Source organism: Pantherophis guttatus, chromosome 4 (assembly GCF_059756535.1).
Source record: "Pantherophis guttatus breed Tessera chromosome 4, ASM5975653v1, whole genome shotgun sequence".
Taxonomy (NCBI): domain Eukaryota; kingdom Metazoa; phylum Chordata; class Lepidosauria; order Squamata; family Colubridae; genus Pantherophis; species Pantherophis guttatus.
Genome location: NC_142066.1, coordinates 35974873 through 36046793, shown reverse-complemented (window position 1 = coordinate 36046793; position 71921 = coordinate 35974873). Strand labels below are relative to the sequence as shown.

General features: G+C 39.4%; 1 protein-coding gene across 1 annotated transcript; it reads right to left on the bottom strand.

Moving 5' to 3' along the window:
• Positions 1-13363: 13363 nt before the first annotated feature.
• LOC117668983 (scavenger receptor cysteine-rich domain-containing protein DMBT1-like) lies at positions 13364-49929 on the bottom strand. Its single transcript, XM_034423066.3, has 13 exons — positions 49683-49929; positions 37394-37741; positions 35760-36065; positions 33614-33928; positions 30486-30791; positions 28931-29245; positions 28049-28354; positions 24118-24432; positions 23022-23336; positions 19514-19843; positions 17085-17408; positions 16861-16989; positions 13364-15004 (listed from the first exon to the last, which is right to left on the bottom strand). The coding sequence occupies exons 1-13, from the start codon at positions 49774-49776 to the stop codon at positions 14841-14843; spliced, it is 3567 nt and encodes a 1188-aa protein (XP_034278957.1). The 5' UTR covers positions 49777-49929; the 3' UTR covers positions 13364-14840.
• Between the last annotated feature and the right edge of the window lie 21992 nt (positions 49930-71921).

Sequence of the window (71921 nt, the reverse complement as noted above, 5' to 3'; positions counted from 1 at the left end):
CTGGATGGGGAGAAACAGACTCAGGCTCAACCCGTACAAGACTGAGTGGCTGTGGTTTCCAGCGTCCTGATATAGCCAGTTGGTGCCACCACTGTCTATTGGGGGCAAGTCATTGGCCCCCACGGAGAGGGCTCGCAACTTGGGTGTCCTCCTGGATACACGGCTGTCTTTAGAAGAACATCTGACAGCTATGGCAAGGAGGACTTTTTATCAGGTTCACCTGATTCGCCAGTTGCGTCCCTTTCTGGATCAGGACTCCTTATGCACAGTCACTCATGCTCTTGTCACTTCCTGCCTAGACTACTGTAATGCTCTCTACATGGGGCTCCCCTTGAGGAGTGCCCAGAGGCTCTAACTGGTCCAGAATGCAGCTGCGCAGGTGGTTATGGGAGCGACATGGCGCTCCCATGTAACACCTCTCCTGCATGAGCTGCACTGGCTCCTGGTGGTCTTCTGGGTATGCTTCAAGGTATTGGTTACCACATTTAGCATGCTCCATGCCTTAGGACCTGGGTACTTATGAGACCGCCTTCTGCCACCAGTAGCCTCTCACCAGCCAGTACACTCCCACAGAGAGGGGCTCCTCAGGGTGCCGTTGGTCAAACAGTGTCGACTGGCGGGCCCCAGGGGGAGAGCCTTCTCTGTGGGGGCACCTGCCCTTTGGAACGAGCTCCCCCTGGAGATATGGAGGATCCTGAATTTATGCACTTTCCGCCGTGCCCTCAAGACTTTTTTATTCCAACAGACTGGGCTGGCCTAACTCTTTTTAATTGTTTAATTTTAATTTGCTTTTTAAAAAGGGGTGTTTTAATTAGTATGGGCCAAATTTGTTTAATATGTTTTAAATTGTTTTTTAAATTTTATATTGTATGTGTTTTATCTTTGGCTGTTCACCGCCCTGAGTCCTTCGGGAGAAGGGCGGTATATAAATCCAAATAAACCTTAAACCTTAAACCTTCTTTCCCTCAGCCTTGCCCCGCAGAAGCCTCCCCTATCCTAACTCCTTCTCCCCCTGAGCCTCGCCCAAATGTCATCACATCCCATTTTGACCCTCTGCACATGCACAGAAGGCTCTGCATAATAATGGAGGAGGCGCACACGAGAGTAGTGAGACGGTAGCAAAGGTAACATTTGAGAACTGGTAGCAAAGGTAAGTAAATTTCACCCTTGCCAGCAAACATATCTTTTTATGCATGTAAACTCTCATCAATTTGTTTTGTGAAATCTGTTTAGTTCTAGCCATGAGACTAATTAGATAATTTAACTTGCTAGGATATACTTGCAGTTTTCCAAAAACCAAAATAAAACAATTGAAAAGCTTAAGGATGTTTAGGATAAATATAGCAGGTACAGGATCAAGAAATCTGCATACTGATACTGATCCTTTACACATAATATATTAATTGTTTATGCTTGCATGTGATTATTTTGTTAAGAATTAATTAATTAATTAATTAATTAATTAATTAAGAAAGCTAATTCATTATTCTATTTAAACATTTTCTTCTGTGAACTTTTATAGTAGGTATTTAATTACATTGAATCTATTGTATTTATTTAAGTTATTAATAGACTTAGGTCAGAATTAAGTAAAACTTTAAGATCTAATATTTAAAGGTATAATTTGATAATACAGGACTAGATTGATAAAAGAGATTGCTGTTTGTTGGAAATGTTAAACTATTCTATATTAATTGGGAAATTAAGTATTAACTATAACCTATTAAGAGTCTATTGGGAATAAATAAAGGAGGTTAATGATAGGATTTAAGGAAGAGCCCCTGAACAAATAGTGGCAAGTGCCACTGGATGATTATCTGGAGAAATATAGAGAAAATAATAAGAGACCAAAAATTGATTTTGAAAGAAATGGCAAGTTTGACCTCAACAATTGCAAAAACTGGTAAAAAAGTGCCATCCAATCTTATGCTAGCAATGTCGTCCCCAGATACCCAGAAGTCAGTAGAAGGTCTGCAGAAAACAGATAAACCCCCAGTAACCCCAACGCTGCAAACGGTACAATCTTCTCTGCTATCAATCCAAGAAAGTATGCTTGCGATGCAAGAGAAATTACTGAACAGTCATTCTGAATTAAAGTTGGACATACACGCACTAGACTCTAAAATGAATGAGATTCAAATCTCTATTGCCAGTAATGAAAATAGAATCCAAAAAGCAGAACAAAGAATTGAAAAAAACGAGAAGAAATTGGACTTAGTTGACCAAACCCTGTTGGCGCAGAACAAAGAAACCGAAGACTCCTTGATACAACTTGAGATGGATAAGGCCTCGTTTTACCTCCGATTTCAAAACATATTGGAAGACAAAGAAGAGGACCTAGGGGACAAGATGGCTGAGTTGATCGCGGAGACCCTCCAACAAGATAAGCAGGAAATAATTAGAGAGATTGATGAGGTATATAGAGTGCAAACAAACTAAGTGAGAAGAAATAGGCTCCCTAGAGAGGTCCACGTTCAGTTTGCTAGAAAAATGGTGAGAGATATTCTGTATAATATAGCCCAGGAGGAACAAATTATGTATGGGGGAAAAGAAATGAATATTCTAAAACAAATCCCAAGAAGAGTGAGGGAAAGGAGGAAAAACTACAGATTTTTGACAAGTCAACTAAATAGGAGAAGCATAATATTCAGGTGGCTCTTGCCAGAAGGAATGTTAATATCATGGCAAGGAAGAAAAATTAAAATCAACAGTTAAAGTGCTGCCCAAGATTTCCTTGATCAGCTAAGGGGAGGAGAAGAGGAACAAATTAGCAAGGAGGAAATCGAAACAGCGAACACGGAAGAAGAAACATCTCAAGAACAAAGCATAAGGGAAGATATAAAAGAGGAAAAGAAAAAGGAAGACACAGAAGAAAAAGGAAAAAAAAACTAGACCAGTAAGAGCAGTAACCTTAAAGGCAAATAAGAACTAGGGACCAGATACCAACATCAGGAATGAACGATACAAAGATCTTATCATTAAATGTTAATGGCTTAAATGATTATAAAAAGAGGAAGATAATATTGTCCAAATTGGCGAAACAGAATCCCGATATAATCTGTATTTAGGAGGTGCATATAAAAAAAGATGAAGCCAACTACTTAGACTATACCAAATTTGGCAAAGTATTTGTCTCACTAGCCGAGAAAAGAAAAAGGGGGGTTGCTATATACGTCAAGAAAGGAATAGAAGCAGAATGTAAATATAAGGATGAAAAAGGGAGAATACTAATAGTAGAAATAATGAGAGGTAATTCCAAGATGTTATTGGTAGGGGTCTATGCCCCAAATAAAAAACAAGGGAAATTTTATCGGAAATTGCATGAACAGCTTGCAAAATGGGCACATAATGAAATATGCATGTTAGGGGACTTTAATGGAATTGTTGACCCAAATAGAGATTATAAAAGTGATACAATCAAAAAGAATAAAAGATCTCCCTTAGCAAAAAGTTTCTTTGACTTGGTGGACAAAATAAATTTAATAGATATGTGGCATACTTTACATCCCCAGGATAGACAATTCACATTTTATTCAATGCCGCAGAACTCCTGGTCCAGAATAGACATGGTCTGGGCCACTAGGAAATTAGGACTGGAAATCAAAAAAGTTGATATGTGTACAAATGCCTGGGCAGATCATAAGTTTCTTGAAGTTAGCTGGCACCATGATACCAAGAGAAAACAACAGAGATGGAGTCTAAGGACCAACTTGCTAAACGATAAAGAGTCCACACTGAAACTGAATGAAGAAGTAAAGCGCTTTTTCATAGAAAACGGGAAACAAGATACAGCCAGAGAAATTGTTTGGGACACCATGAAGGCTTATGTGAGAGGGGTAGCCATCTCATATATGGTGTTTAAAAACAAGGAAAAAAGGAAGGCCAGGGAATAGTATACTAAAAATTTAGTACAAGCTGAAGATGAACTCCAGCAACATCCGGGAGATGAGGCGGTAAAACAACAGTGGTCGATTGCGAGACACAGATTGAATCTGTTGGACCAGGAGGAGATGGCACAAAAAATAAAAAGATCTAAACATTATTGTTTTGAGAACGCCAATAAGTTGGGGAGATGGCTTGCTTATAAATTAAAAAAAGAGAAGGAAAAAAAAATCAAATATTGGTATTAGAAGACTCCCAGGGCAACCTTTTGACGAAGGAAGAAGACAAGCTAGAAAGCATAACAGAATTCTATGAATGCCTATACAAAAATGAAGAAATTGAGTCAAACAAGGTAGAACAGTATTTGATGGAAGCTATCTTACCCCAAATTACAGAAGAAGAAAGGGAAATGTTGAATGGAAAAATCACTATAGAGGAATTAAAAACTGCCTTCTCTAAAATAAAGAAAAACAAAACCCCAGGTCCAGATGGTCTTCCTGGGGAAATATATCTAAAATTTGATGAAGCCCTGAAACTAGAACTATTAGAAATATTCAATGAGGCTCTGGTTGGTACAACAATTCCGGATACCTGGAGGGAAGCGTATTTGATGCTCATACTGAAAGAAGGTGCTGACCTGAAACAGATATCTAATTATAGACCCATCTCCTTGCTGAATTCAGACTACAAATTGTTCATGAATATAATTGCAGAGAGGGTCAAAAAAATTTTAAATCGGTGGATCCACAAAGATCAGAATGGATTCTTCCAGGGAGACAGATCAGAGATAATCTGAGAACAGTGCTAAACACCATAGAATTCTATGAACAACATCCCGAAAAGCAGCTGGCCCTAATGTTTGTCGACGCCCAAAAGGCGTTTGATAACTTGAATTGGACTTTTATGATTAACCAGATTAACTTAATGGGATTCGAGACAAATTTTAGGAAGATGATCGAGAACATCTACCATAAACAGAGGGCAAACATATTAATGAATGGAGATAAAACCCAGATATTTCAGATTCAAAAAGGAGTGAGGCAGGGATGCCCCCTATCCCCCTTACTCTGTATTCTGGCGCTAGAGGTGCTACTTAGAAAGATCAGAGCAAATAAAGAAATTAAAGGATTAAAGATTAGGAAGGAAATATTTAAAATGCAAGCTTTTGCAGACGACGTAGCCTTCATAATAGAAGATCCATTAGAAACTGGTTTAAAAGTAATGCAGGAAATACAGAATTATGGAGAAGTGGTGGGCCTTAAACTTAATAGGAAAAAAACTAAAATAATAGTGAAAAATATGACAGATACACAAAAAAAGGAAGTGGAAGACTTATTAGGCCTCCAGGTAGTTAAGAAAATAAAATATTTAGGAATATGGATCACCGCGAGATTCTCATCACTAAAAGAAGACAATTATACCCCATTACTGCAAAAAATATATCAGGACCTAGAAAGATGGAAAAAGCTAAAACTGTCTCTGATCGGTAAAATAGCAGCAATCAAAATGAACATCCTACCTAAAATTTTGTATCTATTTCAAAATATTCCGATAACCTTAGATAAAAAATTCTTTCTGGACTTGAACAAACATATTAGAAACTTCTTATGGGAGGGTAAGAAATCGAGGATCTCCTTTAAGATACTGCAAGGAAAAAGAAATATGGGAGGATTTGGGCTCCCCGATTGGGAAACATACCAAAAGGCGGTGAAAGTAATTTGGATTAAGGAGTGGATCACGTTACGAAATAGGAGAATCCTGACATTAGAAGGACACGACTTACTAGAAGAATGGCACGCTCACCTGTGGGACACAAAGAACAAGAAAAAATCCTACTTTCACAAACATAAAATTAGGGAGACACTTATACACACGTGGGAGGAAATTAGACAGAGGATTTATACTAAAATACCTAACTGGCTTTCCATTATGGAAGCGTTGGCGGCCCCAAACAGGAGAGATGACTATAAATTGGGCACGTATAAAGATATTCTAGATGAAAAGGGGAAGCTCAAACCTTTGGATATATTGAGGGACCATGGTTTTAACTTAGATTGGTGGAACTACTTGCAGATTAATTCAAGATTTCAGAAAGATAGAGACCAATACGGTATAGAATCTAAGCATGGAAATTTTGATAAAATTATTTGGGGAGTAGATAAGAAAATGCTAGCAAAAATATATAACTTCTTACTAGATGAGGATAGGGCAGAGATTATAGCAAAAAATCAGCTAAATATCTGGGAAAAAAATTTGGGATACAGATTAAATTTTAATGCCTGGGAGGTGGCCTGGAATAGGAATTATAAAATGACAAAATCGGCAACATTCAGAGAAAATCATTATAAAATGCTACACAGGTGGTATTTAGCGCCAGCTAGATTAGCGAAAATGTTTCCAAATCTCTCAGCCATGTGTTGGAAATGTGGAAAAGCGGTCGGCACCTTCTATCATTTATGGTGGACCTGTCCAGAGACAAAAAGGTTCTGGTCCAAAATTCGATATTGGCTATGTGAAATAACAGGACAGGAGATAGTCTTATCTCCAGAAATCTTCCTTTTGAGTATAATCGGAGACAGCTTTAACAACAACAAAACTCAACTCATAATCCAGATAACAACAGCGCCTAGACTAGCCTTCGCGAAATACTGGAAAAATAAAATCATACCACCAGAAGAAATGTTAATAAATAAAATCCTAGAGTGTGCAGAAATGGCAAAACTGACGAGTGAGATAAATAATGAGGAGAAATCTAAATACTATGAAGTATGGGGAAATTGGTATAATTGGTTGAAGAACAAGACAAAAACGTGATTTTAGGATATGATTTGTTATGCATTTGAAATATGAGCTATACTGTTTATAATCTTGAACAGCTAAGGATGAAGTATATCTGATGTATGATTTCGTAAAATGTATAAACACTGTGCCTCTGAAGGAGGTAGAGATTGTATATTTTTTTCTTTTATAACAGAAAAATTCAATAAAGTATATTTAAAAAAATATATATATAGCAGGTACTTTTGGTTAGATTCAGATTTCCATAAAAAATTATACTAGTGAAAACTTCATAAAAATGCATGCTAGACATAATGATCCTAAAAAGATTTACTCAAAACTAATTTTTTGTATTCAGTGAAATTTAATCTCTATCTATGTCTGTTTGTCTACCTACATACGTGTATATACAAACATGCATACACAGATACTTTTTATTCCTTAGAATCATTAATAGTTTTTTTTTTTTTTAGATGGCTGAATGATTGGTGTCTGAGATATTTTCCATCCTTGCCTTCTGCATTTTAAATCTGATCTGAAATTGTGAAGAGTTATCAGAAAAAGCAACCTTTAAAAAAAATAGGTGTATGCTCAAAGAAGGAGTATAATCTTTTCTGGAAATTTGAATCTAAACAAAAGTACCTGCTTTTTGAAGATGAGTACTTGGAGCCTCTGAAGAAGCAACACATTTCCTAATATTATTTCTGGATTTTAGCTAATGCCCTTTCATATGGACTGTTTTTTTAAACAGTTTCACACTTTTGTTTGATGTTCACTGCTACACTAATTTGCTTTATATTGAAATGAACCCAGTGTTTCATTTTCCTGATCTTTTTTGATGTGATAGAAATTCCTAAATATATTTCTGAATGCACATCCATTTCTTAGTTTATATATACATAGATGGTAGCTCTGATAAACTTTCTAGACCTGTTGGAAAATAATCTACTCTCCTTTTCCATATCTGCCCATATCTGAGTCACAAAGATTCTTCCAAAATAGATGAAAATGTTATTTCTGTAAAATGAAGAAGAAATAAAATCTAGCTATTATTTTACCTTGCTGTTTTCACTAATATAGTTGGAATTCATACATTTGTATTCTTGGCTGGAAAGTTGAGGACATCAAATTAGAGAAAATTATTCTAGATGATAATCCAGACAGACACTACATGGAAGAAGAAAGGAATCTAAATTTTTTTTAAAAAATCCTACCACTTTAGAGCTACCTTCAATCATAGACAGTGGTGGGAATCAAGTAATTTAAAAACCAGTTCTCTGCTCTAATGACTGGCTGGGTAGGTGTGGTCAGGTGGGCATGTGACTGGGTGGGCATGGCCAACTCCACATCACTCATCACACCCAAACCCCCTCCCAGCCACTCGCCTCAACGGCAGAGGTGGGATTCAGCCGGTTCAGACCTGTTTGGGCTAATCCCCCCACCGGCTAGCTCTGCTCCCACCTGTTTTGAAGTCCACAAGTCTTAAAGTTGCCAAGGTTGGATACCCCTAGATGTTCTGATAGATCAGTGGTTTTCAAATTTGGCAACTTTTAAGATGTGTAGACTTCAACTTCCAGAATGCTGTCTGGGCAATTATGGAAGTCCACACATTTTAGGATTGCAAGTTTGAAAAACCTTGTCAAAAATGGGCAAATTAAGAACCTTTTTAGGGATCTGTGCTTCGGTCTCCTTTTTAAAACAAAAAAACAAATCAACATATTACAGATTATCCTGAGCAGCATATTTATGAAGGAAGACTCTTACAGGAACATTCTTTATGCATAAAAATATAGAAAGGCATCTAAGGATCACTAATCTCCCCACCTTCATGGACCATAATTTATGAGAAGAAGATCACAATGATCTCAGCAGATGTTTTCCTCAGCTCTGCTTTGCCTGAATATGCAATATCTATGCTCTGTCATTGAGCTGTGATCATTCTGGCCATAAAAATAGCCACAAAGTCCTCTCAGTCACAAGAATTGTCCTCCATTGTCTTTATTTATAGTATGGACTCTAAAAATAGACACAAAGTTCTCCCAATCATCAAACTGTCCTCCTCTATCTGTATTTATTTTCTGGAATAGCCAGATAATGAGGAAAAGCTGAGCAAGAGAGATACATAAACAGACATTATTATTGATCTGATTTATCCTAGAACTGCTATCACTGGAAAAAAGGGACTTTTACACTGATACTTAAGATTCCTTCCCTACCCCACCTTATTACTTTTTCAGATATGAAAATGGCCCCAAAAAATAGCCCCAAAACTGCCTGAAAACGGCATGAAAATGGTCCCAAATGGCTGAAAACAGCTGAAAAACAGGCCAAAAATGGGCAGGAGCGGGGCCAGCCAATGGTGGGATTAGCTGGTTTGCTGCACTGGGCAGAATTTTAACAACCAGTTCACCTGAACCAGTCTGAATTAGCTGAAACCCACCTCTGATCACAGATATATGTACATATCCTGAGTAAACAAAAACCATGCATTTGTTCTCCTGTTATGACTTGCATTACTGTTGCTGTTACTGTTGCTTATTCTAGTTATTTATCTTTTGTAATAAGTAAACTAGGGTCTGCACTGTGGCTAAAAAAATGTACTGCATTATCTATTAACCACATTGTGTGTGTGGGGGGGGGGAGGAAATGAAACTAAGAGTGTTCTGTCCCCACCCTCAGTCCTTCAGAATGGAAAACAGATCATAAAATGCATGCATATTAAATAAGAGATAATTACTCAATTTCAATGAGTCATGACATAAATTGCATTTCATTTTCCAGATTTAAAAATTGAGAGTAAAATTGATATCTATGTCTAGCTGCAATCTCCATGCTTTTTGAGTTGGAGGGCATCGTTATGATTTTGAACATAAACAAAATGGTTGCTGGAGAGTCATGGTCAGAGGTGGGTTTCAGCAGGTTCTGACCAGTTCTGGAGAACCAGTAGTGGAAATTTTGAGTAATTCAGAGAAACTACTGGCCCCGCCCCTATCTATTATCTGCCTCCCAAGTCCCAGCTGATCAGGAGGAAATGGGGATTTTGCAGCATCCTTCTCCTTGATTTGGGAGGAAATAGAGATTTTACAGTATCCTTCCCTTGCTACACCCACCATGCCACACCCACCAAACCACACCCACAGAACTGGTAATAAATTTTTTTGAAACCCACCACTGGACATGGCCATTCACAAAATGGCTGCCCTGAGGAACATAACTTGGTAAAAAGCAGTATTACTAGAATGTAACTTAACATTTCCTCTGACTAGCCTAGAAGATACTTCTTGCTATCCTCATTTAATGTACTAGGGAGGGCACTTGCAAATCAGATATAGGGTTGCAACCACTCATTTTGGTTTCCTAAGTATAGGTGGCCTATAAAGCTATTAAAATTCACAATGTGAGTAACAGACAATAGCTGGTGAGATCTAATACTACTTCTATTCAGTCACAAGTCAATTAGGTATCCTCAAACCAATCAGCCCTCAGCGTTCACTTATAATGATAATGGGTTAGATTTCAATTCCTTGGATGAAGGAAGGAGGATCATAAACATATATAAACTATTCAGATTAGATCTAAGTTAGCTGAAGTTAACTAAATCAAAACTGTGGTCTGTCTTAGTGATAGCTGATGTTTAGTCCCTTAAACTTAAATGCTCTGATTTATACCCAAAATCCTCTACAGGATTCCTCTTTTGTGTTCTGATTTCCCCTCTGGAAGGATTAGAGATTTCTGAAGCTGAGTTATATTTGGACTCTCATATGCCTCTTTGAGGCCACCAAGTTCTGGAACTTCCTTCTACTCATGTATATACAACTGAAAATAGTGCTTAAATATATTGTATCTGGGATGATTTCTTGATCACACCATCCTGATCTGCTGTGCGATGGTCCACTGAAGGAACTCTCAGACTGTACCAGTCAGGGAACTGCAAGACATTTTTCTAAATTGTGCCAAACTGGTTTCCAAATAAGATCAAATAATCTCCATTACTGAAGCAAACAGGATAGTCTATAAATTCTTAAATCACTGCAAAATTGCCACTTGCTTTATGGCTTATTTTATTCCACAGGTAGTGTTACTGTCACACAAAAGAAACTGGCTTCCTCCACATGTATTAATATGTTTGTGAAAATTGGCTAGATGTAGGATGGATCAGATGTAAACCCTACCTCTTTTGTAATACATCAACACATACATGTTCAAAAGGGACAAGGTTTGGATTGTGACACTACACCCACCATCTTGTAGATTTTGATATACAGTGCTGAATCTTACAGTATTTGGGGGGAGAGTAGCAAGAGTTTCTCAAGACAATGCAATCTCTTTTATCATTATGGGAAAACCCACAGTCTGTTGGTGGAATGCTCTGAGGAGACCATCACTTCATCAGCAGTGATGCCTACTGTTGATCAAACAAGCAACTGAAGTGACAGATAATCTAAAGAGGCCTATGGATGCTTCTGGGCAAGAAGTAGAAATTATGTCTAAGGGAAGCCTGCTGCCCTGCAAGGAAGACTGATAATATGGAAAGATACCAGGCGCTTCTGCTACCAAGAGACTAAGAATAAGATATAAGATATAAACAGATCTTATAGGAATTCTTAACCACTTAGCCTAAGGAAATCCAAAACCACTTTCAGGAAGCTGGCCCAAAGACCCAGGCAGGGAGTTTCCTGCTAAGACTGAAGGAAGACAAGAAAAAACAGCAGACAGTAATATTTATGCCAGGTTGTCACAATTCTGAGAACTCCAGCGGCAACAAAGGAATGTCACAATCCTGAGAACTTCAGCAGCAACAAAGGAATATGGTAATGAGAAGTAATATCTTCTTCAGGAATTCCATGCCCTTATATACCACTAAGCCTCACTGAAGATTTAACTTATGCCTGACCTGTAAATTTTGTAAGACAGAGCATCAGGGGAATACTCTAGTGAAGAGTGTGTAAATGGGAGGTTTAGGCTGATTTTTATGTACTTCAATCCAGGCAGAATTTTCTTAAACCATTTTAGAACCAGTCAGCATTAGGATGGGACAGAAGCTTTTATCTGTAGTTTTGATTATGGTCACCAAAGGAAACAAACCAACATGATACAGACGCTATCAAGTCACAAACCCTACAGGAAGTTACATGGATGCCTCTAATCTTCTTCTCTTTTTTTTAGCAAACCTGTTTGCTAGCTTTAAAGGTAATAATTAACAGCCCTAAAGGATTTTCAGTGAATCATATTGTTGAACTTTTCGGTATTGATCCTAGGTAATTGGTAACCTTATTTTTTCTAGGTGTTTTGAAATGCAATCTCTGAAATGTTTTGAAATGCACTCTCTGAAATGAACATAGCAATCAACATCACTCTTGCTCATTTGGGGTATTTTTGAAGCAAATGGAATCCTAATGTTTTAAAGCTATTTGATGTTTGGAATCTACATTTCTGTGGTGTCTTAAATGCAATCCCTTAAAATTAAATGGACATAGAAGCCACAGCAATACAAAGAGAACAGGAGTGAGGCTTTGTGCTATCAAAGTTGCCATCTTGAATTTTGCACTCTTCAATTTAGATTAATTTTAAAAGCCTTTCAATTCACAAAGTGGCCAAAAACAAAACAACAAGACATTTTTCCCCATAGCAATTATCAATCAGGAAGAAAAGGTAAGCAAGAGATTCAGGGAGAGAAAAGACAGAAAGGGGAAGGCAACTGAAAGGAAGAGAGAGAAATGACATCAGAGAAAAGAAAAGGGATGCCCTAATTTTTGGCAATCCATGTTGCTCTCCTAGACTTTGGACTCTGGATCTAATGGGCTATGGAGGCCTTATTTAGTAACCAATGGTCTTCTGGCAGGGAAAGATGGTCAATCAGTGATGGTCAATCAGTATTGTTTGAAGAATTTCAACATCTAAAAACCAGATTGCCTGTGTTTCAGACATTTCCTGATTCTACTGTATCTGTAGAGAGAGCAAAGAAAGGCTAATGATGCTAAAATCCTCAAAGACAATTGTTCTGCTGAAGAAAAAGACATTCTCTGTTTTCCTCTTACTAACTCAAGGAAGCACTATAATAGTATTATACCATAGATACCTTGGATTTCTGTTCTAAAATCTTGTCTCTTGAGCTTTCCTGAAAAGCTATTTTTTCAGAAAAAGAAAAAAGCCCATCTCAGCAATAAACTTCAAATATCTAATTATTTAAAGGCAACTAGAATATATTACATTCATTGGAAAAACTTAGGTGAAAGAAGAGTCAAAGAATTAAGAGAAAAAGATGGAGGTTAGAGAACTAATCAGGAATTTAGCTTGAATGGAAGGGAGGGTTACCTTTTATGAATTGTAGCAGCACTTTTTAGTACATTAAAGAGCAATTCAGTTGCATATTTGGAGAGGCCACAGTCAAATTTTAGGGGCTACCGGCTGTACACCATTTTTTTTTTGAGACAAACTTTTGGATTGTTGAAGGGATTTCATCAGCTACATTGCATCTTAATTATAGCTTTTTTCATATTATAAAAATGAATTACAAGTTAACCAGTGAGTTTCAAATTAAAATTCTTAGTTTCATGGTTGTGTTCTTTAAATAGATAGAAGGAACATGTTCCCCTCTTCCCTTCAAACCTGCATCCTGTGCTTATCTTGTGGATTGAACTCTTTCTCTTCACACACCTTCCTTAACTAGGATATTCACAACTTATTGATGGACAACTCTCCATTTTTCTTTGATTTGATGTTTATTAATTTCCCCCAATAGTGTATTTTTTATACTACAAGAAATCTTGGTTATACAGATGGCTCCTAATAGAAATGCTCAGAATGAAGTTACATAGCAAATATCTATGTAGTTTAGCTTTAACTGTAAAATTCAATTCATCTATATCACCATAAGCAACTAAACCATTTCCCCCACTAGACCAAAGGTTAAAGAAGGCAAAATAACAAATGTCAGATAGACATACATGGGATGGAAAAGAAATTCTGTACAGATTTTAAGGGGTATAAATGATATTATTTGTAAAAATGGCCTCTGGTGCAGCCTGAAAGTATTTGCCTTTCCCTGTCTTATTCCTCAAAAATTCACAAAAAGGAGGATATTTGGAAAAAATATATTCAAAAATGCCCATTTTGAGGGAACAAATATACAATCTCCCTGAAGATGAACTTGGCTTCTGATGACAACATGGATATGTCCATGCTGTTTTTTAAAATAGTAATACTGAGATGGTTTCTTATTGATGTCTTTAGGGATTAGCCTACATCATTGAAATTTCCTGGTAGTTTTTCATACAAGTGATATTACCCTTAGATTTTTGAGATCAAATACGGTTAACTAGATTTTACCACTAAGATAGCTGATGTATTTGGAGTAGTTGGATATAAAAAAAAATGCAGATATTTATAATTTAGAAAAAATACCCAAATGAAAACTAAAAAAGGGAATTTTAAGAAAGTTGTAAACATCAAATGTGCCTTGTCCAGCATTAAAAAAATATACAAAGAAAATTTTGATGGAAAGTAAATATGTTTTGCACACCACGGACTCCAAGATGGATCCAGTTCAGGTTGACCTGTTTATCCTAATATGCAATTGTCTAAACCTTAAAGCTCAGTTAGTTCAACTCTGCTTATATTTTGATGTGGATTTGCAGGAAAGTTGATTCAAATGTGTGATATAGGATTTGTCTACACCTTGTACAAAATATGTACTATCTAATATTTTTCACACTGAGAGGCACTTCATCCTGTTTGTATATTGGCTTTTTATTATTGTATTAGGGATTGGAAATATAATTTCTGGATCTAACTTTTTATTATACAACAAGTGTGATCTGTAATGGTTCTAATGGGGATATTAAATCAAATGTTGTTACTTATAATGAACAATAATGAAAACAAGGAGTTTGAAAGCAATTTCCCAAAGCCTCATCTTGTAAGAACACTAGTATCATGGATATCTCTAAGTACATCTATGTTGTCTTCAATCCTTGTCTAATTACTTCAATTTTTGGGATAGTGAGGATAGTTGTATGATTAATTCAAGAGATGCCAGCAAAAGTCTCTAAACATTCATGCTAGCAACATGAAAACTGATGACATGGTTATGACATCCTATGAGCGGATCACAGAATGACCTATTTCTGACAGTTGCTTCTGTTTTTCTAGCACTTAAGCTTTTGTCCCTTCCCAGTCTGTCAGTCAGTGCTGCTTGCCGAAGGATCAGATGGGGCTTTCACGAGGCAGATGGTGTCACCTTCAGGGTCCCCTTCAGAGGCGATTTGTTCTCTTCCCCGACTATACATTTCTCGAAGGCCATTGACCATATTTGACCCAACACTGATATTTTCCATGAAGGGCTCTGTAAGAACAACAACAACAAAAAAAAGTTACATCCAGCTTCTTTTTCGATTGGATCTTCTTTTCTTCTAATTGTTTCTTCACATCTTTTAATACTGAACCATTTGAAGCATCCCCTGGTCATGTGACCATGATTTACAATGTTTCTTTTGGAAACTGGTGTTTACTTCTAGTTTCGGCAAAAAAATACCCCACAGCAATCATGACCACAACATTAGTAACTGTGGCACTTGCTTTATGGCCGCTGCAAAAATTGTTGTAAAATCTGGTGTGGTCACATGGCAACCTAGAATCAAATTCAGATGTACTGGAGAAAAGAAACAGATGTCATCTTCTGAAACTCTGAATGTTAAAGCAATTTGTTACATAGGGAAAGATGGATGCTCTTTGAATGAGCTTTCTCCTGATCCAGTTGGGTCAGTAATCCAAGACTTTGAAAGACATGCAGTCCCTAACCCATGTTTACAAAGCCTTTTCCTCTAGAATTCCTTTGATCTTATAGCAGGGTTCAAAAACAAAGCAGAATGGGGCAATTCTAAGATTTTGGGCTCGACTAGGGTTTAAAAAAAGTCAGAAGACAATGGCAATTTGCTTCTATATTGCTTCAAAGAAAATTTAAAGGATGTGCACATATAATCACCAGATGTCAAGTTCAACTATTTATTTATTTTATTTATTGGTTCGATTTATATGCCGCCTTTTTCTGGAGACTCAGGGCGGCTTACAATGTGTTAAGCAATAGCCTTCATACTTTTGTATATACCTGCTTAGTAGGGCTTTTGGCCCCTCCTAAGCGGTGTTCTTTTTTATACAAAGTCAGTTTATTGCCCCCACAATCTGGGTCCTCATTTTACCTACCTCGAAAGGATGGAAGGCTGAGTCAACCTTGAGCCTGGTGAGATTTGAACTTGCAGTAATTGCAGGCAGCTGGTGCTACTTAACAGCACTTTAGTCTGCTGCACCACCAAGGCTCTTGTACTATCCTATATGTGTGTAAATAAAGTAGATAGGTAAGGATCCAATTAACTATTTTTATAAAGAAAGAAAATGTTATTGGTGGTTAAGAATAATCTGGATTACAATTTGGATTTAAGGCTATGTAGAATTTTTATACCAATAATTATTTGAAGCATTATAGGGACAAAACAAGAATTCTAGTGCATGCTTTATAAGATAGCAATTTGGATCTAAAACGATTTATCCAAATCAAGAGGAAATGAATCAATTGAAGTAGCACATTATTTGGAATCTGCTATTAGAAACTATGCATATATGCTTCCATTCCAGGCCCCCGTATACTCTCATATTAGACAGTTTTTTTATTGTTATTGGCCTGGGCCTCATGCTATGTGCCTTCAGATTACCTTTCCTTGAAGACCATAGGACAGGGTTTATATATCTTCAGATGTTATATTAGCTAGTAACTAATAGCTTATTGAGACTCTTCAGGCATAAGTATTCTCCAAGGCCTGTGGGTTCAAATCTCATTAAAGAGTTGAATAAAAAACATCTAATATGGAAGATGCCTACATCAGAAGATGTCCAATAAGGACAAAACATATAGTGTAGGGCTGTCAAATTCCCGGCCTATAGGTCAGATGTATCATGCACTGGCCATGCCTATGCCCTGTTTAGCGAAGGGGGAACAGTCCTGATATGTCATATGATGCTGTTGTGACAATGTCAGTTTGACACTCCTGATATGGTGCCTTCTATTGGTCACTAGCTAATATAGCATCTAAAGGAGCAGACTTTGTCAGCTATTCTGCAAATTGTGAACCTGTGTACATAAGCAAATAAAATCTGGGGGATCCTGCCAAGTGGTCAAATGTTGAAAAACACTTATTAACTTCTTACCTCGGCTCCGTGTGAAAGGATTCAGTGCAGATAATTTCACTCCCTTTTTCCACAGGTAAAACACTAAACCCCCAATAAGTAAAATAATAGCTAGCAGGCTTAAAATGACTGCAGCAGTTCTGCCTGAGCCTGGAAAGTGGGCAAGAAGAAAAGTCAAGAGTAAGAGAGCTGCATTATTGTTCCCTTCCTGATCATAATTCATAAAATTTGGAAAGGATATATACCTGACTGTCCTTCACATACGGCTCCCGCATAGGAGCCACAGATGCATTTCTTGGAAGCTGTGGTTGCGGCTTGGCACTCAGCAAGGGATGATTCTGTTCCTTTACATTTCACATTATCCAGAAACGCTGGGCCAACACCCATGCCATATTCATTGCCCTTGGGCACAGACAATGCTGAACCGCAGCCCAATTGTCGACATATCACTGTGGCTTCCTTAAGACTCCAACCTGAATCCCCAATAGAGAGCCAGGTGCCATTATAGTTCAACTCTACTCGTCCAGTACAGGCATTGGGGCCATTTGCTAATCGTACATTCAGGGGACCTAGAAAACAAAAGAGAGTTAACTTGATCTTCCCAACTGATATAGTGCGTCCCGGTGCTCAATTTGAGATTATTTCAGCCACAATTAAGATTTTGGAAATATTTGTTTTCCTCTCTAGCATTCTAAGTGTGAATTTAACAGAATAACAGATTTGGAAGGGACCTTGGAGATTTTCTAGTGAATTCCTTGCTCAAGCAGGAAAACCTATACCATTTGATTCTTCTTCAATTAACCCCTTCAATTAACTTAACCCTATAGGAGGCATAGGGAGTGGCCTTAAAGGATAGAAGAAAAAGCTGCTACCAACATGATAATCAGGAAAGTGGGACTTTAGCTTGGGCCAAGGAAATAACTCGAGAAATTGTCTCAAATAAGCCCCTCCCTAGTTCATCCAAAGATAAAGGGAGGGAGGGAGGGAAGGGGGAAGCAGATTCAGACTTGCAGATTCTGCTACAAAAGCTTTACCATAAACATTTTTGTGTTGAATTGATGTTTTACTGACAAAGAAATAAAGGGAGACTACTATAGATCTATTTTAAGCTATTTAGCTCTCATCAGCTAGACATACCCTTCTAGGATCCAAGCCCATGCTACTTATATATTAAATAGATGTATTAACCTCTAAGCCATGGACCCTCCCCACTTTGTTGTTTATACCAGGAAAAAGATTAAGTATTTTTTTATCAGGGCAACCTGGTCTACCCAATTATGGAACGAAGCATACTGCCATAAATAGTTCTGATTTATATGATATTGTTTCTTAGACTGATCTACCAAGTAAAGCTGATAAACTCGATCCTTCTAAAGCTGTTGAATTTTTCAATTTTATTATATAATATAAACAAAAAGACTTTTTCCATGATTGGCACAGTTTTGTAAAGGAAAGGCTTTCACATAAATTCACCTGATTCAATTATAAATTGGAAATTAATAGTGAAAACATTTAATCAAGCAACAAAGCACATCAGGCAGCATATACATGTTCTTAAAAGTTCATTTAAAGTACAAGTTGGAAGATGTCAGTAAAATAGTTTACTGTTTTTTGCACTATGTTTAGAGCAACTTATTAAGTGACAAATTGGAAAGAGGGAAGAAACATTTAAATAATGCTTCAGAACATTAGTGCAAAACTTTTTTGGGCAAATAATTGGATGGCGATAGAACAAAACTCATTAAATTGCATTTTAATTAACTTGAACTACATGATGACTAAGATAGTAGTCATTCACAAAATTAGTCTCCATTTATTTAATTAGATTCTTCGATCACACAAACAATTACAGTTCAGTAATAACTTTAGAGAGATTTAGCTAAGGCATCAAGATATCACTTTGGGGAAGGCTGTATACCCATTCTAATGTATTTAGTGGGAAAGTACAGATTCTTGATTTATGCTTGGTTCAGACCAAAAGAGGGAGATCAGAAACTTTAAAGTAACCACAGTTCCCTGCTAATCTAAACTTGGAAAGTATGATTTGTTAAAACAGACCAAAAACCAAAACCACAGTTTGCTCTGGCTTACTTTTTTGCAAACTAGTTTAAAGGGGAGGATATCTGTTAGACCATGTCTAGCCCATTGATCAAAAGGAGTAAAATAAATTGTTTTCAGTAGCTTTGCTTTTTTGAACATACCTACTAAGTCTTTAAGTGAGGACTAAGGGATGAGAAGGCCCATCTCAGATTTGCTTTGAAGCTCAGAGTGCTCCACTTATATCCTTGTGGGGAAATTTATAACTGCACAGACTTTTGTACATAATGCAAAATCTGTAGTTACATCTAAATTGGTTTAAATTTATGGACTGGCATATTAATGCAGAAGAAGTACTGCCTTCTTTGAAGAAGGATATGCAATAACAAACTGAAAAGCTGTAGGAAACAAAGATGTGTATGTTGTTTTGGCTCTAGTTCATCTGTCTTCCATATTGCTTTCCATTCTCCATATTTTTGATTGAGCATTTGAGGTTAAATACAACTCTGGAACATTTAAAGGATTCTGAACCTCCCTTTATTCCAAACTGAAGTTGTGTCCGCGCACACACATACACTTAAACTTTAAGCTACAAGCATTTGTATTTAATTTGCAATTTCGTCCAACTGTAAGTTACCTGAGCAAACTGCACCAGCATCTTCTGAATGATCACAGTCATGCTCTCCTACAGAACGTCCTCGGCAATCTTTGATTGACATTTCTGTCCCAGTGCAGTTCACGTCATCCAGAAAAATAGGGCCAGTACCTCTTCCAAAGTGTGCCCCAGACTGGGATTCCAAAGGAATGCCACACTTTAACTGCTTACACACCACAGCTACATCTTGAAGGCCCCATCCATCATCACATACAGTTCCCCATTGCTGTTGGTGATAGACTTCAACCCGGCCTGCACAAGAGTTTGGACCATCTTCTAGTCTTATCTTTGCCACATTAAGGGTGAAAGTGTCTACAGAATAAACAGATTTCATACAATTTAAACAGTATGTCAAGACTTTCAATCCACTAAAATAGAGCTTCCCCCCTTCCCCTCAGAAAATCTTTCTGATTACCTCCCCAAATCCAAGTACGAGACAGTGTAAGTACAAAGTCTCTCCAAACATGTTGTGATAGTTGAGGGCTGGAGGAAGAAATGGAAGAGGAGAATCCTATAGGCACTTCTCTGCTAGTCTCAGAAGAATTAACCTTCCTCTTCCACCCAAAGTTTTGCATTCCTACTTGTTCTCACCATTCAATTCAGAAAGAATCTCCTCTTACTGAGAATAGACTCATGACTTCTGTTCTCAAAAGATTCCTCCCCACTCAATTGCCTCAAAATCTTTTATCTTTTAGGCATATCTTTAGGCATGAAAAAAATCTGGAAAGCCACTAAACAGCAGCATCTCTCCATTACCATGTAGTGGTTACCCAGATGTTTGCAACTCAGATAGACCTGGCATATTCTCTTTACCCTCATTCTTCATGAGCTGGAAATTGGTGGAGGAGGAGAATCAAAAGAGAGAAATATCAGGCCTCAGCAGATGCCAGGGAAGCTGAATGATCTGAATCTTTCACTACCAGCAAAAATTGGGACAACAGGAATAGCAAGAGAGAAAGAACTGGGAGCAATAGTATCCCTTTACTCCTTCCTTCCTTCCTTCCTTCCTTCCTTCCTTCCTTCCTTCCTTCCTTCCTTCCTTCCTTCCTCCCTCCCTCCCTCCCTCCCTCCCTCCCTCCCTCCCTCCCCACTCATTTGACAATGTTCCTATTGAGGCCCAGCACTCCAGGCAATCACCAGAAATTTCTCCTAAGACATGTAGTATTTATTTGTTTTCATATAGTAATTATTCACTTTTTTGTGGCCCAGGTGCAGGAATCTTTCCCTGAGCAATGAGGTTTGATGAAGATGTGAGGCAAGGGAAAGGAATGGAAACTTCTTGTCTCCAGGCTCTAAGAAGTCTAGCTCACTTGCCTTCATTCTACTTCTATCATTGCCTCTGTCTAGCAACTTAGTAGAACATTAGAGTCTTTGGTGAAAAAAAGAAGTTGAAGGCTCATCCTGTCTGTTAGAAATGAATGCAAGGAAGATACAAAGCAAGGAAAGCTAAGATTTGCCAAGAAACACAACTGAGCTAATATGGCAAAATGCATTGATTGAGGTAACTAAAGTCTGGGTCCAATTTGTTGCCAATGTCTTTGCATCAGAAAGCTCTGCCATCAGGAAGTCTTAAAGGAAGATGTTAAACACAGCTGTCGACTGCTTTTCTTTATAGTATGCAAACTTTGTATCTCTTATGAATTAAGGGTGTCCAACCTAAGTGCCACCTCATTTTTGCAATCTCAAAATATTTCTTCCAAATAAAAAATTTGGTAGTAAATATATTGTGTTTCCTTGGAATTCCTATAGCATAGGCATATTATACATCTGCAGGAGTTAGCATGCTTCCCTAAGAAATTTTTTAAAAATACCAAATCTGGTGAGGTCAATGCCATACTGAGCTAAATTGAAAAGTGATGAAGCTGGGTGGCTGAAGAAAATAAGAAATTTTAGTAATGTCAATTAAGATTCTCAGTCAATCAGGTACAATTGTCTGGAAGTTGAGTGATGGCAACTGGAGTTCTTTTCTTGTTGGTTTGAAATGTTTAACCATTTATCCAAGTAGCTTCTTCAGTCTGAGCAAATTGGTTAGGGAGACCTTATATATGTCCTCTTGGAAGAAGTTTCATTTCTTCCCTAATCTAGATAGACTCATTGGGTGAATAGGTAAAGAGTCACTACGGTGTAAGTGTTACAACTCCTAAATCCTTTATCCTAGGTCCGTGATGACGAACCTGTTGCAATATGCCAGAAGTGGCACGCAGAGCCCTCTCTGTGAGTACGTGCACAGTCACCAGCTGCTCCTCTGGTTTCTGGTGCGCACATGCATGCCAGCCAACTGGTCTTTGTGCATGCCAGAGCACCAGAAAACGGCCTGAAAAAGGCCCAATAAACAGCCAAAAAATAGGCCCGAAAAACAGCCAAAAAATAGGCCATTTTTGGGGCTCTTTTGGGGCCTTCAGGCTACTTTTTGGGCTGTTTTCAGGCTGTTTTTCAGGCCTTTTTGAGGCTGTTTTTGGGCTGTTTTCAGGCCTTTTTTGGGCCACTTCCAGGCCATTTTTCAGGCCGTTTTTCAGGCCCAAAATGGCCCCAAAACAGCTTGGAAAACAGCTTGGAAAATGCCTCAGAAAACGGCCAAAAATGACCAAAACCCAGGCATTCGCATGCCAGCCAGATGGTCTTTGGATTTCCGGTGCTCTAGTACATGCACATGCACACACATGCACACATGTTCCAGTTTGGGCATCCAGTGCCAAAAAGGTTTGCCATCACTGTCCTAGGTGATTCCTTAAATATAACTTCTCTGATGAACGTTTGAAGTGGTTTTAAATTTAATCCTCCTGTGAATTGATGAAAGAGCAACATGAAAAAGGAGAACAGGTTCTATCTGAGGCTTCCACCTCTATTGAGGAAAAAATTTCTTCCTCTCTCAAAATGTGAACATTATTGTCCTCAAAACAGAATAGACAATGGACTGCAAAAATATCAAACAAGTCCTAGACTAAATCTTACCAAAAATATCACTAGAAGCCAAATCACCAAACAGAGACTTCAAGTAATATTTGTTTCAGGTGATCCTTTGGCTAAGGCATGCAACCTGACTCATTTGAAAAGTCAATCATACTAGGAGTGATCAGCAAAAAAAGAAAATGGTGAGATTCTAGTATCCGCTGACTGGACACTATAAAGGATTACACTATAAAGGATAACCATAATGGACCTGAAGGAGGTTGTGTGAGACAGAGAGGAATGGAGAATGCTAATCCATAGAGTAACCAAGAATCAGACATGACTGAATGATTGACAACAATGAGAGCAAAACTTTTTCTGAATTATGCCCCAAATAATATTTCTAAAACAATGCCACAATTTAGATGTTTATATATACAACAGTTATTGTATATCTGGAAGGTCCTATTTGTCATCTCACATGATCTCCATTGCTATTGGTTTACCCCCTTTTAATACATTTAATAAAGCTATGTGCTATGAAAACTTAGTCACTAATGCAAAAATGATCACAAATCACAACTTTGCCATAATGAATTACCTGAACAAATAACACTTGCATCTTGACCATGAACACAGTTGTTTGTCCCCTGGGTATTTGCTCTGCATTCTTGAAGGGAATTTTCTGTGCCTTCACAATTGACATCATCCATCCAGATGCGACCTAATCCACGCCCAAAATGAGCTCCTTTTGGAGCCGATCCAGCACCTCCACAGCCCAATTGCCTGCACACAACTTCTACCTCTTTTAAGTCCCAAGTCCGGTCACAGACTGTCCCCCACTCATCACTCCCAGATGTTCGAACCTCTACTCTTCCACTGCAGCGATTTGTGCCATTGACCAGCCTGACATTCTCTGAAAATAAAGCATCAAAGGGATAAATGGATTAGCCTCCTAGAGAATGTGTTTGGAAAGATTTATGTGAATAAATCTTTTCCCAAGAGACAAGAAGCATGTTTCAAACTGAGGTGGACCTACAATGCTCTTCAGAGAAACCAACAAGAACAGAACAAGTGAGAGAGATGATTTACTTTGTAAGCATATGCTTTACTTCAGATTATGGAGATATATCAGTATTATTTTTACTAAATTCCCTCTATCCTTGACTGATTGTAAATATGACAGATTATACCAATATGTTTCCAGTGTGTACCTGAGCCTTCTTTAGTTTTTTTCTCTTGCTGGAATTGATTATATTTGCAATGCAGAACATGACCATATACTACCCTTTCTAGAAATTAGAGTTACCCTGAAGTAGGTGGCCAATAAATTTTATAAATGAATAAACAAAATAAATAAATAATCTCTTTTTCCTGTGGAAGGAATCATTATTGGCTGGCAAAATATAAGAGACTGGACTGGATAAGATCAAATACCAATCTAATCAATATCCTATTTCACACAATTGTGAAACAGATGCCCTTCTGAAATGCACAAGTAGAACATCAGTGCAATACTCTATTACTCCTACTGGGCCTTATTCAGAAGACGTTGGTGGACAACATGAGACAATTTACAAAGTTCAAACCAAAAACCTCTCTGAAGATCAGGAATCATTGAAGATTGGAAATCAGTCTGATTATCTGTCTTTGTGTTGCTTTCTCCTAATATAGAATACATGTTCAAAGCCAGTCACCTGAACATACAACACCAGCATCTTCCCCGTGGTTACAGTCATTAGTTCCCCAAGGCTTGGCCTTGCAAGAAGTGAGGGAAGTTTCAGTTCCTGTGCATTCAACATCATCCAGCCAGATAGCATCATTTCCTCGACCAAACCGAGCTGAACGAGGGGCAGAAATGGCTGATCCACAATCAAGGTATCGACACACAACAACAGCTTCATTCAAGTCCCAGTTGTCATCACAAACAGTCCCATATTGCTGGAGATGAAATACTTCTACCCTCCCGGTACATCGGTGTGAGCCATTGACTAGTCTGAGCTCCACTGGATCTGAAAAGATAGAAGATATTATCAAAAGACCATTGACATTGAGGAAATTCCCCACAAAATTGATATGAACATTTTTACAACTTTTATAATCTTTGGCAAGATTGTCTCAAAATTCTTACAATCCTTGTCTCCACTAATATTTTTTTTGGTGGGGGAACATGTCAAGGAAGTCTGCTATAGACTGAGATAAGGACAACTTATTTTGATAAACTTGCATTTTTCAAATGTTGCTTACCTGCAAGCACACATGGTAGAAACTCTCATTATAAAAAAATCAGCAGGTGTGTTTGGAGGTGCTCATTATTTTTTGAACCCGGTAATTATCTCTCCAAATATATTCTGAATTGCTTTAGATTATTTTTTTTCTAATCTAATTAGAAGATAATTAATTATATTTTCTAATCATCTTTAGAATGAACTGGATCATGAAATATGCTTGGCATAATTCTTGTTTGTTTTTAATGAAAAGAAGGACTAGGGATGGCCTGATAGCAGCGTTCTAATATCTAAGGGGGTGCCACAAGGAAGAGGGTCAAGCTATTCTCCAAAGCACCTGAAGGCAGGAGAAGAAACAATGGATGGAATCTAATCAAGGAGAGAACCAACCTAGAACTAAGGAGAGATTTCCTGATAGTGAGAATAATAAAACAGTGGAATGGCTTGTCTCCAGAAGCTGTGAGTGCTCCAACACTGGAGGTCTTTAAGAAGAGATTGGATAACCATTTGTCTGACATGATATAGGCTTTCCTGCCTAAGCAGAGGGTTGGACTAGAAAAACGCTGAAGTTCCTTCCAACTCTGTTATTCTGTTTTTCAGCATCAGATTTTCATTGCTTGTGACTGTTAGGCTTTGGGTTTATGGTAACAACCCACTGTTACTTCTCCTTTCTTTGCAATTTAGTTATTATTAACTATCATTAAATTAAATGTGACTTTGATATTATTAACTGTTATGAACAATTACATTTTTTTTTCTGTAGCTGGACACTGGAAGAACATTACTGAAGATTACTCCTCCTTTCTTTTCTTTGTTGGGAGCTTGTAAGGCGGTAGGTAGGTAGGTAGGTAGGTAGGTAGGTAGGTAGGTAGGTAGATAGATAGATAGATAGATAGATAGATAGATAGATAGATAGATAGATAGATATTATTTCTCAGCTTGCTGGAAGAAAAAGCTGCAGAAAATTTGACAGATAATGGAGTAAAAGAAATTCCACCCTCCCCACCTTTTTAAATAAGCAATTAAAGAGAAATGTTAAGGTAAATATTAGTTATTGCAAGAATTTTGGAATAAGAGATTGGTATACCTCTTATTAAGCCTTAATAGTTAAAGTTGTAAAACTATTGCGTCTTTTGTCTTAAAGATAAAATTATTCAGCACAAGAATTAATAGATAGTTTCACTTCTCATCCAAGAAGATCTTAAGTTCTAACAGTTACAACTGAAGAAGCTTCTTGGATAAGAAGCAAAATGTTTTCAAAGAAAAAGCCAAGAAAGTTCAGTTGCCTTTTGAAAAAAGCATCTTTGGGACAAGTTTTTTATCCATTAAGCCTAAAAGAAAAGTTTCTGGTATCTTCTCTGTTAAAATATAAATCGAATTACTGTTGTTAAATGCCAGCATTATTTTATTAAAAAAGAATATTTTAAATTACAATTTTATGTAAATTTTAAGTCCTTCGTCCACATGTTTTTCCCTTTGTTCAAGCATTATATTATATCCAAAGCTCTTTTGTCATTGGATCATACAATGTTTCACATACTTATTCTCCAAATTCTATTTCAATAACAGTTTATACACCTTAGCAATAATATGTTTATTATTACCACACAATACAAGTTCTAATTCATTTTTACAAGGTCAAGTCTATGACTTCTAAAGTCTAATTTAAATCTTGTTTTATATTTGTTCAAAACCCTTAGGATGGCATGTCTAACAAAGTGATTGTTGAACTCAACATTTATTTTAACATTGTCATACCATAATAGGCATGCTATCCAAATTTTAGTTCATGGGCCTCTAATTCCAATAGTCTCTTGTTTTGGAGAATCACCCACTATTTTATCCAGACAAAACAACAGAGAATTCAAAATTTGGTAAGCCCAAACTTCCTCGTTCTTTAGCATCTTGTAATAGTTTATATGTAATATTTGGTTTTTTTTTCTTTCCATATGAATTTGGAAATATCCATTTGCCATTGTTTAAATGGAGTGTCAGTAATAAGTATCAGTAAAGTCTGAAATAAAAATAACGTATTTGGTAGGGCATTCAACTTAATTACAGAGATTCTACCCAATAAGGATAATTGCAAATGAAAGGTCTTTTTAAATATAATTTTGATATCAAGTACATTGTTTTGAAACAATTTAAAATTTGTATTTATCCATATAGCCCCAAGATATTTCATTTTTCCCCATCTTGAAACCTGACATTTTTTGTTAATATTTCATAATCCTGAAAAGCCTTATTCTAGACAAGCATTGTTATTTTCTGTTTATTTGTTTTGAAGTCTGTTAATACTCTAAAGTCATTTAGGTTCTTCATCAAGTATTCTATACCTGTTTTTGGGCCTTGCAAAAATATGACTAAGATTATGTTTATATACTATGTGAACTATAAGAACTCTGGGTCATTTAACAAACCACTTTTTTTTAAAAAAAGGAAAACATCCTTGTCTTTGTGTGATTTGAGAATCTGGTAACCGAAAGACTCCAGTCTGATTTAATAAATATCAGAGTGAAGTGCTCTTCACTAAGTTAATGCAACTAATACATTAAGTTGCATTAGCAGAGGGATACAATCAAGATCAAGTTAGGTACTAATATTATAAAGCCTTAGTAAGACCACACCTAGAATACTGCACACAGTTTTGGTCACCACACTATAAAAAAGATGTTGAGATTCTAGAAAGAATGCAGAGAAGAGTACCAAGATGATTAAGAACAGTTGCAGTAACTGGGCATGGCTCGTCTAGTGAAGGGAAGAACCAGTGGAGACATGACAGCAATGTTCCAATATTTGAGGGTCTGCCACAGTGAGGAGAGGGTCAAGCTATTTTCCAAAGTACCTGAAGGCCAGACAAGGAATAATAGATGGAAACTGAACAAGGAGAAATTCAACCTGGAAATAAGGAGAAATTTTCTGACATTGAGAGTAATCAACCAATGGAACAGCTTGCCTTCAGACATTGTGAGAGCTTCATCACTGGAAGCTTTCAAGAAGAGATTGGACTGCCATCTGTCAGAAATGTTGTAGGGTCTGCTTGGGCATGGGGCTGGACTAGATGACCTACAAGGTCCCTTCCAACTCTGTTAATCTGTATCTACTGTATCTGTATCTACCCTTCCTGATGTGAGTTGATGTCCAACCATGAATTCATTTAAAATATGTGAGAATTGCTGATCTATCTTAAAAGTACCTTGTTGGAGGTTAGAGGAACAATTTATAGATTAGCAAAAATATTATTTCAAAATATTTGTATTTTATGTTTCCTCCATATTAAATGTCTTTTCATTATAGATTTATGAAGATTAGAATATATATCCCAATATTCAGCCATTATAAATATCCCCAAAACAATTGGAATAATTAAAATAAAAATTCCAAATCATCTAAAACTAACCTGCACACTCCACCCCAGCATCTTCTGCGTGGCGGCAGTTATTTGTTCCCCAAGCGCTTGCTGTGCATTGACTGAGGGAGTTTTCTGATCCATGGCAGTTCACATCATCTAGCCAAATTGGCCCTGTTCCCTCTCCAAAATATGCCTTTCTTCGGGCTCTCAAAGCAACACCACAGCCCATTTCCCTGCAGATCACCTCAGCATGCTTGATGTCCCAGCGGTCATCACACACAGTCCCCCACTGTTGGTCATGGAAGATTTCCACTCTTCCTGAACAGCGGCTTACGCCGTTCACCAGTCGGAGTTCTGGTGGGAAATAAAAGGTTGAAAAATGACAACATCATAAAATAAATTGTTGGCAAGGTTCTTGAATATCTAACTGCTGGGCCATTTCACCCAAATGGAAGGAATATAAGAAAAAAAAAACAGCTTCTTGTTAGGAAGCATGCTTTTAATCATCATCATCATCACATCTAATATTCTCCATAAAGAGAAATTCTTGACCCTTTTTGCTTCCAGAAATCTTAGTTCCTGACGTTTACAGAAGAGCAACTTTTAAGAAGCAAATTACTTATTTGAAATGAATAAATTCATCCTTACTGAGGAAACATCTTTTTAATCTCAATATATAAGAAATAGAAGCAACAAGAGATGAGAAGGAACAAATACTAATTGAATAGGCACTTAAATCTTCTTCAACTCAACAGCTACACCTGACCATTGGCTAACATACCAAGAACCATATATATAGGGCAATCATATGTAGGCAGCCAAAATCTAAATGAACAATAGATGCAGAGGAAAGAAAAGAAAAGCAATGCTAACTTATTATTTGAGTCAGTCTCCAAACCCTTTATATATTACCCCTCCTTAAGTGCATACCTGAACATACAGCACCAGCATCTTCTCCATGGTTGCAGTTGTGTTCTCCCCAAGATTTTAGACGACAGTCACGAAGACCAGCTTCTGTTCCTTTACATTTGACATCATCCAGCCAAATGGGATCATTTCCTTTTCCAAATTTTGCTCCTCGTGGGGCTGCTAAAGCTATTCCACAGCCCAGTTCCTTGCACACAACTTGTGCATTGGTGAGCTCCCAGCCATCGTCACAGACTGTTCCCCACTGTTGGTTGTGCAGCACTTCAACTCTCCCAGAACAACGACTTGTACCATTCACCAATCTGACTTCATATGGGTCTGAAATGGTTAGAGTCACTGTTATTTTCCTACTTCTTTTCCTGTATGAAAGCTAGATAGAATCAACACAAGAGTTTGGACCTATATTTGATTTAATGTGTCACACTCAGTCATAATATGCCTTGTTTGATTGTGATTTGTGAATGGTCAAGAATTAAATGGTCATGATTTATTCTAACATAGTAACTCATGATCTGACATTGTTGACTTCAACTGTTGCTTAGCATACTGTGTCATCAGAAATATGCAGTTTGTTTATCATTTCCTGATTTATTCCTGATCAGTTTTATGCCCTGCTCAATATTTTAATGAAGCCTAAAGGACAAGGACACAAGACAACAAAACTGCTAAAATGGAACGAACTAGAAACTGGCCAAACAAAATATTACTTTCTTGATCTGCAAGATTTTTTTTGTGTGTGGGTGTGGTCTTGAAACAAGCCATGGTTTATAGGGATGATTGAAAGCATGTGTTTTTAAACAATTTCCAAGCTCCTAATTAGTGGCATCCATGGTATGGAGCAGGGAGATTGTTGAAGGAGAGGAAAGATGGCATCTAAATCCAAGACTGCTCCTAGGTATAGTATGTGTGTTGACATCCACAGAGGACAAAGTTTGTACAGTAATGCTACAATTGCCGCCTTGGTTGTTGTGACAATGTCTACATTCTCCCCTCATGTTGCAGCTGATTATTAGATTTCTTACTTTTTTTTCACTAGGACTAAACAGTTCAAGCAGTCTTTGATGTGATACGTAGTCAATGTTGACTTTAAATGGCAGGTGGTTGTCAGATAATTGCTTGTTCATATACCAATTTGGATATCTACCTCTTTCTTCCTTTCTTTCTTTCTTTCTTTCTTTCTTTCTTTCTTTCTTTCTTTCTTTCTTTCTTTCTTTCTTTCTTTCTCTCTCTCTCTCTCTCTCTCTCTCTCTCTCTCTCTCTCTCTCTCTCTCTCTCTCTCTCTCTCTCTCTCTCTCTCTCTTTCTCTTTCTAGAGGAGTCTGATGAGAAACCATTTAGCTAATTTTAGGCCTACTGACCCAATTTTAAATGCTGCTATAATCTGCCTGCATGTCTGCCAAATATTTCTAACTTATTTCAAAAAATCATTCTTTACCCTCAGCTGAACCAAGCTATGTCAGTTTTATCCAGAAACCATACCATGGCTAAACAACTGGCAACTAAATCAGGAGTTTAATCTTGATCTGGGTTACTGATTCCAACATAACTGGCCAAGTTACCTGAGCATTCCACACTTGCATCCCTGCTGTGGGCACAGCTATGCTCTCCCCAAGGTCTTTTTGGGCATTCATTCAGAAAAGCTTCTTTTCCTGTGCAGTTCACTCTGTCTAGCCAAATGACTCCAGATCCTTGGCCAAACTGTGCTCCTCCAACGGCCTTTAGGGCAGTTCCACACTCCAGTTCTCTGCACACCACATTGGCATCATTTAAATCCCAGTCCTCATCACACACAGTCCCCCATTGCTTGTTGTGGTATATCTCAAGCCTTCCTGCACAACGAGTAGGTCCACCTACTAGTCGAAGTTCTGATGGGACAAAAGAAGTAAGTAAAGTGGCATATCCTCCAAATACAATTTACACAACTTTGAGGAAAAATATATTTACCAGGGGAAAACAAAAATATGATGTAAATTTTGTATACATATTAAAAATATAATCAGAAGTCAGATAATGATCTTGGGATAGCAGAAAGGACCCTGTGAGCAAAATCACATCTGATTGTTTCTGATATGTCCAAGCCAGCCCATTCAAAGTTCACCAAGGTTTTTGTCATTGCCTATATCAGCACTCTAGGTGACCATCTAAAACAGGGGTCCCCAACCTTTTGGACCTCAGGGACCACTAAATTCATAATTTTAAATCCCGTTGACCACTAATAAGATCTGCCTAATGACCGGCTGGATGGGCGTGGCTAGGTGGTCATGTGACTGGGTGGGCATGACCAACTCGATGGCCAACTCAATGTCATTCACATCGACGGGCACCTCACCAGCTTCTACTCATCCCTCCCCTCCCAGCCACTCCTCTCCTGCCCACCCGGGTTCTTTAGGGCCCCAACAGGAAGCAGTTGTTGGAGCTAAGCAGCCACCATGAGAAAGAGTTGGCAAAACAGCTGCCTCAGTTCAAATTGGATCTCTCTGAGAAAGAGGCTCAGCAAAAGCACCTCACTGAGGACTACGACCATACGCTTTCCAAGGAGTGGCAGGAGTGCAAGGCCAGGTACTGGTGCCTGGAGGCTCAGCAGGCTGAGATGGTCAGCCAGTTCCAGGCCATAATGCAGTCCCACTGGAACAAGGCCTTCCGGCTCTTCGCCACCAGCGGTACTTCTCTCCAGCCTTTGCCCAAAGCCCCGCACCAGGACGCTGAAGCCGACCCCAAATCATAATTTCTGCCCCCTTCCGACCCACATAAAAAGAGCCTGAAGGTGGAGACTCTCTGCAGCAACACAAACATTCATTGCACGTATCCAGCCCAGGGGCAGTAGTTTGAGGACCCCTGATTTAGTGCAATATAAAAAAATGCAAATAATGTTTCTGTGGACCACCAAAATTTTCTTGCGGACCACCAGTAGTCCACGGACCACCAGTTGGTGATCGCTGATCTAAAAGACTTCAAGCTACAGTCTTTTGGACCAGTCTTTGCTACATCACTTAATCTGAAGTTTTTCTTTTCTGTCTAAGAGGAGCCTCACTAGGTAGCAAGACCTTGGTGTCAGGTTTCAATGTCGTCTCAAATAAAATAAATTGCATTTCCTCTACCTGCATTTACTCTAGTGCTGACACTTGATTGATCTTAAAAAGTCAAGCAGTCCTGGATCTACTTAGTGCTTGAATGGGAGAACCCCTGGAAAAAGGTTGGACTGGTATGTCAACAAAACAAATAAATGCAGAAAAGAAATTTCCTCCTGGAAGAAAGCAATGGCTAGCAACTTCTATATTGCTTCAAAAAAGCAACATGATACATACACACAGTCAACTGGAATCATGGCTTATTTCACACTTTTTCATCATTCTACCCTCATAGGAAAGCAAAAGTGTTATTTTGCCATGATTCCACCTCCCACCTCTTGACAAAAATATTTATCAAGACAGGGGGAAAACTGCCTTAATTCATTGACCATGCCCTTTTTCACAAGCATTCCTGAAAGTTCTCTGAAATAAAAGATGACAACTTGTTTGTGTGCAAGTTATGTTTCAGAAATGTTTGCATCTGGTATATCACAACAGGCCTCTGATAACTCGGTGTATTTTATTGCACTGGAATTATTTTCAATACTATATTGATTATTTCGGAGAGGGCTCGCAATCTGGGAGTCCTTCTGGATACGCAGCTGTCCTTGGAGGAACATCTGATAGCTGTGGCTAGGGGGACTTTTTGTCAGGTTCGCCTGATACGCCAGTTGCGGCCTTTTCTTGATCGAGATTCCCTACACACAGTCATTCATGCCCTCGTCACCTCTCACCTGGACTACTGCAACGCTCTCTACATGGGGCTCCCCTGAGGGGCACCCGGAGGCTCCAACTGGTCCAGAATGCAGCCATGTGGGTAGTTACGGGAGCTGCATGGCACTCCCATACAACACCTCTCCTGCGTGAACTGCACTGGCTCCCAGTGGTCTTCTGGGTGCGCTTCAAGGTGTTGGTTATCACCTTTAAAGTGCTCCATGGCATAGGACCTAGATATCTTCGAGACCGCCTGCTGCTACCAATGGCCGCCCATCGACCTGTGCACTCCCACAGAGAGAGCCTCCTTGGGGTGCCATCAGCCAAACAATGTAGGCTGGTGATCGCTGGAGGTAGGGCCTTCTCTTTGGGGGTACCCTCTGGAACCAACTGCCCCCAGAGATAAGGAGAATCCAAGACCTTGGTGCCTTCTGCCATGCCCTTAAAACTTTCTTTTTTCAGCAAGCCGGGCTGGCTTAACACTTTTAAATGTTTTTAATTGGTTTGCCATTAAAAATAAAAATAAAATTTATTTTGATACGTTCTTCCAGACTTTCTTTCCCTTTAATAAGGAAACAACATGAAGGGCCTCTCAAAACTACACATCAGTTTTAGCCACTTCTGCTTTCCTATTATTTTTTTCACTTATTTCTTTAGCATTCTTTTCTTATATTAAAACCATTTTGGGCTTACCTTTAAAGGAAAACTGTTAAAATAGATGCAAATATAAAACAAATAAATGTATAAATAGAAACAAAAAAAGAATAAACAAATATGTAATTACTAAGTAGTCTATTTATCCACCAAACTATGTAAACTGAATTTATGAGATGTTTTCAGAAAAAGTGATCCACCCCCTCCAACACACTCAGCTTCAGTCCTGAGTTTTCAGAAATATTTCTTACCTGCACATACCACACCAGCGTCTTCTGAATGAGTGCAGTCATGTTCCCCCCATGTTTTTGCTGGACATTTGCTGATGGCTGTCTCTGATCCTGTGCAGTTCACACCATCTAGCCATATGGGACCAGCTCCAGCTCCATAACGAGAACCACGTGGGGCTGCCAGTGCATTCCCACAGCCTAAATACTGGCATACAACTGTGGCGTCATCAAGGTCCCAGTCGTCATCGCAAATAGTTCCCCAGAGTTTTTCATGCAAGATCTCAACTCTCCCTGAACAATGATTGGGACCATTTGATAATCTGATCTCAGGTGGTTCTGAAGAGAGAAATGTTGATAAGGAATGAAGTTCACTGCACAATTGGTTTTCTACAATTCCTAAGGTCTCTTTTAACACTGCAGCCCTGCAAATGAATATATTTTAATGTGACATTTTAGATGGCTCCATTCTTATTGTTAATATTCACTCTCTTCTTTGCCTTTTTTATATTTTAATAATAATTGTTTTCAAGTTTTGTTAATAACTGTTTTTATTTTATTGATTTGTTACCTATATACTGCCCAGAATAAGTTTTTGTGAGATGGGTAACCATATAAATTTGATAAATAAATAAAATATGCATTGTGATTATGGAAAAGAGCATTAGCCTATGTTTGATTCAAAAAGAGGAATTTTTCCTATTAATGGTTTAAACCAGTGACATGATGCCTCTCTCATCAACTATTCTAAGTAGTTGATGTTTTGCAATCATTGTAAAGTTTCATAATGATGCTAATACATTATTTTAAAGTGAGTAATGGACAAATTGCATCATGTTTTTCTTTGCCATTCCAAGTGATCATTTTTAGATTATTCTCAGCTATCAAGTTGCTTATAATTCCATACTTCTGTAGTTATTATAACCAGGGGTGGGCTTACAATTTTTTAGCAAGAGGTTGTCTGCCCGGTGGTTGGGTGGGCGTAGCCATGGTGGGCAATGCCTAGTTGGCCTCCTGCATCATAGCAGGGGAGGCATTTTTGCCCTCCCCGGGCTCCAGAGGCTTTCCTCGAGTCTCTGGGAGGGCAAAAATGGCATCCCCAGGTTCTGAAGGCCTTCTGGAGGCTGGAAATAGGCCCATTTCCTGAATTTCCTTCCTTCCTGAACTTCTGGTTGGCCCATTTTTCGCCCTCCGCATGTGCCCTGCACTTACCTGCATCCAAAACGGGCCACATGGGGACTCCTGGGAGGGGCAGGGTGGGATGGGTGGGGCCAATAAGGAATGGGATTTGGAGGTTCTTCAAACTGCACAGAATCTTAGCTAGAGGTTCTCCCACCCCTGCGAACCCCCAGCAGCCCCACCCCTGATTATGTCCATGAAATACAAATGTTCCTTCTTTTTATTTCCAGGTACAAATGCCCAGTTATATCAATGCAGACATATATGTGTAAAAGTAAAAGGACTGATTATCTGAGTGGTATTTCTGAAAAAAAAGCACCTCTAAGTTGCTATGTGTCAGAAAAAGGAAATTATTTTTTATTTTCATTAAAAGATAAGCTTTACACTTTCCCTTCTCTTACTCTTATGGGGTCTTAGAGTGTCACAGATCTTTGCTTTCAAAGGTATAGTAGGAAGTAAATAATGAATTTTCATAAGAAGATTTAGAGAATCTTTACCAAGGCAACATTGTGGAAAACAATAGAGAAATGAAGATATAACACTTAAACAGCACATTTGCCCCATCTTAATTTGTAGAAGACAGCAGCTCCCATAGAAGATTTTTGATTTTATCCTTATGATTGGTGGATGACATTTTCAGAAAAAAAGAAATTTGGTGGATCATTTATCTCTTTCAAGGAGACTTGGACAAATTTCCTATTAGTTCCTTTCCCCATGGCAATAATTGCCATTTCTTTCTTTTTGGATTTATTGTTGTTGTTTGTCTAAGATCCTTCCCCTTTATAACTGCCTTATATCTTTGAAAGACAAAAAAGAATGGGGAATACTCTTCAAGGAATGATTTTCATTATCAATATGCCAAACTAATACAGTTTGGTGTTGCAATTGATTTCACAGATTCAGAATTAATCCCCTCCCCCCACCCCCATGGATGGACAGAATAGCCCACAAACAAGAATAGAATATACCTCCAACATTTTGTGATTATTACCTGCACACTCCACGCCAGCATCCTTACTGTGGCTACAACTGTGTTCTTTCATGCTTTTTGGTGGACATTTTCTTAGACTGTCTTCTTCCCCTGTGCAGTTTACCTGATCCATCCAGATTGGACCAGTTCCTTGTCCAAATTTAGCTGCACCTGCTGCTGCTAATGCATTTCCACAGCCTACTTCCCGGCACACCACATTGGCATCAGCTAAATCCCAGCCATTGTCACAAATTGTTCCCCATCTTTGGTTAAACAACACCTCAACTCTACCAGTGCAAATGGTAGAACCACCTGCCAGTCTCATCTCTGTGTAGAAAGAAAAAGAGAGAATGGAATTAATTTAGTACAGGGGATTCTAACGTGGCAGCCATCCAGAGCAGCCATTCCTGGAGCAAAGAACATGTTTATAACCTTCAAACAAAAGCAGCCACAGCTTTAATAACACCAGCATTCTCTGCTTTTGGCAGAAGCCCATCTAAGTATTTGTGTGGGATCACCATCAATATACACTAACAAAATGCATCATCTTTATTTATTCCAACCTCATAAAAATCTACCAGATTTATTTTATTTTTAATAGCTGTAAGTTGACCTACCTTCTGGGAATCAGCTGAATTTTTTTTAGAAATATATATGGACCACATTACATGGCAAAATGATAAATAAGTTGATGGTAGAAGGAATGGTTTTGTTCTGAGCAGATATAGGGGGAATTTAAGTTAGTTACATAAATTTCCCCTTTCCCACCCTTAATCTGCTATCTTTCCAGAACCTGATCCTATCTGAAGCTAGATATTTTGGGTTTCATTACTGAGAATCATTCCATTTCCTTTTCCTCATGGAATAATATATTTTGTGAAAAATTAATATATTCTTCTTGAAGATAGTTGTACTGTTTGTAGTTTTTGACAGGGATCTGGCAAAGAAGATTGGAGTTCCTGCCGCACAGAAAATAATCATATTCTTCTTTCATCAATGCTCCCCTTCTTAAATATAATGGTAATCAAGTTTGACCAGTCTTAGAAGCTAAGTAGAATTAGACCCAGTTAGTACTGGGGCAGGGGATCATATGGCAATCCAGAACTGCTAGATGGATTGAAATAACAGAAAACCATCTCAGAAAAAAAAAGAACAATGATCAACTATAATGATACCAGCAAACTACAAACACAAGAATCAAACTTAACTAAAGGATATCTTTACAATTTTGAACTCTCATATTGATTCATGAGGTTTTTCTGGTGATATAGAAAGTTTAATGAGTTCAATTCCAAGGGAGAGTTAAACTGTCCTCTTGTAATGTCCTGGAGCTATTCTACGCATATGCCTTTCCTTTATTATAGTAAATACTACTTATCATCACATGAGATAATGTTTTCACTGAAGTATATACAATACAAAAGTTCCGTAGTACATTACTACTTGCGGTAAGTTTATCATTCCAAGGTTATCATTCCAAAAATGCTTTCCATCTACCTATTCTGTAGTGCATATGGACATTTAACAGTTGGCTGGTGCTCAAATATTAATGGGTTACAATAATTCCACCCATGCTGTGAAAAGCTTCACTTGTTGAAACCTTCATATCAATTAGCCATGCTAAATATGACACAACTCTCAGTTGATAAACTCACCTGAACACACAACACCAGCATCTTCTCCATGATGGCAATCATTGTCTCCCAAAGGTCTTGATGGGCATTGATTGAGGAAGCTTTCTGTCCCTATACATCGAACTTCATCCATCCAGATGCGACCAACTCCTCGGCCAAAATTGGATTCCCTTGGTGCTGATATTGCACTTGCACAGCCTAGCTGCCGGCAGACAACACGGGCATCTTCTATGCCCCAGTTATCATCACAAACAGTACCCCACAAACCATTATGGAATACTTCCACTCTCCCTACACAGCGACTTGAACCATTCACCAGGCGAATCTCTATTGGTTGTGTAGCAGTTGGTTGGATAGTCACAGCTAAATCTATAAAAGCCAAGTTCACAGAGTGGATTAATAAGGAGAGAACAGGGTGGATAAAATAAAAGCATCCTTTATATAACTGCTTTGAGAACATAGCAACAGGAGAGAAAGAAGATATGGGCAAAGATTTGAGAAGCATCTGCTGAATCAGAGGAACATTGTTCTTTTTCCTTCCTTCAATTTTTTTTTTTAATTTGATTTATATGCCGCCCTTCTCCGGAGACTCAGGGCGGCTTACAATGCGTTAAGCAATAGCCTTCATTCTTTTGTATGTTTTATACAAAGTCAGCTTATTGCCCCCACAAACTGGGTCCTCATTTCACCTACCTTAGAAAGGATGGAAGGCTGAGTCAACCTTGAGCCTTGGAGAGATTCGAACCAGCAGAAATTGCAGGCAGCTGTGTTAATTACAGGGTGCACTAAACCCCTGTACTATCAAGGCCAATTCTCAAAGACTACCTGAGCAACTCTCTGCAGTTCTCTGGGCAGGGTTTTTTCACAAGTGGTTTGCCATTGTCTTCTCCATAAGGGCAAGAGAAAGTGACTGGCCCAGGGTTATCCAGCTGATTTGTGTCTAAGGTGAAACTAAAATTTCTTCCACCACCTTTTGTTGAATGCAAATCTTATTACTTAGGCTCTCAATCTTATTTCAAACAAAATAGGTTGTTCAGAAATTTAGAGTAAAATCAGAAAACAATGATAAAGGGATGGTTGATTAATTGAATAGATCAGGACTGTCAAACTCCCAACCCATGGGCCGGATGCGTCACACACTGGTAACACTGACACCCAATTTAGCGAAGGAGAAAAAAGTCCCGATACGTCATGTCATGGTGTCGTGATGACATGAGTTTGACACCCCTGGAATAGATCCTAATATTTTTGAGATTTTTCAAAATTGTTCTGTGGTTTACAACTCTGTTTAATACTGTTCTAAAGAAGTTAAAGAATTTATTGGGAACTTGCCTACAATTGTCAAGAAATCTTTTAACACTGACAAGGGAGTAAGACAGAAATCATGTTTCTAAATTGAAATATAATTTATGAATTAAACTGAAAGAACTATTAATATTCACCATACTACTTTATTTTGTTTAGCTTTATAAATAAATTTAATTTAATTACAAAAGTACAAAAGATGCTTTATACATTTCTCCCAAGACACTTTATTGCAGATTTTCATTTTGGGAAAAAAGAAATTTAACAGCATGACTGATGCAGAAATAGCTGAGTTTATAACCATCAAATGATTTCAGTTATTCTGCCATTCTGCCTTTCCTTCCCTTCCCTGCCTCCTATATCCAATTTAAATCCTATATTAGTTTAGCCCAGAGTTTCTCAACCTCAGCAACTTTAAGACATATAGACTTCTACTCCCAGAATTCTCCAGGCAGCATGGTAACTCAGTGAATGCAGACTTTTCAGACTTCATGTTCTAAGGTCTCTAATAACTTTAATATGGTTAATAAGTGATTTCCTAAAGTGATAAGAGATAGATATTTGCAAATCTTGTGGCTTTAAAAAGGCTTTGCTCTGATTGTCACCAAGAAGTCTGATCTCTTCATTTTCTGGTGCTCAAGAAAAACTGTTGTCCTGCAGTCCCCTCCTGAGTAGCAACTGTCTTGAGCACATCTGGGTGATCTCCTGCCCTATATAGAGAGGTGGCAAAGATTTGGTTTATTCATTGATTTTTCAGCCTTTGCTGCTGTCATCAGCTTTGCTTTCACAGGAACATATTCTTCCCCCTAAAGTCCTCAAATTTTCCTTTTTGATAAGATTTGGATCAAAAATAAACATTTTTTTCACTTTCCTGAGGAGAAGTAATGTAATTGTTAGACTAAATATTTTTATAGCTATTGGAGTTCTGATATTTAATTATGTATGTATGTATGTTTGTATGTATGTATGTATGTATGTATCTATGTATGTATGTATGTATGTATGTATGTAATGTAATGTAATGTAATGTAATGTAATGTATATCTCATTTTTATTATTTTTGCAAATAAGGCTGTGAACATATCCCACATACTTTCTTCCTCTTATTTTTACCATGGTAACAATGAGATAGTCTGGACTGAGAAAGAATGACTGGCCCAAGATCACTTATCTGATTTTCATGGCTAAGGCAGGACTTCAACTCACACTCCCCTATTTTCTAACCTGGTGCCTTAACCACTAAACCAAATTTATTCTCTTTTAGTGTATTTTTGGTCATTCAAATGTATTACTGTTATTGCCAAATTGTTTTATTTGTTTTAATTTAATTTAATTTGTATACCGCCCTTCTCCAGCAGGACTCCTCTATCTGCATTCATTTTCAAAAAAAAAATTTTGAAAGTTAATTTTTGTTTACTTAAATAAAAAAAATAAGTAAAATTGTTAATTTTATTTTAATCTTTTATGGAGCCTTCCGTCTCATAACAGGTTCTGGGCAGTATACTAAATACATTATAATAAATACAAAATCATTCTGCTCTGATTAAACAGTAATTACCAAAACTAAACCACATCATTAATGGTGTTTACCAAGTGCCTGGTCCAAAAGCTTGGAAGAAATGTTTTATAGAATGTTCCTTTGGCTAGTTTGGGTCAGTTAAATAATGCTTGGAGTATAAATATCTTAAATAATTATAAAGCAAAGGAGTGTACTAAATGTACTAGAGGGCATGAACTGTTTCATAAAAATAATGTCATAAATTTCATTTTACATGTGAATCCATTGTTGAACTATGTAGTCCATACTGCATGAACAATTACAAAATTACGATACAACATCTCAAAAGTCCATTGCTGAATGTTGCACTGCAAAATACGTGTTTCCCACATATCACTTTAGAAGTGATTTAGTAGAAGTGTTTTAGTAGAACAACCCATTCTATTCCTAATCTCATTGTCATACCATGTAAATTCTACAAATCCTTGAGTCCTATAGGAATCTGACAAATCTCAGCCTTTGTATTGTTCAATGGTAGTTTTAAGAAATATGCATTTTTAATAAATTATTTTCCTATTTTAATTTTTGATTAAAATAATGAGCCACCCTTGCCAATCATTAATTTTTCCCTTTTCAGAAACCCATTTTGTTCACTACACTTTTTACATATATAATAGGTTTATTTTGTTGTGTCCCAACATCAGAATATTCCAGAATATAAATGTCTTATTGGCTCATCTCTTGATCCTGTTTGCATCTTTCCATTCCCTTCCTTTGGTTGTTTTTGTTCGTGTATTTTTGAAATATTCTTCCATGACACTCAACCGAAAAAAAAAAGGCAGCAAAATGGGGATCTAATTTCCTTCTCCCAAGTCAAAACCATGCAAAGAACAGATGTAGCTTAGAATTCAAGGCTACCTGAATCTTTCTTATTCCCTCTTGCTTATTCCCAGACAAACTCTTGGCCCAAAATTTTGATGATTTCCAAAGTTGAATTTTTCTAATCCCAGAAAAATCTGGCTTCACGGGATACTGATACTGTCATAGATAAAAACCAACTTGTTTCATGTGAATGCCATCCTCTATATATAATCCTCTAAATGTGTCTATTACAGATGGGCTGCAGTCAGTCAGGACTCCGATGATGGTTCTGAAGTTGAAGAAAAGGCCCCAGCAGAATCTTTGAACAGCCTCAGGAGGTACACAGTTAATAATCACCTGAGGCTGCTCAAACACAGGTACCAGCTAAAGAGCTGAAGTACAGATAATGATGACATATGGCCTCTCAATCCCTGCACCTGATGAGTAGAGTTAAGAGCACAGCAAAGACATTCTGTGATGCTCCTTGCCAAGTAAGGGCATACATCTCTTGAATAAAGGCTGCTGGCTGCAGCCTAGTTTAAGAGGCAGCCCTGACCCATGATCCCTTATTGGAATCAACAGGTGTAGTCTCCAGTTCTTGTGTGAGATTTGTTTGCATTCTGCCCACCTCTGGACTGATTGATAACCTTGACATGGCTCTTGGAACTCTGGACTGGATTTTGTTGCTCTATATATTCTTGTTAAAAGCAAAACCACTCAGTAGGCTTCTTTCAGAAGCTACAGTTATTTCCTGGTCTTGAGTAATCTGCTAATATGTGAATGTATAATTGAACCCAGAAACAGGACATGAGCAAAAATTTTGAAAATGAATGCAGATAATATATTGTCACCAGGCACATTTCTTCTGAGCCCTATGTGACAGACTAGACTAAGAAATAGACTCCATAGAAGAGCCTAATGCTGGGAACAATTGTGGGCAAAAGAAGAAGGGGATGACAGAGAATGAGGTAGCTGGTTGGAGTCACTGAAGCAGCTTAAATGGACTCCAGGGGATGTTAGAGGACAGGAAAGCCTGGAGGAATGTTATCCATGGGGTTGCGATGGGTCGGATGACTTTGCAACTAATAACAGCAAAAACTCTAATAAACAACTTCCATTTAGATAGGCTACAGTAACATAATCTTGTAAATCTGATTGTTATCTTTCTTCTCCTTTTATATGCATGTGAATTAGGGAGATGGCTGTCTGAGATATTTTTTTATAACACTCCCTCATTTCTTGGATTTAAGCACTGTTTCCCATTTTGTTGCTTTGGTAATGGATTTTTCCTCTCTCCATTCAGGTCATCCTTTTTATTCTCTGCACTATTATACCAAGTCCCATGTCCTGCAATGAATTGAACCATTCTGCTTGCCACTTAATCTGCCTCTTCCCCCTTTCCTCCAACAATTCATTCCTTGAAGACTGGGAAAAGAAAGAAAAAGATTATCATTAAACCCTGGGGAGAGAGGAGAGAAATCAGTTATCTGAAAATATTCTACAGTATGAGTTCATTTGAAAGTAATCTTTCAGAATTATTGCAATCTGCAACTCTTTTCAGGTTGAAAGAATGCACATGTATTGCTAATTGATATGGGCAGAGTTTCCCAATAGCACAATCACTATTGCCTACACAGGTTTCTTGTTTCTAGAGATGCTAATTACAGCAAAATGTACTTTGTAGATCCTGGCATGACTCAATTGAGCAGATGTAGATAGATGTAGATGTAATGTGACCTTGGATTTCCACCTCCCTTTCAAGCCGACTACAGATTATTGCCATTCTAATTTCAAGAAATACAACAAAGGGGTTGATTACGTAAAGATCACTGTTTGTACTGGGGTTAACCATGGATTTGTATCCACAAGTTTCCTAATCCTCTGATAATTTCAGTAGAAATGTGTGTGTGCATGTGTGTGTGTGTGTAACAAAATCTATACAGTATGTTTAAATGGTCAGTGAGATGAACAAATAACATTCTGCCTCCTTTTCCATTCTACCCAGAGTCTGGTAATAGCTTGGATTTGTTAAAGGATTTGCATTAAAACTCTATATAGGTCTGCTGTGCAAAAGACAAATAACACACATATTTTGAAAAATTAACTTCTGGGTATTTCCCCCCTCTATGCTCAAAACTTGAGTGCACGGCCAAAAACTCTGAAGTGCTCTGTAAGAACTAAGAGGTGTCATAGAGGACAGTTTGAGAGAAAGAAGCATTAGAGAAATTTGCTATTAGTCTTAGCCCAATAATATTCCCTTTGAAGCAACCTTGTGAAGATAATGGCCTTCTTTCTGGGAAAACCAAAATAGTACACAATGATGAGTTTAGTGGCAATTATTGAACTTTGGAAAAATGACTCAATATGTCAAGTTTGAACTGCAATATCTATTGCAGTAGAGCAATGAAGCAAGCAGAACTCTGTGACAGTCCAAATCAGTTTTACTGGAAATCCAAACTTGGGTTGTTGTTGTTGTTGTTTTACAAAATTCTTCTAGAGTTCTTCTCTAGCTCTCTTTGTGTGTTTATTGAAAATGACTAATTAGTGTCATAGAGGTCCTATTGCTTTAATCACAATCCAGATAAAAATTACCTGTCTCTGCTACTTAAAAATTCCCACTGACCTTGGTCATTGAGACTAGAAGTTTTTTTTCTCTCATGTCTTGCTTTTAATAGTTGGGAGAAAAAAGACTCACAAGGGTGACTATTTTTGCAAGGCACACATTTCATAATCTCATTGAATTCCTAAGAAAGAGGTTGTTGCTTGGAAAATTTAATCATGAAATAGAAAATGGAGAACATTGCTCAACAATCCTAACTGATTTGCTCTGTGAGAGAGAAGTTGCTTCAAAGCTCAGCTACTAGTGCTAATATTGCTTGCTACAGAGCCAGAAAATTTCCATGCAAGATTGATCAACATTTGTTCTTTTTCCTTTCAAATCTTCATCTCCCCACTGTTCAAGCAACAGCTACTCATAATTACAGGCAAGAGCGGTGCTTGCAAATGGTCATCTTGGATGCATTTCTTCTACAGCTTCTTTAGCTGAACTGCATATTTAATGTATGTTTCCATGTCTTCTAATGAGTTATCTGTAATGAAAGTTTTGTTCTCTCCATGTTTCCAGCCTCTTAGGGAATACTAAAAGGGGCCTAGGAAAATTTTTATATTACATGTATACATGTAACTTTTTATATTACATGTATACAGTCTGATTTTTAAATTCCCTCAAATATACATAAAGAGACTGCAGTTTGGTGGTAGTTCATATTCCAGATTGAAAGCTTGAAGAATTTCTGGCATGAGTATTACATTGACCAGTATTTTCCGTTCTTATATAAAGGGTAGGGTCTCTTCTTGAACTACCCTAGTTTTTCCCCCCCCTTCTTTTAGACCATAATTCGTAGTTTACAAGGAATAGCTGGGTTCATGAAACGGATGATAAAATAAGAAAAGCCGACACTATGCTTAGAATGATGTATGAACTAGTCTAGGAAAACTGTGATTAGAAAGAACTCACTTGCACCAATTGGTATAATTTAATACTTTTTTTTTTTTTGCAACAATATAGTTAAAAGCATAAAGGAGCCCTGATTTGACTTAGTTAGCTAACTTGATGGCAAAGACAACATAGTGGGAAAGACAAATTTAAAGCAAAACAAAAAAAAAATCATTAATAGATTTGAAAGCCAATGTACTGTAGTGAGGTGTCAGAGCTTGGGGTAGGAGTAGAGAGAGTAGAGAGAGTAGAGAGTCCCAGGTTCAATTCACCTTAAGATGTCAAAATTACTGAATGAATGAAAAAAAATACTAGATTATTGTGATGATAACATAGGCTAGTGAAGAGTATGGCATACACTAGCTTACACTTCTGAATAAAAAGAAAGATATAAATAAAAGAAATACTTAATTGTGAAAAAAACAGAAGGGGCAAGGAACTAGGGTCATTCAAGAAGAGTTAATGGGTTTCCCTCTTTTGGTCTATTTTAGCAATGGTATTAGATAGAAAAAATCTGATAAAATGTTCTTGTTTGCATAGTTGAGAATTTTTTGTTGATACCTTCAGTTGCCAATTGTCTTCAGTTGATACACATCTTCAGTTGTCTCTCTCTATCTCCCTGACACAACACACACACAGAGAGAGAGACAGAGAGAGAGAGAGAGAGAGAGAGAGAGAGAGCCAGAGAGACTTCCTGTTTTGAGTGCAGCCATTGAGTGATCATTGCAGCAATGTATTGAAACTAAAAAGGGAGGTGCCTTAGGAGAGAAATATTGTCCTTTCTGTTCATATATTTTGTTTTATTTGTGATACCCATGCTCACATTCAAAAATCTTGATAGGAAGTTTTTCTATCTAGAGCCCTCTAGAAAGTACCAGGTTAGAAAAAAAATGGCGTACCTTTTGCTGAAATGCTAAATCAGTTTGTAGAAAAGGAAAAAGAAAAGAAAAATTCTGTCAGGAAAAAACTGGAAGACATAAGCTTTAAGAGGTACAATACAGTAAATTTGTTTTGAGAAATTTGAGAAATTTGTCAAAGAAAAGAGCAAAGTTAGAACCACTGAAGAAGTGGTTTGAGAAATGTAACCTCATATCAAGTAGAACTGTTGTCTTACATCTTACATCTTTGACAAGTGCACATGAGAAGAAACTTCATTGGCCAGCTTTTCTAAAACCTATGAAAGAAGATGGAGGTATGATTCTTTGCTTCTATACACTCTTAATAACCTGGGCTAATGTAGCAGATTACAGACTATAGTCTTAAGTGAAAAGAACTCCATCCTACAATGAATTGATTTAGACTGATAAAGGCTAGAGGAGAGAGAAAGATATTGACCGAGACAGAGAAATAACAAAAAAAGAGAGTTATTCTATTTGGCAGCCTGAAAGGAGAGACAGGAGCATTAATGCAAACAAGTTTTTTTTCCTTTTAAACTTTCAATCCTTTTCATATTCTTAGGAATGGAAGTTACTGATACCCATAGCAGACTTGGGGAAGTGCATTTTTCTAGGGCTAATTTGGAATTCAAAATTGTCCTCTTGGTCATTATCCCACTTTTAGCTCCATTCCTGGTAGCCACTGTTTAGAAATTATTTGGAAAAAAGTAAAATAATAACATATAGATCCAACCTTTGGGTAGTTTGGCTTGGACATATTTTGTTTGTGAGCCTGTTCTAATTTGGCAACCTTGTAGTCAATGATCAAAGTCTATGTTTTCTTTATCTCCCATTTTTATTTTATTTATTTATTTAGCTAACAGGAAATGCTCCTTGCCAATATTTGTCTGATGTCTGGATCTGCATGGTCCAAGCAATCGCCCCCCAAAACTGTTGAAATTTCACAAGCTCTTATGCAGGATCATCAGTCTTCTCAAAGAGTAACCTGTACTCAAATAATCGTAAATCCCATCTTCACAATCTACAGTTGCTTGCATTGCCAGCTGTATGTGCACCTACAAATTGAAGATTAAAACCTGACAATAGACACACATATATACACTATGGGGTTCTTGGCACTGAGATTGGTTGTTTTCTTGCAGATATTTCATTACTCAACTAGTAATGTGCAAAAAGGGTGTGGGGTTTGCTCTCTTTTTACATACAGTGATTTGCCTTATCAGTCAGGTCAAATAGAGAGGAATCTCCACCCTCTTCTAGCACTAACAATGTTAGGGAGATAAAGAAAGTTTAGCCATGTACCACAATCTGCCTCCAATTTTGGAGAGAACAATGAATGGTTATTTCTTTCAAACTGGCAGATGACACAAGGGAGTTTACCAATCACTTTCTTTAGATTTCCTGCATGAAATCAGTTGCTGTCCTCATTTTAGGGACCCAATGAGATTAACAACTGATAAAATAGAAAGTCTACTGACATACTTCCCATTGCCTGAGAAATTAGAGGAAAACATATTAAGATGCAGAAGAGCCCTTAGAACTTTAGACATCAGGGCCAATAATAAATGACAATATTTGGAAAGTCCTATTTCCTAAAATCTAGCCTCAGACTGAGGTTTTTATTTATGTTTGTTTATTTACACACACACACACACACACACACACACACACGTACAGTGAGAGCTTAAAATCAGCTTGAGGGAAGGGGGCAAACTTCATCATTGCCTCCATTACAAGAACTGTGAGATCTAGGTTCCAAAATTCCAGCCAACCATTATTATGCACCAAACCATAATATATCACTTTCTTGTCATCAAATTTCAACTGGATTTTTGCAGCCTCAATTATTTTCCCTTGTATACTTATGACCCCTTTCAATCTAATTTCAGTTCCTCCATGCTGAAGTGGGGAAGAACTTCTCCATGGCAAAATCCACCAATTATTTGTTTGTCATTTATCTGGCTGCTGAAAAGTTGGTTATATGCCTTTGTTTCTCTTGCTAACTTCCTAGTATGAAATGTAGACAATATAAACAGAATATGGATTCTATATGCTAATCATTTGCATGCCAGCATGATCTTCCCTAAGCTAACAAAGACTCATCTAAACACCAGAATGGTTCTCTGTCAGATCATTAGAAACCACATAGTTCAAAATGGACAATATAGTCCAAGACTAATAGTTTAAGACATCCTGTCACATTTCAGACAAAATGCTATTCTACAAAAAATGGATGAGAAAGAAAAGCAAAAGCAGTCATGATTTATGACATTGGAATACTTCTGATCCATCTGATCCACGTTTTATTCACTCATGAGTTGTAGGGGCCTTTTGATGCACTTCTTGACCATAATTCTAATTTTTAGTGGCCAGGCTCAATAAAAATTTTATCAGGTTTCTATATATATATGTATGTATGTATGTGTGTGTCTATATATATATATATATATATAATATATATAATATATATATATATATAATCTTTTTCTTTCTTTTTCGTAGGCTTTTATGTGCATATTCTTTCTAGCCAGGTTTTACCTACGTAAACTATCCAGGGCTGCATAACATCGTAGCTTACGTAGGTAAAACCTGGCTAGAAAAAATATGCATATATATATATATATATATATATATATATATATATATATATAATCACCTATATGCATATATATATATATATATATATATATATATATATATATATATATATATTCACCTAATAGTTAGAACAACTTTATTTAATAGCCTAATCTGTGAATGTTTATTTAGTGTATTGTGTGAGTAATGCTATCACTATTAATATCATCATCATCATTGTCATCATCTTCATTGTCATCTTTATCATCATCATCATCATTGACAGGTAGTCCTCGACTTGCAACTATAACTGAGCACAAAATTTCAGTTGTTAAGTGAGACATTTGTTAAATGAGTTTTGCTGCATTTTACGACCTTTCTTGTCACAATTGTTAAGTGAATCACTGCAGTTGATAAGTTAGTAGCCTGGTTGTTAAGTGAATGTAGCTTCCTCCTTGATTTTGTTTGTCAGAAGGTTACAAAAGGTGATCACATGACCTTGGGAAACAGCAACAGTCATAAGTGTGAATCAGTTGCTAAGCATCTGAAATCTGATCAGATGATCATGGGGATGCTTCAAAGGTCGTAACTATGAAAAATGGCTGTACAGAACTTTTTTCAGTTGCCATTGTAACTTTGAATGGTCACTAAATGAACTGTTGTAAGTCGAGGACTACCTGTAGTTAAAATATAAGAAACTAGTGGAAAGCATTTCTAAGCATGTACTTTTTAAAAAGAACATTGAGAAGAGCTACTGGATCAGACTAGCCTTTATTTAGTAAACATTTTTTGTAAGAACTTTGGCAATCATCAGATAATAGATATGCCACTAATAACTCTTTATCCATCTTCTACCCACTTTGGTTTTACCTTGAAAGTTTATATTCTGGTAAGTTCCCTTGATTAAAAACATAATAGAAAAGCTAGCAAGCACTAAACCATCCATTATAAATTAGCTAGTGAGACCATAAGTCACCATAAATTACAATCTTTGACTAGCTGGCATCAAGAGGTCCATCAGAAAAGAGTCAGGAAGTTATCAATAGTCAACAATTAGTTTATTTTAACAACTGGCTTATATTGATTTCTAGCAATTAAGTACTTTACAGACAAACACACATATACCAAGGTGCATATTGGCAGATGGAGAAGGAACTTGCTCTGTTACCACCTGTAACAGAAGAAGGAGCCAGGGCTAAAGGAAACAACCATCTATTAGCTTAAAATCTGTAGAGATTTTCAGTCATCCAGGTCATGGTTGTCCCAAAGGTGCTTTTTTTTTTTTTTTCAGGAGGCAACTGGGCTTTCTTGTTTTTTCTTTTGAAGACATTTTGCTTCTCATCCAAGAAGCTTCTTCAGCTCTGACAGGATAATGTGGAATGAAAGGATTTATACTCCTTGCAGACAACTGGTAATCTGCATCCTTCTGGCAGGCAGCTGATAATGTTCAATGACCCTCTAAAAGGATGCAGTTTACCAGCTGTCTGCAAAGAGTATAAATCTTTTCATTCCACATTATCCTGTCAGAGCTGAAGAAGCTTCTTGGATGAGAAGTGAAACATCTTCAAAAGAAAAAACAAGAAAGCCCAGTTGCCTCCTGAAAAGAAAAAAAGCACCTTTGGGACATACATTAGCTTGTTGCAGAATTAAAAAAAAAAAAAAAAAAGGATTACTCACCCCAAAAACAGGTAAAGAATAAAAGGGTCAAAGTAACCTCTTTGATTCTCTCTCCTAGATATTTCTCCCCAAAGGGGAGAGAATAGGAAGCCATAGATCCCAACTAGGTAGAAGCAGATTATTCACTTGTTGTAATGAGCAAAAGCTTGGACTTAAACTGCAGCTTGTCCTGATGGGACACTCTCATAGGTCAATGCCACGGGCAAAGATTGGGAAGCAAAATACCTAGAGGGGGCTGGGTGAAACTGGAGGGAGGAGTCTAATCCCTTCACTTGGTGAAATATACTATTTGCCAGTACTGCAGATATTTTCTGCGTATCGGACATTGAGAAACAACTTTCAGTTCCCCACAAATACCAAGAGATGAATCGCAAGCGTAAATAAGCATCGTGTTTCAATTCCAGGATTAGTTTTTGCTGTCGGAGATAAATTTTAGACATGCTAGAAAATGGCAAATGTGTTTCTGGGCATATGAACTCTGCTTTTTCCTCATTAGTAATGAGGAAAACACACATATATACCCAAAACCCTGAAGTAGGTTTGAGTTCCTAAGTAGAGTTTATTTTCGAAGCAGCCTGTCTTTCCGTCTTCCTCTCCTTCTCTCCAAATAAATTAATGAATTAATACCAAATGGTAGCACTGTGAAGAGTAAAGTCTTTCTAGATGATTGTGGCAAGTAGATTACTGACTGGATCATAATAATTGTATAATGTCCCTCTTGTGACATTCATTGACATGTCCAATTCAAAGTATAGGCAGTCCATTTATATGCACAATTGGGACTAGGACTTCTGTTGATAAGCGAGCTGATCATTAGATAAGTCATGCCCAAAGTTATGACCTTTTCTGTCACAGTTGTTAAGTGATCCATATCAGTCATTAAGTGAACTATACAGTCGTTAAGTAAATCTGACTTCCTCTCATTGATTCTGCTTGTTGGAAGCTAGCTGGAAAGGTCACAAATGGTGATCACATAAACCAAAGATGCTGCAACTATTATAAATATATTCTGATTGTCAAGTGCCTGAATATTGATCACATGACTGTGGGGTCACTGTGATGGCCATAAGTGCAAAGACTGGCACTAAGTCACTTTTTTCAGCACTGTTGTAACTTCAAACAGTTACTAAACAAATGGTTGTAAATTGAGGAGTATCTGTATTGCTATTGTCTGGGCTAACGATATTTCCTCCCTGTGTTCTATGGTGATGGTTTACACAGGCCCTGCTCAGTTTAGTGGTCTCTTATTTTTAATTGCTGTCCCAGAAAGACACAACAAGTACTGACACCAGAATCATCATTAAAGCAAATTTTTAAAAAAAAATTATTTTAATGAAAATGCCTATATTTTGTGCTACCAAGTAGTCTTTGAATAAAACAGATTTTGCTGTTTTCCAATGCTGTTTAATGTTCTCAGAAACAGACTAGTGAAATACATTCTTTTACATTTTTGTAAAAAGATCAAACTTTTACTATGAAGTTTATTTTGTACTACCGATTTTAATATACATTTTTTTATTTAGTCTAACAATCACTCAGATATACACATGCATATAAACATAATACACATTTTCATATTTTGAATATATCGTCACTATTTTACTCTTCAGATTTGATCCCTGTTCATAATAAAAAATCATCTTTCTATCTAGGGTTCAATAAGATTTCTCAAATGTTGGTGGGATATTCTTGTAGTTTGTATTCTGTTCCTGCAGCTATTCATAAACAAGAATCTAAGGAGCGCCTTTATGTTTGCTTATCATGTGATTATTCAGAGGTGGGGTGTGTGCTAACAGTTCATTGACATGGTGTTGGATCTAAATTTTGTTTTCATGAATTTGTTTCATTGATTTTAATGGATCTAAGTAAGTTCTCAGAGTCAAGCTCAATCCCTAGTCTTCATGGAGACACTCATATATTTTTTTGGACAGCAAACACAAGTAATCAGCTATTGCCTTTTTCCACATTTTTTAAACCGTCTCATATTAGGATGTGCTCTTCAGATTTCCTGTTGGTCTCCCATTCAAATATAAACCAGCTCCAATTCTTATTTTTTAAAAACAGACAATCAGATACTGCCAGTTTCTACTGAGTTCATTTTATCAGCATAAAAACTGGTTCAATCCACTATAAATGTTAAGAGTTTATGCTTAACTTGAATACTTGTACGTGCCTCACCCACCCATAATTTATTGTTAAAGAATATCTTCTTTTTTGTATACTATATTGAGCTCTATTGAAATGTTGGAAGATAATTTAAGCATGATGAATATGATGCAAAATAAACACATTGACTTCATGATAATATATGTTTATGGCTTAGCCATGTAATTAAAAATAGGAAATTAAGAGATAGTTTCATGAAGAAAGAAGATAAAAGAAAGAGATCATCTTTCCTGCTTTATTGCTTCCATTTGGGGGAAATAGCCCACACATACATTTAATTGCTAATTACCCTTTCTATCACCCATACCCACAGTCTATCAGCAAAATTTCATTCAGCCTCTATTACTTATTGAAGAAATGCATTGCTAACTACATTGCCTTCGACCTGGATGTGTTGACATTTTGAAGCGGCATGATCAAACAGAAATTCCTCTTGGGCTAAAGGTATCTGTTTGCTGAAGCTAACTTTCAAATGTAAACAAACATGAGAGAGAGAATTGCCCAACATGAGAAATCTGGTTCTCCAGGTCATCACATGAAAGGCAAGTGTGCGCAAATGCTTGAGCACAACCTGGTTTTCATTAACGCCTTTCCCTCCATATATTCACTGTGTGGATTGAAGAACAATTTAGATTCAACAGAGGTGCTACTTCTGGAGGAGTAGCTGAAAATGTATTTAGAATTTTGGTGGGATTGTATTCTTTCTGAAGGATCAGGTTCACAAATTGGGTATGTTACTCTATCAACTGTGGATTAAAGTCCTCCTATAAACTGTAACACATTTACTAGATTTGGTTGGAATATTAGTTGTATCTGGCATTTACAACATAAGACCTGATTCTATTCCAATGAAATTATAGCAGTGCATCTACTTTAATGCAAGAGGGTCTCCATTCTGAGATTCATCAGTCAGAGGTGATCTTTTCAGTACTATTTCCAGAAAGTTTGGTTATGTGCTAATGTTGGCTAATAAACTATGGACTGGGCAGATTGTATATGCTTAGTCATCTCTTTGGAACACACTGTTCCCATTTAAAGCTTAAATAGTTTCTGAATCCTAGCACATAGCATGTATACTATAATATAAGAAAAGAAGAAAAATCTTTGATCCACAATATTGTCTTTTATGAGTAATACAAAGATATTAATAATTCCAATTCTATAATGCATACCAATAACTGGGCTTTCATGACTAGGGAAACTAATGTATGATGAAAAATGTCTAGAAAGGAAAAATAGTGATGAATCAAGGAATGTGCAATAGTTACAGTAGAAATAAAACATGCAAAATTGAATGCTGTAAGAATAACAAACTTAGATGGACAAGAAAAGGTCATATGAAATCATGACTATAATATTTAGAATATGAAAAAGAATAGAATATCAAATATATTCTAAAAGGGTATATCTATGAGTTTTCCTCAGTAACTCAGTTAGTGCTCTTCATCTGTCCTTGAACTAGCAAAAAACTAAACTAGTGTAATATTTGCTTTCCCTACTGTTGATCTCTATCCTGTCTCAATAGCCATCATTCCATCTAGCTACCAAATAGTAGCATCCCATTTTAGGATGGGAAAGACACATAAATCAAAGCCACTGGCTTAACCCACTGACTTTACAACTCCTTTCTCAACATCACAATCTGGTAGGAAACCCCCCAATCACATTGTTGCAACTGATAAGTGCTTTTGACAGATTGCTAGATCCATAGATTTAGCTTTCTATCAAAATTTAGAACCAAGACATTTACTTTAGGGGAGGGTCTGCAACCTTAAACATGCAAAGACCATTTGGACCTGTTTCCCACAGAAAAGCAAATACCGGGAGCCACAAAATCTGGATGGGCAAGGCCAACTCGACATCACTCCACTTAAGCACATGACCCGCCCGGGCAACTCCTACCCAGGTTTTGTGGCTCCTAGTGTTTTCTTTTCTGTGCTTTTCACAGTGCCTTGTGCAGCACAATTAATGCTTAACAATGGGGGAGATGGCTTCCCCTCCTCCTCCCGGAACCCATTATTATGCAGAGCATCAGCCACAGCCAGGCCGGGCCAGTGTCTCTGGGCGGAAAGCAAGTTGCATCTCCTTGAGTGACTGAGGTTCACACAGCAACAACAGGGGCCAGAAGAAGCACCCATGAGATGAGGCAAGTACAGAGGTGCTTTGCTCCCACTCTGGAATATGAAGCAAACCTCTATCCCCCTACACTGCCCTTACCTTCTCAGGCCAGGCGAGGAGTGACTGGGAGGGGAAGGCAAGAGATGAGGCCAACCAGTGGTGGGTTCAGCCAACAGGGAGCCACAGAGGGGGATGAAAAAGCCTTCCACTGCATGGGGCTCTGGAGCCACGGGTTGCCGACACCCACTTTAGGGGATGAGAAACTTTAGTGTTGTTTTTTTAAAGCAGCATTCACATCTCTGCAAAGCAGATGTTAAGTTTAGAGCTGACAAGGATGCAACCTGTATAGTAAGCAGGAAAAAGATAAAACTGTGGAACAGAGAAAAAAGGTTAAACTTGTAATTTAAGTAAGTAGATATATCATAGAATTTGACCTGCAAAATAATTACAGTAGAAGTTCAATGTAAGAAACAGATCCAATAAATTAAATTTATATGAAAGGAAGCTTAATGTACTTGAGGGAAGAAATACAATAGAGCTATTGTATAAACTGAAGAGGAAAACAATATACAAAAAATTAAAAAAAAATATTCCAACCTATCAAAGTGGTATTGTAAAAGATAGATTAGGAATACAAGTCAAAATTGGTAAGACAATACCTATCCACTCTAAATTAGTTCAAATCACGAGGACCAGATGGATAACATCTCAGAGTTCTGAATGAGCTGGCAGATGTGATCTCACAACTACTGAACAATATCTTTCAAAGATCTTGAAGCACAGTAGTAATATCAGAGGACTTGAAAAGAGCTGATATGGTTCCCATATTCAAAAAAAGGGGGAAAGTGGATCCAGGAAACTACAGACCAATCAGCCTGACATCAATATCTGGGGAAGATCCTAGAAAATATAATCAAGAAATAGATCTGTGAACATTTAGAAATAAAGCTACTACAAATAAAGCCAGCATGGGTTTGTCAAAAACAGATCATTTCAGACAAATCTCATCACATTATTTGCCAAAATGACTAAATTAATGGATCAGCAAAATGCTATTTACATAGTATACTTGGACTTCAGTAAGGCATTTGACAAAGCAGACTGCAACCTACTTCTTTGTAAGATAGAAAAATATGGAATAGACAGTATCAAATAGGTTCATAAATAGCTGACCAACTGCCCTCAACATGTAGTCTTTCAGTGGAACCTCAGCTACATGGAGAGAAGGTGCAGCCAGGTACCCCAAGGTTCTGTCTTATGCCCAGTACATTTCAACATCTTCATAAACAATTTAGATGATGGGATAGAAGGGAAACACATCAAATTTTCAGAAAACACCAAGGTGAGGGGAATAGCTGACTCTTTAGAAGACAAGCTCAAGACCCAGAAAGATCTTGACAGACTTGAACACCGGGCCCTCACCAAGAAAATGCAATTCATTTAGAAAAATAAGCTTTTATTTAAGATTTGTTTAGGCAAAACAAAAGCCAAACCCAGATGCACAATTATAAAATAGGTCCATGATGGCAAACCTATGGCACACATGCCACAAGTGGCACAAGGAGCCATATCAGTGGGCATGCAAGCTCAGCACCAGCATGCATGCACACACTGGCCAGCTGATTTTCAGGCTTTCTGGGCCCACTGGAAGTCAGGAAATATGCTGTTTCCAGCCTTCAGAGGACCTCCGGGAGGGTGGGGAAAGGCCTGTTTTTCACTCTTCCCAGGCTCTAGAGGCTTTCTAGGAGCCTGGGGAGGATGAAAACGGCCTTCCCCACTCCCCAGAGGTCTTCCAGAGCCAGAAATGGTCTGTTTGCTGACTTCTGGTGGGACCAGAAGACCCGTTTTTCTCTCTCCCCAGGCTCCAGAGCCTTTCTAGGAGCCTGGAGAGAGCGAAAACTGCCTTCCCCAACCCTCCAGAGGCCAGAAACAGCCCATTTGCTGACTTCCAGTGGGACTGGAAGGCCCGTTTTTCACTCTCTCCAGGCTCCAGAGCCTTTCTAGGAACCTGGAGAGGGCGAAAAATGGGCCTATCAGGCCCACCGTGCCATCGCGTGCCAAAAGGGGGGGGAGCATGGGGGGGGTGTCACATGCACATGTGGGGGGCAGGGCGCATAGAATTATGGGTGTGGGTGCACACACGACCCCCCCGCACTGCCCCCGCTTTTGGCACTCGATGGCAAAAAGGTTAGCCTAGGTGGTATGTGGCTCAACAGCAGTAACTATAAGAGGGATCTAGGAGTCCTAAGGAGCAATCACTCAAATAAGAGCCAGCAATGTGGTATAGATGCCAAAAAAACCAATGCACTCCTAGGTTTAACAATAGAGGGATAGCATGAAGATCATGTGAAATATTAGTACCCGTTTATTCTGCTTGGTAAGATTACAGTGGAATCCTGCATTCAGTTTTGGTCAGCATGATGCAAAAAAAAAAAAAAAAAAGATGTTGGGATTCTACAAAGAGTGCAGAGAAAAGTTACAAGATGATTAGGGGGCAGGAGGTTAAATGGTTGTGGGCATTGTGAATGTCTAGTCTAATGAAGAGGACTAGGGGTGACATGATACCAATCTTCCAATATTTGAGGGGCTGTCATAGAGAAGAAGGTATTAATTTATTCTCCAAAGTACCTAGGAGGGCAAGAAAAAGTAACAGATGGAAAATTAGTAAGAAGAGATCCAATCTAGAACTAAGGAGAAATTTCCTGACAATGAGAACAATTAATCAATGAAATGTCTTGCCTCCAAGGTTGAAGGTGCTCCATCACTGGAGATTTTTTAAGAAGAGATTGGACAACTATTTGTCTTGTCCTTGAGCAAGGAGTTGGACTGTTGTGGCCCCGCCCTCTGAGCCTGTCCCATCGGAGGAAGAAAGCTCCGAGCATGAGGAAGAGGAGTCAGCCAGGCCTCCCTCTCCAGGCCCCTCCCCTCTGGCATTGTCTCAGGTGCCGGCCAAGGGAGAGGAGATTAGCAGGGAGACAGGTGGCTCGGATCAGAGTGATGAAGAAACATCATTCCTGGACGCACGCCTCCGAAGGCGTGATAAACGATTGCAGCAGCTTAGGAGGAGTGCTAGGGATTAGAACTGAGTCACTGGACCACACCCCAGAGACTATATAATAGAGGGTAGTGGTCAGGGATCCTTGTGACGAACAAAACTAACCTTGGATAGTCACTAAAGTCTCGTTCGGAACTGCGGAGAGAAATAATTATTGTTGTCGGACATTTGGAAGCTGAGTATTTTATCTGTCTGTTTTTCTGTGAAAATAAAGGCACTTGGCAGACGGTGTGTCTATCGCTGCCAAGTCGGAGATAAAGAAACTGGGTGCGTTCCAAAGTGTTTCCTTAACCCTCGGCTGGCTGTGTTTGTGTGTGTGTGTGGACAGGGACAGATCATCTTGTTCGTCACCACATACTCCATCGTTAACCCACGATGGACCAACAGCTGCAGCAGCAGTTACAGCAGATACTGCAGGCCAATCAGCTTCTGCAACAGCAAGTAGCACAGCTAACTGCCCAACTTGCTTTGGGAAATGTTCCTGCAGCTCCACCTCCTCCCCCTCCCCATCCGAGATGCCCGGTGAACGTGCCAGATAGGTTTTCTGGGCAGCAGGAGATGTTCCCGGCCTTCTTGGGACAATGCCAACTGTTCATGGCGATGAGGCCGGAGGATTTTCCAGATGACCGGGCTCGGGTGGCATTTGTTATCAGCTCCCTCTCTGGCATTGCCGCCCGATGGGACACGCCCCTGTTGTTGCAAGATAGCCCCTTGCTCCTGGACTTTCAGGGCTTTTTACAACACCTGCGCACCATGTTTGAGGACCCCCTCCGGGTGCAGATGGCAGCAAGGCGCATCAAGGACCTCCGCCAAGGCAAGCGCCCCCTGCAGGACTATATTGCAGAGTTCCGACTGCTAGGCCAGGATTCGGCTTGGAATGAGGTGGCGCTGATGGACGCCTTCCAGGACGGCCTTTCCGACGAGATGCAGGATGAGCTGGTTCGTGTGGAGGCGCCACCGACCCTCGACGTGCTGGTGACCCAATGCCTGCGCATCGACGCCCACCTGCAACGGTGACGGCCCCGTCGGGCTCTTCCAGAACCACTGACAGCGTCGGCACCCCCGCATTTCGCACCGACAGCGCTCTGGACCGCACAGCGTTTTGTGGCGACGGCTGAGGAGCCCATGGAGCTCGGAGCAGCCAGACCTCAACTGACGGCCCAGGAGTGGATGCGGAGATGTCAAGGGGGGTTGTGCCTCTATTGCGGCGAGGCGGGACATTTTGCCGCTTCGTGTCCCCGGAAGCAGAGTGGACCGCTCAAGCCTGTTCCAGAGTCTCGGCGTGACCAGCCGGGAAACGGGCCAGGCCTGGCCTAGGGGAAACTCTGGGTCAGGCACATGACCATGCCCCGCCTGAGTCGGCGGCTGTGGATTATGAGCCTCCTCGGCACCTGATTTTGAACACCCGGGTGTTGTTGGCTAACCGGTCGGAGGGGCTCCAGGCGCACGCGCTGGTGGACTCAGGGGCCACCACGAACTTTATGGACCAGGCCTTTGTGGCCCATTACAAAGTCCCCTTGGTTCCAGTGGACCCTCCATTGAGGGTCGAGACTATCGATGGGCAGGAACTCGTGGCGGGGCCCATCAAATTCGCTATCCAGCCCTTGCGCCTCACCATTGGGAACCACGAGGAGGCGATCCAGTTTTACATAACGGCGGATCTGCACTTTCCCTTGGTCCTGGGGATGGCCTGGCTTCGGGCGCACGACCCTCAGGTGGCGTGGTCAAGAAACGCCATCTCGTTCCCAAGCCTGCAGTGTGTCGACCACCTTCGCCACACCTGTGCCGGCCAGGACGTCTCTGCCCCGAACGTCTCCTTGCCTCTGGAGCTGACGCCCTTTGCAGACGTGTTCAGTGAGAAGGAGGCGGACCGCTTGCCCCCGCACCGACCCTATGATTGCGCGGTGGACCTGATGCCCAACGCGCCCCTGCCCTCGGGACGCCTGTACTCCATGTCGGAGTCTGAGCTGGCCGCCTTATGGGACTTTCTGGAAAAGAACCTGGCCCGTGGGTTCATCCGGCCTTCGACCTCCCCACTCTCGGCCCCGGTCCTCTTCGTTAAAAAGAAGACGGAGGACTTGTGCCTGTGTTGTGACTACCGGCGCTTGAATGCCATCACAGTGCGAAATCGCTACCCCCTGCCGCTGATCCCGGAGCTGATGGAGAGGTTGCGGGAGGCCTCGATCTTCACTAAGCTCGCTCTCCGAGGGGCCTACAACCTGGTGCGCGTGCGAGAGGGGGACGAGTGGAAGACGGCGTTCGGCACTCGGTACGGACACTTCGAGTATACCGTCATGCTGTTCGGATTGACCAACGCCCCCGCGGTCTTCCAGCACTTGATGAACGACGTGTTCCGGGACATGCTGGATCGGTTCGTGGTGATCTACTTGGATGACATTTTGATCTATTCCCGGACCCCGGAAAGTCACCTCCAGCATGTCCGCCAGGTCCTGCAGCGCCTGCGGGAGCACCAGCTCTATGCGAAGTTGGAGAAATGCTACTTCTTCCAGACTTCCATAGAGTTCCTCAGGCACATCATCACCCCCGAGGGCATCGCGATGGACCCGCGCAAGGTGGAGGCCTTGCGCAGTTGGGAACCCCCGCATCGGGTGAAGGATGTCCAGCGTCTGTTGGGATTCGCCAACTACTATCGGACCTTCATCCCGGGCTTCGCCACCCTGACCTTGCCGTTGACCCAGCTCCTTCGGAAGAAGGTCCCGTTCCAGTGGGGGCCCCCGCAGCAGCAGGCCTTCGAGGTCCTCAAGCAGGCCTTCCTCACGGAGCCAGTCCTAAGGCACCCCGATCCACACCGTCCGTTCGTGGTGGAGACGGACGCGTCCAATGTGGCGATTGGGGCGGTGCTGCTACAGGCTCCGGTGGATGGCGGCACTCTTTTTTCCTGCGCATACTACTCCCGGAAACTCAACCCTTCCGAGCGCAACTACACCATCTGGGAAAAGGAGTTGCTGGCCATCAAGGCTGCGTTCGAGGCTTGGCGACATCACCTCGAGGGGGCCCGACACCAGGTGGAGGTGCGGATGGACCATCGGAACCTGGAGCACCTCACCACAGCCAGGAAGTTGAACCAGCAGCAGATCCGGTGGTCGTTGTTTTTCGCCCGGTTCAACTTCCACGTCACATACATTCCGAGCAACCTCAACCAGAGGGCGGACGCGCTATCCCGTAAGCCGGAATACTTTTGCCCCAAGGACTACCTTCCCCCCCCCCGGACAGTGCTGCCAGCGGACTCCTTGACTGTGGTCCAGGAACCGGTGGACCTGCGGGCTCAGGTGCTGGAAGCGCAGCAACAGGATGACTGGTCGCAGCAGCGGAGAGCGGACGTCGGCCCTGCGTCCCCATGGACCATGGAGGAGGGCTTGCTCAGACACCGGGGTCGGCTGTACGTGCCCATGAGTCCGCTCCGAGCCCTCGTCATGAACCAGTGCCATGACAACCCCGCGGCGGGGCACTTCGGCTTCTTTAAGACTTTGAACTTGGTGACGCGGACTTTTTGGTGGCCTCGGGTACGGCACGATGTGCACACCTACGTGTCGTCCTGTGTGACGTGCCGACAGGCCAAAGCCATGTCCGGCCCCCCTCCTGGACTCCTCCAGCCGCTGCCGACACCGGAGAGACCGTGGGGAGCCATCTCCATGGACTTCCTGACAGACCTGCCCCTGTCCGCTACGTACACGACCGTCCTCATGGTGGTGGATGCGCTCACGAAGATGGCACATTTCATCCCGTGCCGCGGCCTGCCCTCAGCCCGCACCACGGCTCGCCTGTTCCTGCAACATATCTTCCGCCTCCATGGCCTGCCGGACCAGGTGGTTTCGGACCGCGGGGCCCAGTTCACGGCCCGCTTCTGGAAAAGCCTGATGGCCGCGCTGGAGGTGCAGGTGTGCCTGTCGTCGTCGCACCTTCCGGAGACTGACGGGGGCACGGAGAAGGTCATCGGCATACTGGAGCAGTACCTCCGCTATTTTGTCAACCAGCAGCAGGACAACTGGGCCGAGTACCTTCCCCTGGCGGAGTTCGCTTTTAATAACTCCCAACACACCTCCACCCAGATGACCCCGTTCCATGCCAACGTTGGATACCATCCACGGCTTTTCCCATTGACCATCACGGACTCCCCTGTTCCCGAGACCCGGGACTTCCTCTCGGAGCTGCAGGCGGTGCAGCAACTGGTGTGGCAGCAGCTGATCCGGGCGAAAGAGGATTATAAACGGTTCGCTGATCGCGCCCGCCGGGCGACACCACCGCTGGAAGTAGGAGATCGGGTGTGGGTTGTCCACGAAACACCTCCCCATGGACCGGCCGGTGAGGAAACTGGCCCACCGCTTTATTGGTCCCTTCCCTATCGAGGCAGTCATCAATCCGGTGGCCTACCGGTTGACTCTACCCCGCACCATGCGGCTCCACCCTGTTTTTCATCGGTCCCTCCTGGTCCCTGAGGCCGCCGTGAGCCATCTCCGCCGCCCGCCAACGCCTGCCCCCCCAGCCACAGCCAATGAGGACAATGCCTCAATGTGCGAGGTGGACAGTATCAGGGACTCCCATTGGCTGAAGGGGCGCTTCCAATACCTCATCGCCTGGAAGGGGTACGGGCCTGAGAATTTCACCTGGGTGGACGCGTCTGCCGTTCAGGCCCCTGACCTGGTGCGGGCTTTCCACGAACAGTTCCCGTCCCGACCCCATCCCGACCGTCAGACCCGGGGGAAGGGCCCTGCGGTGGGGGATATGTTGTGGCCCCGCCCTCTGAGCCTGTCCCATCGGAGGAAGAAAGCTCTGAGCATTAGGAAGAGGAGTCAGCCAGGCCTCCCTCTCCAGGCCCCTCCCCTCTGGCATTGTCTCAGGTGCCGGCCAAGGGAGAGGAGATTAGCAGGGAGACAGGTGGCTCGGATCAGAGTGACGAAGAAACATCATTCCTGGATGCATGCCTCCGAAGGCATGATAAACGATTGCAGCAGTTTAGGAGGAGTGCTAGGGATTAGAACTGAGTCACTGGACCACACCCCAGAGACTATATAATAGAGGGTAGTGGTCAGGGATCCTTGTGATGAACAAAACTAACCTTGGATAGTCACTAAAGCCTCGTTCGGAACTGCGGAGAGAAATAATTATTGTTGTCGGACATTTGGAAGCTGTGTATTTTATCTGTTTTTCTGTGAAAATAAAGGCACTTGGCAGATGGTGTGTCTATCGCTGCCAAGTCGGAGATAAAGAAACTGGGTGCGTTCCAAAGTGTTTCCTTAACCCTTGGCTGGCTGTGTTTGTGTGTTTGTGTGGACGGGGACAGATCATGGACTAGAAGAATCCCCAAATCCCTTTCAACTATGTTATTCTGTTAATATTCTGAAGCAGAAAGATATAAGTAGATTTCAGAATATGCAACCTTGATGTTTAGGGAAAGATGGAGCCTAAAAGTCTTGGGCCACAAAAGGAAAGTATGGTGACTGAACATAGACTTTCAAAATCATGCAAGGAAATGCACTGAAAGAAATGTAAATTAAAAATAGATCAACAGGGGAAACTATCAACACTTACAGGGCAAGAAAATGTGAAATGTATTTAAGATTAATACCAGTAGGATTACTAAAGTATAATAATGGATGGAATTTAGTAGAAGAAAACAAGAAAATGTAAGGATTTTCTTGTGTGTGTGTGTGTGTGTGCTCGCGCGCACGCATGTGTGTGTGCGTGCATTTATAGCAGGTTTATGTATGTGAATTATGTAAATCATATCAGAAAATGGAATTAAAGCTAATAGGAATGATAGAAATCTGATTTTTGATTATCAGGAACTTTTTTGTATTGTTTTAATGAAAACAATAGAACTAATAGAAAGTAACGAAGGAAACAGTAAAAGAAATAAATCAAAATTAGAGATACATTGTGGTATGTAGACCTAGGCTATTCTACTGAAAGTGGAAATATATTGACAAGTTCATTGTGAATATAAAATGATCTAAGTTAATGTTAAATATGAAGAAAAAATAACTATCATGCTTAGTGAATTCACCAGTGATCCCAAAATAGGTAAAATGATAGAATTTTTCTTTCCTTTTGCTCAAAACTAAAGATGGACTATTTATTTATTTTATTTATTGATTGTTCAAATTTATATCCCGCCCTTCTCCTGAAGGACTCAGGGCAGTGAACAGCCAAAAATAAAAATATATAGAATACAAAATTTAAAAATAGTTTAAAACAAATTAAATAGTATTGGCCCATGACAATTAAAAACACCCCCAATTTAAAATCAAATTAAGAACTAAATTACTCAATTAAAAGAGTTAGGCCAGCCCGGCTTGTTGGAATAGGAAGGTCTTGAGGGCGCGGCGAAAGGTGCGTAGATCTGGAATCCTCCTTATCTCCGGGGGCAATTCATTCCATAGGGCAGGTGCCCCCACAGAGAAGGCTCTCCCCCTGGGGACCGCCAGCTGACACTCTTTGACCAATGGCACCCCGAGGAGCCCCTCTCTGTGGGAGCGTACTGGCCGGGGGAGGCTCTTGGTGGCAGAAGGCGGTCTCGAAGATACATGGCTCCTAAGCCATGGAGCGCTCTAAAGGTGGTAACCAGCACCTTGAATTGCACCCGGAAGACCACCGGAAGCCAGTGCAGCTCATGCAGAAGAGGTATTACATGGGAGCGCCATGTCGCTCCCACAATCACCTGCGCGGCTGCATTCTGAACCAGTTGGAGCTTCCGAGTGCTCTTCAAGGGGAGCCCCATGGAGAGAGCATTGCAGTAGTCCAGACAGGAAGTGACGAGGGTGTGAGTGACTGTGCGTAAGGAGTCCCGATCCAGAAACGGCCACATCTGGCGGATCAGGTGAACCTGATAAAACGCCCCCCTGGCCACGGCCGCCACATGTTCTTCCAAGGACAGCCGTGCATCCAGGAGGACACCCAAGTTGCAAGCCCTCTCTGTGGGGGCCAACGACTCACCCCCAATAGTCAGCGATGGCACCAGCTGACTATATCGGGACGCCGGAAGCCGAAGCCACAGCCACTTGGTCTTGGCAGGGTTGAGCCTGAGCCTGTTTCTCCCCATCCAGGTCCGCACGGCTTCCAGGCACTGGGACATCATGGCAAGGGCATCATTGGGGTGGTTCAGGGTGGAAATGTACAGCTGAGTGTCATCAGCGTACTGATGGAACTGCATCCCGAAACCATGGATGATCTCACCCAGCGGCTTCACATAAATGTTGAACAGGAGGGGCAAGAGGACCGGCTCTTGCAGCACCCCACACATAAGGTGCCTCGAGGTCGACCTCTGTCCCCCTGCCAACACAAACTGCGACCGGTCAGAGAGAAAGGAGGAGAACCACCGCAACACTGTGCCCCCCACCCCCAACCCCTCTAACTGACACAGCATGATACCATGGTCGATGGTATCAAAAGCCGCTGAGAGATCTAAAAGGATCAGGACAGAGGAACAACCCCTGTCCCAACCTCTCCAGAGATCATCAACCAATGCGTTTCCGTGCTGTACCAAGGCCTGAAACCCGACTGGAGTGGATCTTCTATGCTGGAGAAGTAAAGAAATTAATTCTAGGGAGAATCAATAGGTAAATTTAGATAAATCACGAATTATATTTCTTTTTTCTAGATAAAATATTTTCTATGGAAGTTGGATTTGATAGAATGCATGCCATTTTGTCACATCAATAGCTATAGATATACAGACCATTCTTGTATTTTGATCAGCCTTTACTGGAAAAGTATCTTGGGGAGGGGGAACTAGCTAAGAAAACACACATAGAACATTCTTGAAAGAAGAAGGGTGGGGTAATGAAAGAAGACTGATGAATTGGCAGAAATAAAAGTTAGACTTGATATAGAAATTTGGGGAGAGACGAAGATGACTAGTAGTGGCTTTGGCAACTTTGAATATTAAATATTTCTCTTTTCCAGAACAAGATATAGAAATCTTCCATAATTCACCAAAAGAGAAATGTATTGGATGATGTGCAAAGGTGGTCTGAGGAAGGATTGTTTGTTGTTTGTTTGTTTGTTTGTTTGTTTGTTTTCTATCTATCTATCTATCTATCTATCTATCTATCTATCTATCTATCTATCGTCTGTCTGTCTGCCTGTCTGCCTGTCTGCCTGCCTGCCTGCCTGCCTGCCTGCCTGCCTGCCCTCTCAGTATCCAAAGCAATTCTGGGCAGCTTATAAATTGAATAACTGAAGAAGACTACATCCTGACATCCAAAGAGACTGCCAGCCAAGCATAATTATTATCTTTGCTTCATTCTAACAAACAGAAAGGTTTTTAAACTCATGAGTATTGGCCTTCTAGCTTTAGAAAAAGACTTGTTTTGCAGAGAAAGTAAATAACTGAGAAAGGCTTGAACCAAAGCACTATAAAACAGGCTACTGTTTTTTTGTTGCACGCCTATACATTTTCTTTATTTCTATACTATTTTAGATAGAAGGGAATGATTTTATTATTGCATGGGTTGAACACTTGTCAACTGAAATTCCTTAGTTCACTTCACTTCAAGTGAAATTCCTTAGTTCACTTGATTGATTTCAAATCATCTAGAGATATACCAACTGAGCTAGAACTGGCTGACCTTTTTCCCATGCTCTTTAATTTGCTGATCATGCCTATGCATGCAATAATATTTCCTTTAGCAGTAGATTATTTTGAATCAGCAATTCTGATGTGCTTTTCATGTTCTTGTTACTAACAAATATTGGGCAAAACTAGGATCTCTGCAGCATTCAGCATTTTTTTTAAAAAAACAGGAAATCAGCTATGAACATTGTGTAAATTTAAAAGGATAATGCTGCTGTGTAGACAACTCCTGCAGAATTGTAAACCAAGATAATGTAAAAAAAAAACAGGAAGAAAGAATCTTTCTGGTTATTCAGGATAAATTGTTTGTATTTTATTGCCATATCCTGTTTTGGGGTATATATAGCCACATACCCACATCTGCTTGCCTTTGAATATTGACTCCTGGTGTCCTAAAGCATAAGTCCAAAGCATAAGTCTATGTTTGTTTGGAAACATTTTTCAAAAGTGATTTGCTATTGTTTTCTAGGATGTTTTCTGGGATGGGTTGGCTTCCTCTCTAAAGCAAAATTAAAACTACCTTTCTAGTTCTTTAATAGTGTCTTTAATGACTATATCAAATTGGTTCTCTATGCCTTGGTAGAGGTATATTTATTTGTTTTGAGCAAAATAATAAAATGTATCTCATTCTCATGGAGAAATGTATGAATGTGAGAAAGAAATATATGCTGAACCTCATAAAACCAGTGTATGCTGAGAGTAAAGCAGGCATGAGAATGAATGACTCATTTAGATGGGAAAATGAATGTATGCTGAGAATAGAGCATTTATGAGAATAAATGACTCATTTAGAAGGAAAAGGGACTAGCCTTGAGGGACAGGAGAAGAGCTGCTGCCAAGGCAACAGTCAGATCAAGAAATCTGAGGTTGGAATAGAACTGTAATGTACAGAAATATCTCAGACAAACCCCTCTCTATTTCAAATGAAGATAAAAGGAGAGTGGAGTTGCATTCAAGCTTGCAAGATTCTGTTATTATAATTTATAATATAAGTAGTATTGATATAGGTGCCTTTGACTTCCTAGTCAAGTCAACTTGAAGAGATGACACTGAAAAGCAAATGGTCAACACTGAGCAAGAAGTTAGATGAGGATATGTGAGGTCTCCTTGCTTTTTTAATATATTAAATATCTCTCTGAGGAAGATGGGCAGTTAAGAAATGAGATTATAGAAAGATAGATAGATGATAGATAAATAAATAGTGATAGATAGATAGGTAAATGATAGATAGATAGATAGATAGATAGATAGATAGATAGATAGATAGATAGATAGAATTCTTAGAATAGAGTTGAAAGGGACCTTGGAGGTCTTCTAGTCCAACCCCCTGCTTAGGCAGGAAACCCTACATCACTTCAGACAAATGGTTATCTAATCTCTTCTTAAAAACTTCCAGTGTTGGAGTATTTACAACTTCTGGAGGCAAATTGTTCCACTGGTTAATTGTTCTAACTGTCAGGAAATTTCTCCTTAGTTCTAAGTTACTTCTCTCCTTGATTAGTTTCCACCTATTGCTTCTTTTTCTACCCTCAGGTGCTTTGAAGAATAGTTTGATTCCCTCTTCTTTGTGGCAACCCCTGAGATATCAGCACACTGCTATCATGTCACCTCTAGTCCTTCTTTTCATCAGACTAGACATATCCAGTTCAAGCATCCATTCTTTATATGTTTTATCCTTGAGTTCCCTAATCCTCTTTATTGCTCTTCTCTGATTTCTTTCTAAAATCTCAACATCTTTTTTACATCGTGGCGACCAAAATTGAATGCAGAATTCCAAGTGTGGCCTTACCAAGACATTATAAAGTGGTATTAACACTTTGTTTGATCTTGGGTCTATCCCTCTGTTTATGCAGCCTAGAACTGTGTTGTCTTTTTTGGCAGTTGTAGCACATTGCTGGCTCATATTTAAGTGATTGCCCACTAGGACTCCAAGATCCCTTTCACAGTCACCACTATTGAGCAAGGTACCACATATACTGTACCTGTGCATTTTGTTTTTCTTGCCTAAATGTAGAACCTTATTTTTTTTCATCATTGAATTTCATTTTGTTAGATAGCACCGAATGTTCAAGTCTGTCAAGATCCTTCTGTATCTTAATCCTATCTTCTGGAGTGTTGGCTATTCCTGCTAATTTGGTGTCATCTGCAGATTTGATGAGTTCCCCATCTATCCTTTCATCCAAATAATTGATGAATAGGTTGAAGAGTACTGGGCCTAAAACAGAGCCCTGGGGTACCCCACTGCATATCTCCCTCCATGTAGATGCAGTTCCATTGAGGACTACATGTTGAGTGTGGTTGGTCAGCCAGTTATGAATCCATCTGGTGGCTATGCTGTCTAACCCATATTTTTCTATTTTATCAAATGGTAGGTTATGGTCTACTTTGTCAAATGCCTTACTGAAGTCCAAGTAAATTATATCAACAGCATTCCTCATTCTTCAGATAGATGGGATCTTTGTGGTAATGTTAGAATTATTAGGAGTAAGAAGGTATATGCACTTTATTCAAGTGCTACAAATTGTCCCAAATTGTCCATTTTGAAGAGAATGTTAGATTATACGATTATACGTTACAAAGAGCGTGAATTTGAAAGTTAATATATCAAAGACGAAGGTAATTGTTTTTAACATGTAGTGTAAAGTAAAATATTGCAATCAAATAAAAATTGAGGAAAAACCTAGAGCAAGAAGCTGCATTTGTGACCTTTTAGCAAAATGTTTACTAGAGATGCAGAAATGCATGACTGCTTTGGTTAGTGTTCATTTGCAAATATGGCAGTAATAAATGGTAATAAAATTTCATTTTCTGATTTAAAGCATGCATTCATGACCAACTTTCATGTTCCTGAAAACAAAAGTGTTCAGTGTGAATCTGATGAAAGTTTAGTCATTTTCAGGCAGCAGGGTGAGCTATGGGCATCCTAATAAACAAAGTAAGATCAGAGAGCTGAAGACATTTTAGGGAAATGCTACTGATCTCTCCACTTTGAAATGTCTTACAGAAAATGAGAATCCCAGAACATCTCATTGTTTTCATCAAAAGCTACAAATGACAGAAAAAAATATGATATAATAGACTGGTTCCAGACTGGCAAAGATCATAGGGCTATACATTTATTTATTCAACCTATATGAATATAGATTAAGGAAAGATGGATTGAAAGAAGATGAGCATGGTTTTAAAACTGAAGAAGAAACAACAATAAGCTACATTCTGTTGATGGTACTACTCTGATAGCTGAAAAAACAAATGATCTACAAGCTCTAGAAACTCCAAGAGCATTGTGAAAAATGGGACTTAAATAAATTTAAAGACCATGTTTATGAGCAAATATGCTTGTGGTTTTATTTGATAGTAGGAATAAAATAGTTCTACTTTTGATTTAGTATTTAGGATAAGCAAAATAAGATTTGTTCATCATTTTTCTGGGCCAAAAATCACAAGTTTTAATAGTAAAGAGAAAAATAAATCAGTGATGATGTGGACTTAGAAATTCTTTAAGCCATTGAAAGGTAGCACTTCAAAGGGAATCTGAAAATAGTTTAATGAATTTTAGGATAATAAAATAATATCATTTTATAATGATGTAAAGTGACTAGTGTTAGTACAGTACCTGCTTAAAATGCTGTTTTTAAAATCTAAAATTGCATAGCTACTTACAAATGTTGATTATATATAACATCCCTTGCCAGTTATGAAATATGTGTCTGTCTTTTACAGAATATATATATATAATACTAGAGTTAAAAGGGACCTTAGAGGGCTACTAATCCATCCCCTTCCTCAAGCACCCTATATTGAGAAGAGAGAGAAAGCCTCTCCCTTACACACACATATTCTCTCTCTCTCTCTCTCTCTCTCTCTCTCCTAAATTATAATCATTCTACTTCTGAACATCTAAAAATATTGGACACACCACCATCTAGTGGCTAACTAGATATTTTACAGACAATATGTGATCAAGGATTTTCTTGTGCTTCCCCCCCCACCCCTAATCTAAATCAAATGGCCACAGTCCTAAATAATTTTTATAAAGGTCATTTGTACATGTATCTGCAAAAATAAACATTTCTATTTTACACATGGCAAAACACAATTTCAGGAAGTGCTATTCAATCTAGCTAGAAAAGGAGAATCAAACCCCCAATTTCTAGCAATAAAAAAGCCATGTGGAACAGTATGTATATGTGTGTGAAAAATAGAGTTCTGTTAATTAAATGTGATGTGCTGTCAGCCAACGGAGCAAGGTTATGCCATACACTTGAAAGGAGACCGGGAAACCTGTAATTGTGGAGTCTGTCTGGCAAGAACAAAGAATGCTTTTTTACAGGGAATGTAAAGCTTGTAAAAATTCTGGGTGGTTAGAAAGCTGATAAAAGTAACAAAGAGTTAGGCATCTTGCAGACCTCAGCTAGAATTTAGGAATAGAGATGGCCTGGAGCAAATAGAATGTGTATTAGATAATTCCTGAAGCAACTCATTAGCCAAGATTTAGGAATAGGGATGTTTAGAGACCAATAGAATAATTGTTAGGTCATTACTAAAATGTTTATTAGATAACATTTCTTATATATTCCATCTTATCCCACTTTCTGCTTTACTGAGAAATCAGTGGAGGATCATCAGGATGATTTGGCTATAGTTTAGTTGATACAACTCTTTTTCTCTTCCACACCACTGTCCTTTCCTCTGCTTCATGGAAGAACAAGAAATGAGAACATCTGTGGCATGCTTGGTTACATTACCTCTCAAGTATATGCATTATTATCTAGGAGATAATAATCTATGCATTAATGCATTTTCTAGACTACACATCATTTTGGGAGTTAAATACCTAACAGTTTTAGGTATTTTGTTAGGTGTATTAGGCTTTTTTGAGTTCATTTCTGAATCGCTTTGTGAGTGAGATGGGCAATCTCTAAATTTGATATAGAAAAAAGAGAATAAATAATATGAAACACAATTTTAAAAGCTTCTCTTAACCCAATCACTGTTACACTAATGTGCTGTATTTCCAAAAGGAGAAATGTATTCTACTAAGCTTTTAATAAGGTGCTCTCTACACTTTGTTGTATTTTGCAGACTTTTCATTACCAAAAGTAGATTTTGATGTATGGCAGTGTAATCCTTTTTACATCTTATGTTGGTTGTTCTATATACTTATGTCAGACACTTTTTGATGAGGTTGTGTGGATAACACTGGATAAACTGCAATATATCAAACACATCACAGAAACCACCAACAGACTATTACAACCACATGGAATCAGCATAGCACACAAACCAACTAAATCTCTCCAAAACTTCCTAAGTAAACCAAAAGACCCTGCAGCCCCAGAATTAAAAACAGGAGTCATCTACAGCATATAGTTTATATACTACAACAGCCACTATGTAGGACAAACAAACAGAAGAGTTGTGGAACAAAGCCATGAACACCAACTAGCAGTCAGAAGACATGATGATGAACTCTTTAATTTCACAACATATGGACAGCCATCACCACAGTTTAAACTAGGAAACCATGACCATCCTAGACTAAACCAAGCCCAAGATGAGAATTCTTTGGAAGTCTGGCACTCCAATAAATCAACCATAAACAGGCACATATTTATTTATTTATTTATTTATCAAACATGTATAAGATAATAGAGATAAATATACACATAATTATGAGTACAGGAAATGGATACAAATAAATGGGGACAGTAGGATAGGAACGGTAGGCATGTTGGTACGCTTATGCATGCCCCTTATAGACCTCTTAGGAATGGGGTGAGGTCAGTAGTGGGTTTCAATTTTGGCTGCTACTGGTTTCCTCATGGGTGCATGCGTGCTCGTGCTCATGTGCAATGCTTCTGCGCATGAGCAGAGATGTCCAGGTGGTTGGGCAGAACCTCCTGCTGCCACTGCTACCGGTTCACCTGAACCAGGGTGAACCAGTAGCAACCCATCACTGGGTGAGGTCAACAGTAGACTGTCTAAGGTTAAAGTTATGAGGGTTTGGGGATGTAACCACAGAGTCAGGTAGTACATTTCAACCATTGACCATTCTGTTGCTGAAATTGTATTTTCTGCAATCGAGTTTGGAGTGGTTTACCTTGAGTTTGTATTTATTGTGTGCTTGTGTGTTATTGCGGTTGAAGCTGAAGTAGTCATTGACAGGTAGGATGTTGTAGCAGATAATTTTGTGTATTATGCTTAGGTCAGACCGAAGACAGTGTAGTTCTAAGTTGTCTAAGCCCAAAATTTCAAGCCTCGTGGCATAAAGTATTCTGTAATCTAGAACTCAGTTTTATCTATT

Excerpts from the sequence above, each read along its gene's own strand:
- LOC117668983 (XM_034423066.3), bottom strand. The coding sequence starts at position 49,776 with ATGGCTTCCTATTCTCTCCCCTTTGGGGAGAAATATCTAGGAGAGAGA. Across the intron at positions 29,246-30,485 it reads TGCAAGTGTGGAATGCTCAG|ACCCATATGAAGTCAGATTG; the intron begins GTAACTTGGCCA and ends TAACCATTTCAG. Across the intron at positions 19,844-23,021 it reads TGCAAGTGTTATTTGTTCAG|ACACTTTCACCCTTAATGTG; the intron begins GTAATTCATTAT and ends TTTATTCTGTAG.